At 50.2% G+C, this 66,819-nt stretch overlaps 2 protein-coding genes and 2 long non-coding RNA genes across 8 annotated transcripts; 3 read left to right on the top strand and 1 right to left on the bottom strand.

Annotated features, from left to right (window-relative positions):
- Positions 1–24,870: 24,870 nt before the first annotated feature.
- On the top strand, positions 24,871–31,598 carry TRNP1 (TMF1 regulated nuclear protein 1). 4 transcript variants are annotated; one of them, XM_055574012.1, is made up of 3 exons: positions 24,871–25,844; positions 30,638–30,788; positions 30,874–31,598. In XM_055574012.1, exon 1 carries the CDS (start codon positions 24,961–24,963, stop codon positions 25,669–25,671), a length of 711 nt encoding a protein of 236 aa, XP_055429987.1. In that variant the 5' UTR covers positions 24,871–24,960; the 3' UTR covers positions 25,672–25,844; positions 30,638–30,788; positions 30,874–31,598. The 4 variants fall into 4 exon arrangements, 2 of the variants coding, with proteins under 2 accessions (XP_055429987.1, XP_055429988.1); XR_008712231.1 differs by lacking the exon at positions 24,871–25,844 and adding an exon at positions 28,715–29,428; XR_008712232.1 differs by lacking the exon at positions 24,871–25,844 and adding an exon at positions 29,438–29,561.
- A 3,669-nt stretch (positions 31,599–35,267) lies between these two features.
- TENT5B (terminal nucleotidyltransferase 5B) lies at positions 35,268–42,746 on the bottom strand. The gene is made up of 2 exons (XM_055574011.1): positions 42,316–42,746; positions 35,268–37,159 (listed from the first exon to the last, which is right to left on the bottom strand). The coding sequence occupies exons 1-2, from the start codon at positions 42,577–42,579 to the stop codon at positions 36,131–36,133; spliced, it is 1,293 nt and encodes a 430-aa protein (XP_055429986.1). The 5' UTR covers positions 42,580–42,746; the 3' UTR covers positions 35,268–36,130.
- Positions 42,747–42,759: 13 nt separating this feature from the next.
- On the top strand, positions 42,760–43,927 carry LOC129646981 (uncharacterized). The gene is made up of 2 exons (XR_008712229.1): positions 42,760–42,878; positions 43,132–43,927. It is a non-coding gene; the product is annotated as an uncharacterized LOC129646981 (long non-coding RNA).
- A 14,681-nt stretch (positions 43,928–58,608) lies between these two features.
- LOC129647920 (uncharacterized) lies at positions 58,609–63,442 on the top strand. 2 transcript variants are annotated; one of them, XR_008712573.1, is made up of 3 exons: positions 58,609–58,804; positions 60,601–60,842; positions 63,318–63,442. It is a non-coding gene; the product is annotated as an uncharacterized LOC129647920 (long non-coding RNA). The 2 variants fall into 2 exon arrangements; XR_008712572.1 differs by lacking the exon at positions 63,318–63,442 and adding an exon at positions 61,348–61,435.
- The last annotated feature ends 3,377 nt before the right edge of the window (positions 63,443–66,819 follow it).

Below are 66,819 nucleotides of genomic sequence, written 5' to 3'. Positions count from 1 at the left end.
ATTGGAAGAGATCACTGAGGTAGGATGGGTAAGTGGAATTCAGTACCACTGAGCCCCTTCTTCTCCAGGTATACCAAAGATACACTACCTCCTAATCCCAGATGGAGATACCGCCAATTAGGAGAGAACCCTTTGTCTGCCCGCTTTGGTTTGCCAAGTCCACCCCTTCCCCAGCCAGGGTGGGACACTCCTTGGAAGCTAATTCCCACGGTGACTGGGGGGGTTTCCTTCCCAATCTCACCTCTCAGGGCACCATGGCCTATTCTATAGGTGCCCTGCCGTGTGCACAGAGTAGGTGCTCAATTTCCACCACAGACCCTCCATGACAGTCCTTCTCAGTACATCTTGTCCACATTCTCACCTGGGGTGGCAAGTGGCCACTGTAACTTCATTTGGACCTCAGAAAGTGAGTCATATCGTGTACACTTGAATATCTGTGTACTGTAAGACCCAGTAAGTGTTTTCTGGGATACAGCCACAAGAATTTCACATATATACCAAGAGACATGTACAAGAACGGTGGCAGAAACATTGTTCACAGTAACCTCAAACTGTGGTGAAAACATCCAAATGCCTTTGATAGGAGATAAAGAAATGTGAAATAATTATATAGCTGTAGAAAATGAATGAAAAATAGCAGTATGGCTAGATCACAGTGATATAATACTGAGTGAAAAAACTGCGAGTCAGAGAATAGTGCACGGGGAATGGTATCCTTTTCATAAAGTTCAAATACAACTGGAAGTACTATATTTAGGTATAATATTGGGTTGAACCATATTGCATAGCTATTTTTTGACTGGTTTTTAAAAATGAATTGATTAATTAATTTTTGGCTGTGCTGGAGCTTTATTACTGCCCGGGCTTTCTCTAGTTGCAGAGAGCAGGGGCTATTCTCTAGTTGTGGTGCTCAGGCTTCTCATTGTGGTGGCTTCTATTGTTGCAGAGCACAGGCTCTAGAACTCTGTTGTGGTGCATGGGTTTAGTTGCTCCCTGGCATATGGGATCTTCCTGGACCAAGGACTGAACTCATGTCCCCTGCATTGTAAGGCGAATTTTTAACCACTGGACCACCAGGGAAGCCCTTTTTGACCTAAAATATATATATATATATATATATATAAAATTCATAAGGTTAAGCCCATGGACAGAGGAGCCTGGTAGGCTACAGTCCTTGGGGTGACAAAGAGTTGAACACGACTGAGTAACTGTCACTTTCAGCCTAATTTATGTGTGGAAAAAAATATTTTTTTAAAAAAGCAAGATAATGAGGAACACAAAATTCAGAATAATGGTTATCTGGGGGTGGGGTAGTGGAGGGATCAGAAATGACAAGGACCCTGGAGAAGGAAATGGCAATCCACTCTAGTATTCTTGCCTGGGAAATCCCACGGACAGAGAAGCCTGGCGGGCCACAGCCCATGGGGTCGTGAAAGAGTTGGACATGATCTAGCGACTAAACAACAATACTGCATATTGCTCATATTTCTATGCATGATGAAATAAATATTTATTGGACTAAATAAAGTCTTGGGGAAAAAAAAAGAAATGATGGGGAAATCCGTAAGCAGACTTAACTTTTAGTGGTGTTCTGATTCTTGGGTTGGACTCTAGGACTTTCATTTTTTATCATAAATGAATGAGTACATGAAAAAATAGCAATTTATGCTGTAACTAAATGATTAAGGACACTGTTACCTGTCAAGTTTTCTTTCTTTTTTAAAAAACAATTTTTGGCCACACCCCAAGTAGCACATGGGACCTTACTTCCTCAATCAGGGATCAAACCCATGCCTCTTGAATTGGAAGGCAGTCTTAACCACTGGACTACCAGGGAAGTCCCTTGCCAAGATTTCAAGGTACCAAAAAATCTAAGAGTCTAGAATCTTGTTCAGTTTTCCCCCATTCGTTTATTCATTCAAAGATTGAGGTATAATTTACATACAGTGAAATGTATCCATTTTAGTGTACATCTCTGTGAATTTTGAAAAATACATACATTGGCATAACCACCGCCACAATCAAAATTTAGATCAGTTTCATCACCACCACCCCCCAAATTTCCCTAAACTTTTCTGCAAGCTGTTCCTCCCCCCATCTCAGCCCTTGGCAACCACTGATCTTTTTTCTGTCTCCATAGTTTTGCTTTTTCCAGAACATGTTTAGTAAATGTGCACTACAAAATTCTGATTCTGTAGTACCTAAAACATGGTAGATTAATAAGTAGCAACATGATGATTGAAGCAGCTCAGAACTATGTTCTTTGCCTAGAAAGGGAAAAAGCAGGGAGGGAAGGAAGGAAAATATAATCTCTGAACCTCTGGCCGCATTCTCTGATGTGTGAGGGGGCCTTTCTCTGGAGGCCCTGCCTCCCACCGGCTGTGTGGCCCTGGAGAAGCCACTTCCCTTCTCCTCGTCTGTGAAATGGAGATGATAACATTTCCTCCTCTAGTGTGTTTTGTGGAGTACTTTGCAAAAGGCACAAGTTAGCTGGCATTCTAATCATGTGTGTGTATGTGTTCAGTTGTGTCCAACTCTTTGCAACCCTGAGGACTAAAGCCTGCCAGGCCCCTCTGTCCATGGAATTTTCCATTCCAGGAAAATTCTTACCTGGAATTTTCCAGGCAAGCAAGAATACTAGAGTGGGTTACCATTTCCTCTTCCAGGGAATCTTCCTGACCCAGGGATCAAACCTGTGTCTCTTGCATCTCTCTGGCAGGCAGAGTCTTTACCACTGCGCCACCTGGGAAGCATGGCCACACTGAAACCTCTCTCGTCCTCTGCCCATCTCCCTCCCACACTCAAACACACTGGGCCCTGTTCCCAAGGGCCCATTCCCCTGCCGCAGTGCATATTGAAAAACTCTGTCAAAAACTGATGACATTATAGGTATTAATATATCCCCCCCAAATTGAACCCAGGGACTCAAATAGGTACTTATACAACAGTATTCATTGCAGCACTATTCACAAGAGCAGAAAAGTGGAAAACTCAAATGTCTATTAACAGATGAATGGATAAACAAAATATGGTATATATGCACAATGGAGTGTTATTTAGCCATGAAAAGAATGAAATTTTTGTGATACATGCTACAACATAGATGAACCTTGAAGATATCATGCTAAGTAAAACAAGCCAGACACAGAAGAACAAATATTGTGATTCCACTTATATTCAGAACAAACAAATTCATAGAGACAGGGATTAGAGGTTTCCAGGAGCTAGAAAGAGGGAGGAGTTGGGAGTTACTGCTTAATGGGTACAGAGTTTCTATTTGGAATGATGAAAAATTTTGGAACTAGATAATGGTGATGGTTGCATAACAGTGTGAATGTAAATAATGCTGCTGAACTGTAACTTAAAAATAGATAAAATGGCAAATTTTCTCTGTGTGTGTGTATATATATATATATATACACCACAATTTAAAAATCATATATATTATATATATATATAAACCACAATTTAAAAACCCTCAAGCTGATGACATTCTTTGAAAACAAAACAAGTCACCCTACAGGTCCAGCATTCAACATAACAAAGGAGATAGAAGTCTATTGGAATGAAATTTCCAGAAAATAACCCACTTCTGCTGTGCAGTTTACAAAGCAAACACTTAAATTTGATCCTTACAGAAGTCCTAGACATAACCGTGGTCATATTCATTTTGCAGATGGGGGAACCAAGGCACAGCAAGGTCCCAAGGCCATATTGTCACTAAGTAGTGGAGCTAGGTAGGAATCCAGTCCTTTTGGATCAAATGGCAACCCACTCCAGTATGCTTGCCTGAAAAATTCCGCGGACAGAGGAGCCCGGCGGGCTAGAGTCCATGGAGTCGCAGAGTCAGACACGACTGAGCGACTTCACTTTCTTTTCTTTTCTTGCACAGTTTCTTACTGTGCCATTCTTCTGGCCCTTAAAGCTGTGTTCGGGCTTCTTTCTGTGCCTTTCTAACCACCTAAGCTCATTTTTCCCTCTTGGCCACAATAGGAGACCGTTGTTCTGATCTTCCGCTTCCACATTTTGGCTCTGTTCTGATTGACGTTTATTTTTCGGGTCTGCGTCCTCGGCCGCCATTTTGTTCCTGGGATGGAGACAGACTGAAGAGGAGAGGGAGGTGTCAAGGACGGCTGGGGTTCTGGCTTGTGCTACTGGGATGGATGGAGATGACTGGGGAGGGCAGGTTTGGGGTATGAAAGTGTAAACTTGGTATTCTCTCTCTCTTTAGTCGCTAAGTCCTGTCCGACTCTTGCGACCCCTTGGACAGTAGCCTGCCAGGCTCCTCTGTCCATGGGATTCTCCAGGCAAGAATATTCGATCAGTTGAGTTTAAGGATTTGTGAGATAACCAAGAAATGTCACGATTGTATATATGGATGACGTTCAGAATGATATTTAGAAGCTCTAAGACCTGCAGCTCTGGGGGTGGGGAGAAGCACTGGTTCAGAGGAGTGTGGGCAATGGACTGTGGGTCCATGGTACCTGCGGCTTGCCTCTGCTGTGCTTCTCCCATGGAGGGCACTAGAGGGCAGCACTCAACAGCAGAAATTGCCAGAACTTCAGAGTCACTGCTGCCGCTGCTGCTGAGTCGCTTCAGTCGTGCCCGACTCTGTGCGACCCCATAGACGGCAGCCCGCCAGGCTCCGCCGTCCCTGGGATTCTCCAGGCAAGAACACTGGAGTGGGTTGCCATTTCCTTCTCCAATGCATAAAAGTGAGAAGTGAAAGTGAAGTCGCTCAGTCGTGTCCGACCCTCAGCGACCCCATGGACTGCAGCCTACCAGGCTCCTCCGTCCATGGGATTCTCCAGGCAAGAGTACTGGAGTGGGGTGCCATTGCCTTCTCCGCTCTGAGTCACAGGATCCATCTATTAATCAACTGGAGTCCTAATTGCACCCCTGTTGAGCAGCAGCGAGAACTTATTTCTGTGAACCTCAGCCTTTCTCATCCTAAAATGGGATTAACATGACGATCCCTTTCATGCATTGCAGAAGGAAATGGCAACCCACTCCAGTGTTCTTACCTGGACAGAGGAGCCTAGTGGGCTGCCATCTATGGCGTCGCCAGAGTTGGACACGACTGAAGCGACTTAGCAGTAGCAGCAGCAGGATAGAGCAATGGTTCAGAGTTTGGAGCCAGAGAGCCTGAATTTATGCCCCAACTCTGCCACTTACTAGCTGTGTGACTTTGGCCAAGTTACAGAACTTCTTTGTGCTTCAGACGCGCCTTGTTCGTAAAGTTAGATTAGTAATAGTTTCATATGGTGATCACTACAGGGGCTGGCACATGGTTGTTAGATTGCCGCTATTTTATTTTAACCTCTTCTTCTTGCCCCTTCTCTACCTCCCCTGCCATTATGAGGCCAGGACTTTTAGAGGCCAGACCACTGCCTCTGAGAATAAGCAGAACAAATGGCTATGACTACTATGATCACCTACTATGTCTTAGATATATTATGAGCCTTATTCCCATATAATCCTCACAGTAACTCAGTGAATAGATCACAAATCCTTATTTTGTAGCTAAGAAAACAGAGGTTCAGAGATTTAAGCCCCTTGCCCACAGTCACGCAACTAGTAAGGGGCAAAGCCTGGAACTGAGCCCAAGTTCTTCCTGTTCAGAGCCTGAGCTCTTTGCAGTGGCTCCTCTGGGTACCACTGAAACCCGGCCCCAGAGGATGCCCCAGGCTGCAGCAGAATAGGGGAATCCTCCTGCTGTAATCAGCTCTAATCCTACTCACCATACTTCTCTTTCCCAGATATAATTTCCTGGAATTCTGAATGTAATAAGTGGGATGGAACCACCTGAAAGGGAACCCTGTGGGCACAGAATGGTGGAGGATGAGCAGAACTGGAACATGGAAGTTGAGGCTATTTCAGATCCAACCAGTCCATCCTAAAGGAAATCAGTCCTAATATTCATTGAAAGGACTGACGCTGAAGCTGAAACTCGAATACTTTGGCCACCTGATGAGAAGAACTGACTCACTTGAAAAGACCCTGATGTTGAGAAAGATTGAAGGCAGGAGGAGAAGGGGACAACAGAACATGAGATGGTTGGATGGCATCACTGACACAATGGACATGAGTTTGAGTAAACTTGGGGTGTTGGCGATGGACAGGGAGGCCTGGCATGCTGCAGCCCATGGGGTCGCAAACAGTCTGACATGACTGAGCAACTGAACTGAACTGGTTCTTCTGATTGGCCAAGTCTATCTGTATTGGTCAGACAATGGGCCAATGATCATTTAGAGCTGCCTCTCCCCTTTCCTTCATTGGCTAAAGGATGGTGTTTCCTGGAAGCTGAAGAGAACCAGGGGAGTCCCAGAGTTATCCTGGAGAATGGTGGACAGATAAGCTGGGATCCAGGCTGGGCTAATAATGAAGTAGAGGTGTACTAGGAGCTCCAGAATTCTAAGGAGCTGGGCTGTAGGGATTCTGGAACTGTAGGTTGGGCTGTTGAAAGAGAGACCCCAGGTCCACCTGACACAGGGGGAATTACTGGGGCTCCCTGACTTTAGCTTGTATGACACGCAGTTTAGGCCTGGAGGGAACTGCAGGCTGAGAAACCATCCTGTACTGGTTGAGGCAGGTTCTGAATTTGGTTCCAAGCTCTAGTAGTGATATTTTCTGCAGAATCCTCGTGCTGAAGAAAACTTGATCCAACTTCTTCAGTTTACTGATGAGGAAATAAGGCCCCTGAAGAGAATGGCTTTAGCTGAGGTCACATAGTGAAGAAGCAGTGGGCCCTGGAGGAGGTGGTGTCAGGATAGGCTTGGTTCATATTCTGCTTTTACGGTGAGCTGGGCAAGTGACTCAGCCTTTGTGGGCTTTAGCCACATCAGTAAGTTCTATTCATTCAGCTTTCTCCTGCCTAAAGTCCACCTTACCCCTCGTACTCTCCCTTACTCTCTTATACACACACACACACACACACACACACACACACACTCACACTCACAGCAGCTTGGACACACATGGCTGATGCTAAGTCTCCTGGTCACTTTCAGGGGACAATAGGCAGCTCTGACCCCTGAACAAACACCCCCACTTTCTGCCCCCCATGCCCCTGCCCCCAGCCACCCTCATACTCCATGTTATGCCTTCCCGAAAGGCTGTCTGAGCCCCTCTGATGGCCTTGACCTCCTCTGCTGCTTTCCCTGTCCCTAGACTGGAGCTCCCAGAGAGAAAAGTCTGGTTCAATTCATCTCTCTGAGTCCCCAGCACTCAGCCCAGGGCAGGGTCCAAAGGCTACGGCTGGGAGTGTTTGTGGAAGGAGTCAGTGAAGGAAGCCCCTCCAACCCCTCTCCTTTTCAGGAGCCCATGACCTTCACCTTCCCAAACCACTGATGTGGCAGAAAGAGCCCTGGAGTGGGGACTCACACAAACCTAGGGTGAAAACTCAGCCCAGACTCTCCCTAATTGTGTGTACTTGGGAAATGACCGCACTTCTCCAAGCCTCAGTCCTCTCTTCTGTAAATAACCTTTTAGGGGAGGGGACATGTAAGCTGAGAACTGGAAGACCTAGATGGAAAGACCTAGAGGAAGAGTCTTCTGGGCAGAGTAAAGAACTGATGCGAAGGCCCCAAGATGGAGATAAGCCTGCATGTTCAAGAAACAGAAAGGAAACCAGCGTGGCTGGAGCGCACTGAGCAAGGGGGGACTGGAGGTGGGGGTGGAGCTGTGCAGGCCCTGGGCTGCACAGGGCTTCAAGGAGTCTGCGGTTTATTTTATTAATTATTTATGGCCACGCCGGGTCTTTGTTGCTGTGTGTGGACTTTCTCTAGTTGACGCAAGTGGTGGCTACTCTTCAGTTGTGGTGCATGGGCTTCTCATTGTGGTGGCTTCTCTTATTGAAGAGCATGGGCTTTAGGGTGTGTGAACTCAGCAGTTGTGGCACATGGGCTTAGTTGCCCTCCTGCCCTGCATGTGGAATCTTCCCAGACCAAGAATAGAACCTGGGTCCCCTGCAGGTGGACTTCTAACCACTAGACCACCAGAGAATTCCTGGGTCTTTCTTTTGATCTAAGTGATGTAGGAGGTAACTGAAAAGTCTTAAGCAGGTGGGTGACTTGATCTGACTAATACCCTCAAAGTTTCACTCTGGCCCCTGTATGATGACTGCAGGAGAATAAGAGTGGAGGCAGGGAGTCCAGTGAGGAGGCTTTAGGAATAATCCAGGTGAGGGGGACGGTGGCCTGGACTAGAGTGGTGCCTGGGAATGAGAGGAGAAGTGCTCCAATACATGATATATTCTGGAAGTGGACCCCACAAGACTGGATATGCAAGACGTGGGCAGAGAGGACTTGGGGTCAGCCCCTGATTTCAGTTATCGTTTGCTGAGAAATGATCATTGTTTAGTTGCTAAGTCGTGTCTGACTCTTGCGACCCCATGGACTGTAGCCCACCAGGCTCCTCTGTCCGTGGGATTTCCCAGACAAGAATACTGGAGTGGGTTGCCATTGCCTTCTCTAGGAGATCTTCTTGACCCAGGGATCGAACCTGAGTCTCCTGCATTGGCAGATTCTTTACCTCTGAGCCACCTGGGAAGCCCTTGCTGAGAAATAAACCACCCCAAAACTTAGTGGCTTAAAATGATATATTCTTTCTAGAAATTCTGTGGTTCAGCTGGGGTCAGTTGGCCAGTTCTGCTGGTTTTGCTGATGTCACTCATGGGGCTGCATTCAACTGGGAGCAGTGGGATCTAGACGGTGTCCCCTCTCCCTGGGCCTCTCTCCACCTGGCCTCTCATCTCACTCAGAAGTCTAGATGCAGAGCCTCGTGAGTACACGCCTCAGGATGGCCCATAGTATGGATCCACTGGCAAAGAACATCTTTAAAGAAGTTTTAGTAGGTGACCATGTGGCCATTTTCTGAAGCATATTTTTTGTTTAAAAAGATGAACACAAGTCAAGATTTCAAGCAAAAAGTGAGCAAGAAATCCCCTTCATCTTGGAAGTTTATTACAAATCCATTGAACATTGTGGAATATATGGAATAAAAAAGCAAGATCAAAGAAGTGGCTAAACAGAGAAAATTAGGAATTTGACTATCGTTCAAGGTTTGCCCTATTTCATAGTATTAGGCGAGATTAAAATTCCAAAGTTGACATGGATGGATTTTAGAATATTTAAGGTTAAATGTAAATTCTGATTAACTCAGAGGTTTTGTTCTTTGGACTAATTGAAGAAGTTGATGGAAATTTTGTTTACTATGTCATAAATAGAGTTTTGTTTACTACTCAGTATAAAGTGGTTCTCCTTAAGGAAAAAAAAAAATCTCCCCTATAATTTTGAATCTATAAACCTTTCAAAATACATAAAATAGTAAAACATCTATTCTTAATATTCTTTGCATTTTTTATTTTCCATTATAATTTACTCCAAAATATGGAATATAGTACCCTGTGCTATATATATGGTAGGACCTTGTTTGTCTGATTTTTTCCCGCTCTGGTAATCATTTGGTTTGTTTTTTATGTCCATGAGTCTGTTTCTGTTTCGTAAATAAGTTCATTAATGTTTATTATAACTGACACATTTAAAAGCCTATCATCTAAAAATATATTAACTAGAAATATTACTTTTATCCACTTTCACTTTACCTGAAACAATATTCAAACTCTACATCAATGTCTCCAGTACTATTAGAGCCACTTTGGAATAAAATTCTTTCATAAAATTAGAGAAAAAAAAAGACTAAAAAAAAGAAGTCTAGCTGACCTTCACAGCGAAGCAGCGGACTTCCAAGAGGACGAGGCCCGCTGTGCAAGTGCTTATTGAACCTTTGCTTGCTTCACACTTCTTGACATCCCACTGGAGAGAGCAAGTCATATAGCCAAGGCCAGAGTCAGCACGGAAGAGACGCACAGGGCATGGATGTCTGGAGGCCTGCTTCACTGGAGGCTGCCAGCGTAACAGTTTAGCACAAACTGCTGGGTCTGTGGTCTAAGGATATGGGTGAAATTCAAGGGTAGAAGGCAGAGAGCAGGGTTTGCCGGAAGTGCTGGGGTGGTGGTATAGTGGCCTGCCCCTGGATTTTCCAAGTGAGCCGCTGAGGAGGGTGATGGGCTCGGGAGAACCGGCAGCAGTGAACACTCAAAGTCCCTGGCAAGTATGGTGCAGGAGGGTAGGAGGCAGTAATCAAGGCAGAGGTCCTGGGAAGTCTCCAGGCCATTCCCTCATTTGGCAGCATCACTGAGCCCCTCCTCTGTGCCTGGTCCTGGCCTGACTGCTGCAGAACACAGAGAGGAAGAAGACTCGGTGTGTGACCCTGGGAGACCCAAAGGGCTTGAGGAAGACAGACCGTACCCACAGGTTCCAACCCAGTGTGCGAGATGGCAGCTTAGTGCTGCAGTGGAAAGTTGTCCAGGGCCTTCCGGGGGTCCCAGGGGAGGAGTACTTGGGAGTAAATAGACAAGAGGGTGGAGCTGGAGCAGATAGAGGTCAGACAGGGCCCAGCCCGGGCCTTGCAGCTGCCTTCCAGCCCTGACAGTGCGGAGATGAAAGCAGCTCCACCAGCAGGTGCTGCGAAGACCAGCTGCAGAAATCATTCTTCCCACTTTACGGATGAGCAAACTGAAAGTCAGGGTGGGTAGGTTGTTCAAGCCAGATCCAGCTCATCACATCCTGGGCTTCTTTCCACCCTCTTCAGTTCTTGCTGAAATCATAGAGATGGTGGGGCTGCCCTGACAGCTGCTGTGGATGGAGCACCCCTCCCTGGATCCTGGGTCTGTATCGCCTCCTCTAAGGAAGGCAGAGCCTTGTGAAGAGACATTAAGGGAGGTGGTGAGGCGGATGGGGGTCAGCCAGATCCAGACTTGGAGCTCCTAGTCTGAGCCGTCTGGCCCTCAGGCCCTTCCTGTGGAGTCCCACTCTCATGGGCCCCCTGTCTAAGGGATGAAAGATGGAGGGTAATTGTGGGGACGACAGAGGATGAGATGGTTGGATGGCATCACTGACTCAGTGGACATGAGTTTGAGCAAGCTCCAGGAGATGGTGATGGACAGGGAAGCCTGGAGTGCCGTAGTCCATGGGGTCGCAAAGAGTTGGACACAACTGAGCTGAACTGACTGAATTGTGTGAATGTCAGAGGTGAGGGCCAGGGGAGAGAGCATGGGGTACTTCTGACTAGGGCTGGGTTGTTGTTGTTTAATCGCTAAGTCATGTCTGACTCTTGGCGAGCCCATGGACTTGTAGCCCAGCCAGGCTCCATGATCCATGGGATTTCCCAGGTAAGTGGGTTTCTATTTCCTTCTCTAGGGCGTCTTCCCGACCCAGGGATCGAACTCAGGTCTGCTGCATTGCAGGCAGTATCTTTATGGTCTGAGCCACCAGGGCAATCCTAGGGCTGGGCTGAGTTCCCTATAAAGTGAGTAAGGGTGGGGAGAGTTGCCAGGTTTAGCCCTGGGGGCTCAGGTGAGGGGATAGGAAGGAGGCTGGGAGCTTAGAGCCTGGCCCAGCTCAGCCTGAATGACCTTGAGTTTGTCCTGCTCTTCTAGACTGGTGGCGAGAGTCCCAGCACTCTGCCAAGTGGAGCCGCCAGCACAGGAGCTCAATAATTCATGAGCCATCTGAGCTCTGGCCTCCCCTCCAAAGGGAAAGGCAGCCCCACATCCAAGCCGATCCAGTCCAGCTGGAGCCCTATTCTTCCTCCCGTCCGGCTTGTCTGGGGGTGGCGGTGGGGGTGGGGGTGGCTGCTGAGTTCAGGTCTCAGATACAGCCGGAAGGGGGCATGGAAATGATGGAGGGAGTGGGAAGGGGAGGTCCTGGCATCTGATGCACTCACAGCAAAAGCTTCTTTTCTTGGAACCAGAGCTCTCCGTAGTAGGTGGGAGGCTGGGGAAGGGGAAGGCAAAATCAGAGAAAGACCTGGAAAGGGAGATAGAGACAGACCCAGGGAGAGTCAGAAAGAGACAGAAGTGAGAAAAAAAGGCAGAAGCAGGCGTAGGTATGAATACGGGTGCACACAGACAGGTAGGGAAGATACAGGCTGTTTTAAAAACCCACTCAGAGCTCTCCTGCCATCTAGCTGGTGGGAAATCCAGTTTCCATTATTGCTGGACTCTCTCAACCCAGAACAGCACTTAGGGTTGGGCCAAAGCCCAGGGGTATTACAGAATCAGACGTGAACAAGGTCCTTCAGTCTGGTCACCAGGCCTCCCTGGTCACCTGATCAGCATGACTCTATCAGGTCATGGACTGTGCCATTCAGTGCCAGCCATGCTGGGCACATAGAATCTTTGATCCTCTAGGGCACATTCAGTGTGGGGTCCAGTCTTCTGAATACCACTTGTCCCCTTGAACCCAGGGCCTAGATCTATCCTTTCCCTGGGATCAGGAAGCCTGAACTGACACCCTCACCCCTTGTCTAAGAGGTTGGGAAAAAGCCTCTTACTGTGGTCCCTAGAAGATCTGGCTGGTTTTCTGTCCCAGAGCCAGACCCTTGTATTCCTCTGGATCTGGGAATCCATCCCTTAGCAGAGTCCTTGTTCCTTAGCATCCTACAGCTGAGCAGCTGGGGCCAACCCTGCATCCTTCTGGAGCCTGGAGGAGGATCCCCAGAACCTCCACCACCCATGCCTGTGATGGTGGGGGGCAGTGGCAAACAGGCAGGCAGAGCTGGAGCTTCAGTGTGAGTGAGCAGGAGGGACCTGATCCAGAACCACATGGTCGTTAAATGATTCAGAGCAAATTCCTGTGTGCTGTGGTGGGCCAGGCCCTACCCTGATCTTTAAGACGGACCCCCCTCCCTCCCCACATGACCTGGTCCTTACATTGTTTTAAAATTATTTATTTATTTATTTGGGTGTGCTGGGTTTCAGTTGTGACACTCGGGATCTTTAGCTGTGGCATGTGGGACCTAGTTCACCACTGACCAAGGATTGAACCCAGGCCCCTGCATTGGGAGCATGGAGTCTTAGCCACTGGACCACCAGGGAAGGCCTTGTCCTTACATTTTTTGTTGTAAAATTTTTACTGTGAAATATCTTATACGTATAGAAGAATATATTGTGTATATCCATGCACATATACATACATATAAAAATATATGTATTGTTTACAGAGTAAAAATGAAGATACTCACTACTAGTTTAATGGGACATTTTAGTACTTTTGAAGCCCTCTGTATCCCTCTGTATGATCCTCCTTCATGGCCTCCCTTTTCCTCATCCTTCCAGAGAAAAATATTCTGAAAATAGTGTTAATCATTCCTTTCAGTTCAGTCATTCAGTTATGTCTGACTCTTTGCGACCCCATGGACTGCAGCATGCCAGGCTTCCCTGTCCTTCACTGTCTCCTGGAGCTTGCTCAAACTCATGTCCATTGAGTCCGTGATGTCATCCAACCATCTCACCCTCTGTTGTCCCCTTCTCCTCCTGCCTTCAACCTTGCCCAGCATCAGAGTATTTTCCAATGAGTCAGTTCTTTGCATCAGATGGCCAAAGTATTGGAGTTTCAGCTTCAGCATCAGTCCTTCCAATGAATATTCAGGACTGATTTCCTTTAGGACTGACTGGTTTGATCTCCTTGCTGTCCAAGGGACTCTCAAGAGTCTTCTCCAACACCACAGTTCAAAAGCATCAATTCTTCTGTGCTCAGCTTTCTTTATAGTCCAGCTCTCACACGCATACATGACTACTGGAAAAACCATAGTTTTGACTAGTCAGCAAAGTAATGTCTCTGTTTTTTAATATGCTGTCTAGGTTGGTCATAGCTTTTTTTCCAAGGAGTAAGCATCTTTTAATTTCATGGCTGCAATCACCATCTGCAGTGATTTTGGAGCCCCAAAAAATAAAGTCTCTCACTGTTTCCATTTTGTTTCTCCATCTATTTGCCATGAAGTGATGGGACCGGATGACATGATTTTAGTATTCTGAATGTTGAGTTTTAAGCCAGCTTTTTCATACTCCTCTTTCACTTTCATCAAGAGGCTCTTCAGTTCCTCTTCACTTTCTGCCATAAGGGTGGTGTCATCTGCATATCTGAGGTTATTGATATTTCTCCCAGCAATCTTGATTCCAGCTTGTGCTTCTTCCAGCCCAGCGTTTCTCATGATGTACTCTGCATATAAATTAAATAAGCAGGGAGACAATATACAGCCTTGATGTACTTCTTTCCCAATTTGGAACCAGTCTGTTGTTCCATGTCTGCTTCTGTTGCTTCCTGACCTGCATACAGATTTCTCAGGAGGCAGGTCAGGTGGTCTGGTATTCCCATCTCTTGAAGAATTTTCCACAGTCATTCCTTTAATGGTAATCATTTGGGCTGATTTATCCACTGGCCACAAGAAGCACAGTACCTAGGGGTCTCAATACTTTTAGGGGTCCACAAAAATGTTTTAATTTATTTTATATAGAGAGTTGATTTATTCTTTACTCTTTAAATTTACACATGTATGTTAGTTATATCTCAATGAAGAAAAAAAAAATCAGATAGGGAGAGCAGACATTTTCCTTGCTATGCTATGCTAAGTCACTTCAGTCATGTCCAACTCTGTGCAACCCCATAGATGGCAGCCCACAAGGCTCCCCCGTCCCTGGGATTCTCCAGGCAAGAACACTGGAGTGGGTTGCCATTTCCTTCTCCAATGCATGCAAGTGAAAAGCCAAAGTGAAGTCGCTCAGTCGTGTCTGACTCTTAGCGACCCCATGGATTGCAGCCTAACAGGCTCCTCCGTCCATGGGATTTTCCAAGTAAGAGTACTGGAGTGGGTTGCCATTCAAAATTCCAAATATATGTAGATACTCTCTCCTCCAGGAGGGGGCACTTTATCAGGCTAATGGTGCTTTATACCTAGCTCCGGTGGCTCAGATGGTGAAGAATCTGCCTGCAATGTGGGAGACCCGGGTTCAATCCCTGGGTCCGGAAGACCCCCCTGGAGAAGGAACTGGCAACCCACTCCATCATTCTTGCCTGGAGAATCCCCATGGACAGAGAAACCTGGCAGGCTACAGTCCATGGTGCCTCGAAGAGTCAGACATGACTGAGCAACTAAGCACAGCACAGCACTTCTAAGCCTGGCTCCTTTGCTCCTTTGCTTTCTTCATCAATCAGGATTTGTTCAATTGTAAGTTCAAAATAGCCCAGAATAGCTTAAGAAACACAGGAGAATGTGTTTGCTCACTTAACAGAAAAGTCCAAGGGTACCTTTAGATGCGACTGGAATCAGCTGATTCAAGTGACTTCCATACTCACTAGGTCCCTGTTTCTGGGCTCTCCTGCCAGGCCATAGGCACGCACTTCCTTTGTAGTGGCAAGATGACTGCCTTCAGCTCCAGGTTTATAATCTGCTTAGTCAACAATTCCTGGGCAAAGAAAGTTTCTCTTTCTGCATAGTTCCGGGAAACTTCCTAGTATCGAGTTTCCTTAGCCAGCCCAGGATCATAAGCCCATTCCTGGAGATGGGCTGGGCTCAGCCCCACAAGAAACATGCACTGAGCTTGTAGCAGCAGTGGTTTCTCCCAAAATATAAAGGCATTGTTATTAAAAGTAGGACAAATGAACGGTGGGAAGGCAAAACCCGCAGCTACCCACCTGTCATCCTAGAGTTATCTATCCAAGGTACTCCCTATCACATCACGTTGTTTTCTTTCTTCAAAACATGTAACACAATCTGAAATGATCTCAATTGTTTTGATTCTTTATGGCCGTCCTCTCTGCCTTTGGACTGAAAGTGCTCAGAGGGCAGGGTTCTTGCTTGTCTTGATCACTGCTATATTTCTAGCACTTGGAAGTGTCTGCTACACAGTAAGTACTTAATAAAGGCTTGTGGTAGGAATGAACTTGCTGGAGAGCTCATTTTTTCTTGCTGTTTCAAGAATCTCCTACAAAAAGAAAAAAGAATTCCTACAAGGGAACCTCCCTGGTGGTCCAGTGGTTAAGACTCCACACTTTCACTGCAGAGGACTTGGGTTCGATCCTGGTCGGGGAACAAAGATTCCACAAGCTGCACAGGGTGGCCAAAAAAAAAAAAAAAAGGAATCTCCCACATGAAGTTGATAATGCCAGGCAGTCTTATTTCCCCTTCTACTAGATCAACCCCATCAGCATACAAAGGTGCTCCTAGCAGCTCCCATCTTGCAGAATCCTTATTCCACACCACCTGGAGGAGAAAATGGCAACCCACTTCAGTATTCTTGCCTGGAGAATCCCAAGGACAGGGGAGCCTGCCAGGCTGCAGTCCATGGGGTCACAAAGAATCAGACGTGACTTAGCAACTACACACACTCGACCCTACTTTCTTGCCAGCTACCACTCCACATTTCTCTGCTTTTCAAAACAAAGCTTACGCAGAAGAACGGTCTGCATTTGCCATAATTGCTTCCTTAATTTCAACTTACTGCTCAGCTCACTTTTCTGTTTCCCTCCTTTACTGACAACTGTCCCTGCTCAGGTTCCTTGGCTGGTCCCTCTCCATCATCACCACTTCTAAGCATGGTGTCTCTGACTTATGTCCACTTCTCTATTAACACCTTCTCCCAAGGCCATTCATCCTGTCCCACGGCTTTAAGTACCATCTATGGATGACTCCCCAGATTTAAGTCTCCAGCTGTGACTCTCCAGTGCTGACTTCCAGAAGCCTCTGTACACTTGCCTACTTATCATGGATATTCAACATGGGTGTTGTGAAATAATGGGTTATATAGATGCCCGCAGTTCCTGACACAGAGTTCCTAAAACCCTTGGAAATTTCTGGGTCATAGGAGCATCTTTTGTTCTAACGAGGTGACTCTTGGTGGGCACCTGAATAGCTTCAGAGTGAGAGCTGGACACCAGAAAGACCAAGCCATGATTAGAAGTTTGGAACTTTCAGCCCCCACCCCCACCCCATCCTTGGGGAAGGCGAGAAGGGTTGGAGATTGAGTTGATCATGTTCAAGTGATGAAGACTTCATAAAAATTCCCCAAAGTACAGAGCTTGGAGAGCTTCTAGGTTGGTGAACATACCCAACACTGGCAGGGTGGTGCACCCCAACTCAGTGGGACAGAAACTCCTGTGCTCAGGACCTTCCCAGATCACACTCCTTGCATCTCTTCAGGTGGCTGTTCAACTGTATCATTTATTATATAATAAACTGGTAAGTGTGTTGCTCTGAATTTTCTAGCTGTTCTAGCAAATTATTGAATCCTAGGTCTCAGAGGTTAAAGCATTTGCCTGCAATGTGGGAGAGCTGGGTTTGATTCCTGAGTTGGGAAGATCCCCTGGAGAAGGAAATGGCAGCCCACTCCAGTATTCTTGCCTGGGAAATCACATGGACAGAGGAGCCTGGTGGGCTATACTCCACAGGGTAGCAAAGAGTCGGACACGACTGAGCGACTTCACTTTCTTTCTTTCTTTCTTTCAGGGGGGATTGTGGGAACCTCTAATTTCTAGGTGAGTTGAGAAACCTGTATGCAGGTCAGGAAGCAACAGATAGAACTGGACATGGAACAACAGACTGGTTCCAAATAGGAAAAGGAGTACCTCAAGGCTGTATATTGTCACCCTGCTTTTTTAACTTCTATGCAGAGTACATCATCAGAAACACTGGGCCAGATGAAGCACAAGCTGGAATCAAGATTGCCAGGAGAAATATCAATAACCTCAGATATGCAGATGACACCACCCTTATGGCAGAAAGCAAAGAAGAACTAAAGAGCCTCTTGATGAAAGTGAAAGAGGAGAGTGAAAAAGTTGGCTTAAAGCTCAATATTCAGAAAACTAAGATCATGGCATCCGGTCCCATCACTTCATGGCAAATAGATGGGGAAACAGTGGAAACAGTGGCTGACTTTATTTTTCTGGGCTCCAAAATCACTGCAGATGGTGACTGCAGCCATGAAATTAAAAGACACTTACTCCTTGGAAGGAAAGTTATGTCCAATCTAGATAGCATATTAAAAAGCAGAGACATTGCTTTGTCAACAAAGGTCTATCTAGTCAAGGCTATGGTTTTTCCTGTGGTCATGTATGGATGTGAGAGTTGGACTATAAAGAAAGCTGAGAGCCAAAGAATTGATGCTTTTAAACTGTGGTGTTGGAGAAGACTCTTGAGAGTCCCTTGGACTGCAAGGAGATCCAACCAGTCCATCCTAAAGGAGATCAGTCCTGGGTGTTCATTGGAAGGACTGATGCTGAAGCTGAAACTCCAGTACTTTCACCATCTGATGCAAAGAGCTGACTCATTTGAAAAGACCCTGATGCTGGGAGGGATTGGGGGCAGGAGGAGAAGGGGACGACAGAGGGTGAGATGGTTGGATGGCATCACTGACTCGATGGACATGGGTTTGGGTGGACTCCGGGAGTTGGTGATGGACAGGGAGGCCTGGTGTGCTGTGGTTCATGGGGTCACAAAGAGTCAGACACGACTGAGCGACTGAACTGAACTGAACTGGACAGACAAAGTTGTTGTAACTTGGGGATCTACTACTTGTGACTGGTGTCTGAAGTGAAGGGCAGTCTTGTGGGAATAGGCCCTTTACCTGTGGGATCTGCATTAGTGTCAGAATCAAATTACACTGAATCACAGGACACCCAGCTAGTGTAGAAGAATTGGTTGGCATGGGAAAATGCATGCACACATTTGGTGACCAGAAGTGTCAAAAGTATTCTGTGAGTATTGAGAGGAAAGAAGAAAAACAGAAGACAGTTTCCAAAATAGGTGTCCACAGCAAGATTGTTTCCAAAGGTTTACTTATTCCTTATGTGTGTAGAGCTTTACTATCTAGTAAAATATGCTTTTTCCATTCTGTGTTACTAGATGGATGCAGAGAGCGTGATTTTACAAGTCAGACTTTCATTTTCTAGCACACAGTAACTCAAAGCATAACATCTGAATGCTGCTGTTCTAATGTCAGTTATTTTAAAAAATCGTTTCACCTTTGAACTGAATGTATACCCCTTGCGAGGTATACTGCTTCTTGTGCATGGGTCCCCAGTCACTTAGTTCTGTCAGACCCTGTGGACTCTAGCCTGTTGGGCTCCTCTGTCCATGGAATTTTCCAGGCAAGAATACTGGAGTGGGTTGCCATTTTCTTCTCTAGAAGATTTTCCCAACCCAGGGATCGAATCTTCGTCTCTGTGTTTCCTGCATTGGCAGGGGGATTCTTTACCACTGAGCCCCCCTGGGAAACCTTAGTTAGACTAAAAAAATGGGAAGATACATGGACCATTACTATAGACATTTCAATCCTTATTTTTGTAGTGAAGCAATTATCATGTGGGGGGTAAAAAAATCAATATACCAAAAAACCTCTTAACCTTGATTTCTTTATTAAACCTGTTCCGCCCCTGATCTTTCCCATCTCAGTCAAGGACACCACAATTCATTCTGCAGCTCTATCCACAAAACCAGAGAGCATTCCCTCATCCCCACACTAATCCATCAACAAGTCCTCTCAGTTCATCTTCAAATAAAATCCAAATCCGTCCCTCCCCCCACCTCTTGCCATTACTCGGGGCCTGGCCTCCATCCTCTCTCAGCTGGATTACTGCAGTAATCTCCCAATCTGTCTCCCCCATCCTCCTCTTGCTGCCTTTCAGTTTATCCCCTACACAGCTAACAGCAAAATCAGATCCCCACTTAAACCTTTCAAAAGCTTCCCCTACCCTTAAGGTAAAACCCCAAATCCTCACCCTGACCCCCAGACCCAGCTCCTCTGACCTTAGTTCTCCCCATTTTCCTGCTGGCTTAGTATGCACTGAACACCCTGATCTTTCTGTCTCAGGACCTTTGCACATACTATTTTTTCTACTGGGAAGTCTCTCTCCCCAATTCCACATAACTGACTCCTGCTCCTCTTTCAGGTCTCAGCTTAAATGTCACCTCTTAAGCCGTCCCTGCCTCCCCTTTCTATCATGTCACCAGATTAGTCCTTGTTCATGATTGCCAGGGAAGCACTGTGACCTCATGGTTGAAAACAGGCTCTGGAGGCAGATTGCCTGGGTGTTGAATCCTAGCTTTGCCACTCCTGTACCATGTGACCTTGACCATGTTTCTTGACCAATCTGTCCTTTGGATTCCTTATCTGTAAAATGGGAGTATGTTAATAGTAGTACCTCAAAAGATAGGCACTCTGTGCAATGTACAGAGTAAGCATTCAATAAATATTGACAGGTATTTTATTGTTCCTTCATGGCACATTTCTTGAGATTTAATTATTTTGGTTTCTGAAATGTAAGCTTTTGTGGGAACAGGAATTGTGCTTTTCTTATTCACTGCTGTACTCCCAGCACTTTGTACAGTGGCTGGTACACGGCATATGCTTAATTACATTGCTGAATGAATGCAGGAAGGCAGATTCCAACTCATCCCTTTTGGAACTTACACTGTAGAAAGCATAGACTCTAACCTTGTCCTTCTTACCCTTCAACACTTGGCCATCTTTTTTCTTTTTTAAGATTTTTTGAAGTGGACCATTTTTAAAGTCTTTACTGAATTTGCTACAGTATTGCTTCTATTTTATGTTGTGGGGTTTTGGCTGCCAAGCATGTGGAATCTTAGCTCCCCTACAGGGACTGAAGCCACACCCTGCACTGAAAGCCGAAGTCTAAACCACTGGACCGCTAGGGAAGTCCCACCTGGCCACTTTAGAGCTGTGAAAACAGAGACCCATAAAGGTGGGGTGATTTCAGCAAAGCTTCCAGGGGGAAGGGGCATTGCTCTTTCCAACATCCCACAGGGAAGTAAAATCGCTACTTGTCAGAAACGTGTTGGAGCCCTAAAAGCACACGAAACCTGCTACATCCATTGTGAACACAAGTCACAGCTGTTTATTCTAGGAATAAGATCCAGGGCAAAATTTTCACCACAAGAGGGAAAAAAAAAAAAGGAAAACCCATGAGGTCTCTGGACGGAGCGTGACTGAGATGGTTGACACTGCGCCTCTGCCTTCCTGGGGAAGGTATCTAGTCCCCATCCAAGTCACTGCCCTCCCTCTACCCAAACATGTTGTTCATGCCACCTTTAGGAATCCAGGGGTCTCATTTAATAAATGTGGGAACAGAGGCTTAGTGAGGAGAAGGGACTTGCTCAACACAGGTCCACATAATGAATTAAACCCAAATCTTCTGACTTATAGCACAAGATTCCTTTAAGCCCTAATTAATACAAAAGCTCTTACTATGAGGTGAGAGGGAGGAGGAAGTTAGTAAAAGGAAGAGATCGTTGAAAAAGGAGCCCACTGGCAGACAGGGGCACTGATAGGTATGCAGGGAGACCATAGACCTTGTGGGGAGGGCAGGGGAGTCTGTTGAGGAAAGAGGAGATGGAGGCTGAGGCCTAGCTGGGTTATTTTCAGAGCTGCTATCTTTATCTGCATCTGCTAAATTATTAAACTGATATCACATCCTAGAGGGTGCCAGGCCAGGTTGCCAGGAAGAGACTGAAATGGAGGTGTTGGAACTCTTAGCCGAGGCCTTGAAGCTTCTAGCCGGGATGGAAGTCGACTTTTCAAGCCTTGACTTCCTACCCCACCCCCCTCTCAGCTGACAGAGAGGATCCTGCTTTGGGCCACATCTGCACTCACCATTCCCTCCGGAAGGTTCTGTGTCCGCAACTGCTGTCCTGAAAGGGGTGTGTATGTAATGGATAAGACTCTGAAACCAGGTTCCACCCCCCTACCCCGCCGCCAGGCTGCCTCTTCTCTTTCAAGGTCTCTGACTCAGACCACAGACAGACATTATTAGCTGTGAAACCTTGGAGGAATCCTTGATCTTTGTATGTCTTTGTGCCATAGGTATTAATGGTTCCATTCCTCAGACCCTGAAGTTCACAGAAAAAGCACCTCTCTCAGGGTTATGCAGCTTGGAAAGAACTAAGCTTCAATTCAAATTCAGGTCTCACCAATTCCAGATGCCTTTCCTCTCTATCCTTTTTAAAAAATATATTTTAGTATTTTCTCTATTTCCTGCAAAGAGAATGTACAACTTTGATAAGATCAGGAAAAAAAGAATAATCATTATAGTTTAAAAATGTATTTTCTAATTCCAAATGTGTTAGCTGGGCTGGCTGTGCCCTAAGAGATGGTTGGCTGTGGCCCTTGCCCACTCCTGGGAGCATGGAGCTCAGGGCAGTTAAGGAAGCTGGCAGATGCCAAAGGTCTCTCACCTCTGGTCCTGTACATGTGGTGTCCCCATCCTGAATCCTTCTCCCTTCTTGTCCCCCATCCCCCTCTGTGCATCTTGCACTTTGATTCATCCTTCAGATCTCTGTGTAAATATCATCTTCTCTGGGGAACTCTCCCTGACTCCCTCTCCATCTAGCTGGACTCAGTGTTGGCTCTGTGTTCCCTCTGCCACTCTGTTTCTCCTATCCCAGGAGATAAATCACTGAACTGCAGTCACCTGTGTCCCCCCTGGGCTGTGTGCTCTCTGAGGGCAGGGCCCCATCTGATCACTGCTTTACAGCCAGCAGCCAGCTCAACAGAGAAAGTAATGATCAGATTTGTCAAGTGAGTGAAATAAAGGGTGAATGAACAAATGAATGAAGAAGAGGACCTCTCTGTTCTTGACTAACTCTGAATACCCTTGTATTACTTTTCAATTCAAACCAACACTATGTGAGTGACCTTATGGAGACAGGCACTCTACTTCAAGGAATCTCATGAAAAGCAAAACCAGTCTGGGAAGAGATTATTAAGTAACTAAACAATAGTGGGAAATGCCATAAAGGGTAGGAACAGGGGACATATCAGAGAACAGCAGGGAGCTGAGCTATGCCTTCGGGGTGGGTCAGATCTGTGTTTGAATCTTTGTCTTGTCACTGATCTGTGGTGTGACCTTGAGCAATTATCTTCAGTTCTCTGGGCTTCGGTTTCCCAGGAACAAAGGATGCTGATGCCCCTCCCTTACAGATGCTGTGGAAAGATGAGAATGTTCATCTATTTGATAAATGTAGGCTGAATTCAGAGAAACAACTTGCCCAGAGTCACCCAGATGGGCAGTGTGTGTGGAATTCGAACTCAGATCTGACTGGTTCTCTGGATCTGGCTGATGGTGGAAGGTGGAGGGAAGTCCTAATCTTTGCCCCCTTGATTCATCCCCCAGAAGTGGGGAGCAGTGATCTGCTTGATGATCACCTGTAGATCTCCCCACAGTGATGGGGGAGGGGTCTTCTGCACAGAGAAGGACACAGGTTTGATGACACAAAGGAGACCATTCAAAGGGATGACACCAAGCAGCAGGGCATTCCGTCATCCCACTGAGCTCCTCTGACTCCCCAAGCCCCATCCTCCCCACTGAACTTCCCTTCTCCTTCTTCCTCTGTGAGCCTCTAGCACCAATGCGCCCCCTAAACCCCTCTCCCCTCAAGGAGTCCATCACATTCAGTGAGTCCCTCCCATCGCCCTCCTCCGAGCCTCCACCACTCCTGGTCACTGAACACCCTTCCCCTCATGCCCTTCTGAGTCATCCTCCCTTCCCGTTTACTGAGCTTGGCAGCCCCCTCATGGACCTCTCCTTCCTCTCCCAGCCCCTGCGGAGCTGCTTCTTGGGAGCCAAGCTGTCTCGCCCACGCCCACGAGTTCCCATCACTCAGTCAAAGGCACTTAAAAGCACTTAGAGAACATGACGGTGCGGGGGTGGGGCGGGGTGCTGTGTGTGGAGGGGGTGCGCCCCCAACCCCCTCCTCCTTCTCCATATCAAGCCAGCGCAGCGTCCCCTTCAGCCTCCTCTTCAGGCTGAGGCGGTAGTCACACTGGCCACCCTTTTGGCAAGTTCCCCCCATCCACCCCCAACCCCCCAGCCCCCGCCCGACCTGTCCTGTGAGCCCAGTGTCTGCTGCAGTTCTTCCCAATCGGTCTCAGCTGGTTTCCAGCCCTCCAGCCCCTGCCACCACTTAACACAGAGCCTTTTCATTTCCGATGGCACTTTCCAGTGGATGGCAGTGCCATGGTGCCTGGTCAATGCTTGGAGGGGGTATGGCAGGATCCACTGCGGCTGTGGAAAAAAATAACTAGAGCTGAGTTCTATCATTTTGCCAGTATGACTAAGGTCCCAGTTAAGCAAAGTCCCCTCAGTGACAGTGAGCCCAGGTTATCTGAGCTTCCCAAGGGCATGAGCTGGTCCCATTCAGTGGTCCAGAATGAACCATGGACCACGGGCAAGGCTCCACTACACCTTCTGGGCCTGTTTCCTCCTCGCTGTGAAAAGTGTGGGGACACCTACCGGGAGGTGCAGACAGGAGCAGAGGGGCTTGAAAAGAATTTTGCCCACTGAAGGGTGGGCTCCTCTGGGGGGAAGGGGGCTGGCGGGCACTAAGGTTTGCGAAAGCTGCGCCAAGCGCAGCAGCAAGTGCTGAGGTTTGCTCTGCAAGTACAGGGCCTGCCTGGTGAGTAGTCAGTCCTGCCAGATCCCCACCAGGAGGGGCCAGTTGCCCCTCTGCGTTAATTTCTCCATGGCCCCCGGGAGATTGGAGAAGGGTGTCCTGGTGAAGTTTCCGGCCCGGGAGGCCAAGTAGAGCCGATTCAGCGGCGCGGCAGCGTTCGGTACTGTGCCAGGAAACAAGCCACCTGAGTTCTGTTTGAAGCTTTCAACTGTCACATAGTGTGGCTTCAGGCAAAACCCTCCCGCAGATGTGGCCCGGGGTCCGTGATTTCTAAGCCCCAGCTACCAAAGCTTATGACTCAGGGGTCAGGCCGGGAACGATGCGGCCCCCTTTTCACCCCAAATGTGGAGGAGGTGGATGGGCACTGGATGCCGGTGGGTCGAAGGACCAGGGGCCCAGAAGGGTTCGGGCAGTGTCCTGACGGGGCGGGGCATGGGAATCAGGTTCAGGGCATGCACGTCTCTGATTGGCTGTGCTTCTATTCGCTCCGCCCCCTGCTCTATAAGATGCGCGCGTGGCTCTCCCAGCGCCAGTGTGGGTGCTGCGGCTGCATCTCACCTTGATTTGCTGCGTCCATCCTCCCCCGCGTGGGGGGAACAGCCGGCCAGACCCGCGGGCCTACAGCTGAGGGCCGCCGGGGGTTGGGGGCGGGGGATGCCGGGCTGCCGCATCAGCGCCTGCGGCCCGGGGGCCCAGGAAGGGTCGGCGGAACCGGGATCCCCGCCGCCGCCGCCGCCGCCCCGGGGGCCCCTGTCGTGCCCTCAGCCCCCATCCCCAAGTCCGACCTTGACCCCTACCCGGGCTCAAGCCTCATCGCAGCCCGAAGCGGCCCAGGAGTCGGCGGGCTCCGCTGAGGGGCTGGAGCTGCAGCGCTGGCGCCAGGGCTCTAGCGGGGGCGCGGGGGGCCCCGGGCCGGCAGGGGGCGCGGGCGGCGGCCCGGGTGCGGCGGCGGCGGCGGCGGCGGCTGCAGGCGTCCGCGCGCTGGAGCTGGCCGAAGCGCGGCGGCGACTGCTGGAGGTGGAGGGCCGCCGGCGCCTGGTGTCAGAGCTGGAGAGCCGCGTGCTGCAGCTGCACCGCGTCTTCCTGGCGGCCGAGCTGCGCCTGGCGCACCGCGCCGAGAGCCTGGGCCGCCTGGGCGGCGGCGTGGCGCAGGCCGAGCTCTACTTGGCGGCGCACGGGCCGCGCCTCAAGAAGGGCTCGCGCCGCGCCCGCCGCGCCCGCCCGCCCGCGCTGCTCGCCTCGGCGCTGGGTCTGGGTGGCTGCGTGCCCTGGGGCGCCGGGCGCCTGCGGCGGGGCCGCGGCCCCGAGCCGGAGTCGCCCTTCCGCCGGAGCCCGCCCCGCGGCCCCGCCTCACCCCAGCGCTGACCTCCGGCGCCGGGACCCCTGGCCACCCCGAGAGACCACCGCCCGGGTGCCGACCGATGGACTGCGGACGCCGGCTGGGTGGAACGACGTCACCGACGCGGATGGACAGATTGGCCGACCACAGAAAGAGACAGTCGGGGGGCCGGGGGCCCAGTAAAGAAGGAGAAACCGAGGTGCGGTCTTAGCGGCTGGCGCATCCGAGGGGCGGGGCGGGGAGGCCTCCCTTCCCTAGAGCTTCTGGAGTTCGCTGGGTCGTTAAATAAAGCTGTCCATTTTCTGCTGCCGCCTCTCCCAGAACTCCTGGGGAATGAGGTAGTGGCACTAAGTCCCCATTATAGAGTTGGACAGATTGAGGCCGCTCAGATGCCAGGACGGGTTTGCCAGCAAACTTTTACTGGTTGGAACAAGCCCACTCTCACCTCCTCCAGCGTTGCCTTTCCTGGGTCCCTTGGGGCTGTAAGAAGAGTCTTGCCCTTGAGGCTGCTAGTGTGGCACGCCCTTCGCAGGGCAGAATAATGACGCCCCAGATGGCGTGGCAGCTGGCACAGCGATGTCGCTTTGAGTTGTCTCCCAAGGCCCTATTTCCCATTTGGGGAGATGGAATCGCAGAGAGGTTAAGGATTTGCTCCCATCATACTATGCTTAGGCCCTTCCACTTCTGGGGGACGGGTCTTTCCTCAGGCCCTCATGCAGCTTCGCTGAGAGCTGACAGACCACCAGGGGTGTTTGGTGACTGCCTGAAGGTTTGCAGGTTCTCCTAGGGGCTCCCAACCTGTCGCTAAGATGGCTCTGCCAGGGATGGAGCCAGGTGACATCCTGTAACGGGCCCCAGGGGAGCAGGTATGTCATCGGCTTCTAGATTCTAGAAAGTGGGGCCTTAAAGGGCCAGACCTGAAATGAGATCCACTTTACTTCCACATGCCCTTCAGGCCTGCTCCCCTGCTCCACTCAGCTGTGAATGGCCTGGCTGCTGCTTTGCTGCCCACCAGCTGAGCTGACTGCAGTCTCACTTGTTGGTCTGTGAACTAGGTATCTTCACCTCCTGGAAGGTTTGTTGGGAGGTTAACACAGGGCAGAGGTCTGCCTTCTCCCATAAATCATGGAAGAATGTCTTATTCTCTTACGTCACACCTAGAAACAGGCACTGCTTTTGCTGCTGGCGCCCAGGAGCTGATCTGAAGTCCTTATTTTACAGAGTGGCAAGGTCACCTGCCAGCTAGGGACAGATCTAGGTCCCAGGGTGTATGTGTGTCCTTCTTGCCGTATCTCTGCTGGCCAGGGGCAGAGGCTAGGTAGAACTGGTGTCAGCTTGTCTGCCATGTGACCTAGAACAGCAGTCTCCAACCCTTTTGGTTCCAGGGATCAGTTTCTGGGAAGACAATTTTTCTACTGACTGGGGCTGGGTGGGTGGGTGGGGGGATGGTTTGGGGATGATTCAAGTGCATCACATGTATTGTACACTTTATTTCTACTATTATTATGGCAGCTCCACAGCAGATCATCAGTCATTAGATCCCAGAGATTGGGGACCCTTGACCTAGAACAACTCCATCCCCGATATGGGCTGGTTTCCTCAGTCCCTCTCTGAACATAGCTGTCGCTCCTCATGTCAGAGCTTGCAGGGGAGAAGGGGATAGAACAAGGCAGCTAAGAGTCATGGGAATGTGGTTTAATCCTAGAGTCCTTGGGGTCAGGCGCACTGCTCTGAAAGCCAGAGCCCCAGGGGCCCTCACCTATCCCTTCTCCAGCTAGCTCTTCCTCTTCCCAGGTACCAAACTTTTTTTCCTGGTTTCTCAGCTCACAGCCAGGCCTTCCTGAACCCATTCTTAGCTGGGGAGGGGAAGTCCAGGAGGAGGTCTCAGAGACTCTGAGAGCTTGGGGACTGAGAGAAAAGTGAGGAGCCCTGGCATCCTCTGGTCTCCTGAGGGAAAGGACCTTCCAAAGCCACTTGGGTCACTTTGGGTCTAGAGGCCCAGAGAGGACAAGGACTCCCTGGAGGTGACAGTGAGGTGCTTCAGGCTGCAGTGCTGGGCTGCAGCCAGGACTGTTTGCATGGGAGGGACTCTTGGTCCAGAGAAGCTTTTAGCTAATGGTTTAAAGTGCTCTGTGACACCACAATTTTGCCTTTCTCTGGGATTTATTGGTAATCAGCTTTGCCTTGGTTTGGAAGAGGGGAGTGGGGCGAACAGGGAATTAGAGATGGCTCTTGCTGGAGTAAGTGGTATATGTAGGAATGGAGATTGGTCCCAGGCTCACAGGCAGCTCTGTCCCCTCCCTCCACTTCCAGATGTCCCAGGCTCTCATTAAGGGCCTCAGCCAGGGCTCACAGTGCTCACTGATTTAAACCCCAGCTCTTGGTTCACTGCTCTGTCCACTACCCCTCAGCCAACAAATACAAGTCATCTTCCCACCCTTGCCTGGCCCACCCAGGATCCCTCTAGAAGGTTCCATTTTCTCCGCAATCAGCAAACATTGATCTCTGCTCAGTCCAGGCGCTCAGGAAGCAGCACTGGATCAGAAGGTCTCTGCTTTCAAGGGCTTGTGTCTCCCAGCCCTCCTCTAGACAGCCTGCCCTGGTGTTGTTGGAGGAGGGCTGTCTTCAGGCCTTCACAACCAACTATGAAGTGAGTGAAAGTCGCTCAGTTGTGTCCGACTCTTTGTGATCCCGTGACTACACAGTCCATGGAATTCTCTAGGCCAGAATACTAGAGTGGATAGCCATTCCCTTTTCCAGGGGATCTTCCCAACCCAGGGATAGAACCCAGGTTTCCCACATTGCAGGCAGATTCTTTACCAGCTGAGCCACCAGGGAAGCCCCACAGCTAACTCTGGCCCCTGGTTATATATTGTAGCCCCCTCCCCCACCCCCCCATGACTTCCTAAACACTTTCTAGATGGCCCAGCCATCTAGCCCTGGGGACTGGACTGAGGACAGGCGATCCTGAGGGATCTGTGCACCGAGGACACTGATGGCCACTAGTGAAGCTGGGATGTCAGCAAGGCAAAGGGAGGGGCGGGAAGACCAGTTTAGGGATTTAGAGGAACCTGCCCCTCTCTGCTGCTGCAGTCCATGGGGTCGCTGAGGGTCGGACACGACTGAACGACTTCACTTTCACTTTTCACATTCATGCATTGGAGAAGGAAATGGCATCCCACTCCAGTGTTCTTGCCTGGAGAATCCCAGGGACCAGGGAGCCTGGTGGACTGCCGTCTATGGGGTCGCACAGAGTCGGACACGACTGAAGTGATTTAGCAGCAGCAGCAGCAGCAGCAGCAGCAGCCCCTCTGGATGAGTCCTGTCGCTCTCTTGGCTGGCCCTGGGCAAGTGTGGCGCCCCCGGGCGGTGCCACCAGAGGGCAGTGTGGGCTGCTTCCCGGAGCATTGGGATGTGGCCTGGAGCAGGTTCCCTCGGTCCACATCCCCGCCCCCAGCCAGCTCCTACTCCTATTGCCCCGACATCTCAGGCATTGAGCTTTAAGGGTCTGGCAAGAACGTGAGAGTACTGGCGGTCACTTAGAGAAAAGGCGGGCCTCTGACCTCAGAGGGCAGGTCCATCAGGAGGGACTTTCCTGGAGAGAGAGGTTGCACCTGTTGGCGGTACCGTCTGAGTAAAAGCCCAGAGTACTTTACTCCTCCCAGATGTGTTAGATAATTGATCAGAACACTCCATCTCTGCCTCCGCCACCTGGGGATCAAGGTGGCTTCCCAGAGATTAGGTTGAAGCTACAGTTCGCAGCTAAGGTGCTCCAAGCCTGCAGTGAGTAGTCTCTAGAAGGCTCCCTTACCCTGACAGCCAGGTCCCTCCAGAAAAACTTGGGGTCCCAGTCTTCTCCGAACTGAAGGAGGAGAACCTTTATCTCCTCCCGCCTTTACATCCAGAGTGGGAGGAGGTATTTGGGAAAGCTGGGACATCCCCAGCCTATTTATTCCTGCATTAGATCTTGACCGCACCCTGGCTAGGAGTGATAGGGGAAGGGAATCCTTTGCTGTGGAATAATATATTAACCACCACATCTATGCCAAGTACTGTGCTAAGCGCTTTACACCCATTAGCTGTTTCAATCCTCCCAGCTACTCTGCCAACAAAGTAGGAGTTATTCCCATTTCCACAGATGAGGAAACTGACAGGGAGAGCAAGTGACTGGCCCAAGGACATGGAACACCTAAGTGGGGGACACCTTCAACATTAGGCTATGTGGCTTTCCGTTTTTCAAGATATTGAGGGGTCCACATGGGTTTCTGAGCACTCGCTCTTTGAGTCTGGGTACAGGAAACCCTAGTCCTTGGTTCTGGGGAGGGATGTGATCAGACAATGGTGGCACAAGGTGCCACCCCTCCAAGGTCTGGCCACACCTTCCAAAGGCTGGCTGCCTAGCTTGCTTGTGCTCTGGGGTATGAGTCAGGCTGAGTCAGCAAGGGCAGGTTAGGAATGCTTAGGGCCTGGGTTTGCCTTGGAGGGCTTCCTCCTCCCCTGTGCACCTGGGCTGGCATGATTGGAGAGTGAAGAGCCTGGGATGGTAGAGGAGGAGGCTGACTGGCTCCCTGGTGGGGCAGAAGGTGTCCTGATACTTAGAACAAGAAAGACCTGGGATTTAGTCCTAGCCTGGAGCTCAGCTTCTCAGCTGGGAGAACTTGGGCAAATGACTTCTCTTCTCTGAGCCCGTTTCTTGTGTGTGTGTGTGTTTTATGGGGAGTTAGGGAGGAGATGATTTCCAAGTATTAAATGAGAGGTCACTAGCACACAGAGAAGGTCTGTAAATGCTCGGTGGAGCCAGCCTACCTGGCCTAGGAGAGGCTGCCAGGACAGAGCCCCCGGGCAGTGTGGGCCTTTGCTTGTCCAGAGCATCGCCATATCAGGCATCCCAGAACAGTCCCCCTTCTCCCCCCAGTGCTTTCCCCGAGGAACTCCATAAGGGGAGATGTGGAGGAGGGGCAGGCGTTTTATCCCAGGAACATTCCATTCCAGCTGCTCAGACCAGTGGGGATCCCAGCCAAGGACAGAGGCCCAAGGGAGCTCGCCCCAGGAGCCCCCACCCCTTCCAGGGCGGGAGCCGGTGGAGCCCTTTTCCAAAATATTGCCCGTGCGCCTTCTCTCCACAATGGCCTCTCTTAAGGAGGTAAATGCTGAAGGGTTTGGGTGGGGCTGGGTGGCTGTGTGAGAGAGAGAGAGGTAATGAAAGCTCTTGAAATTATTCTTTCCAGCTCCTCCCAGCTCCTCCCGAGCCTCAACTCAGGATCTCACTTCTGGATTCTGCTCCTTTCACCTCCTTCAGGAAGACTTCTCTAATCAGCCCTGCACAAGCGCAGCACCCTCCTCACCTCAAAGGAGCCCCTCACTTGACAGTGGCAAGGGGCTGGGTTCTAGGGAAGTTGCCTCTACTAGGAATTTATATATTCCCGCATTTGACTCTGGCTTACATGGTACAACTGGGGATGTTACAAGTCCTTTGAGATGCAATCAGATAACAGAGCAGCAAACCTTTCCACTGAGAAAAGGATTTCTCTTTAAAAAACAAGTCTCAGCGCAGCTGGGGTCCCCATTTTGGTAGGTGCCGTTGCTGCTCAGTCGAACAGTGGCAGGAGGGCTGTTTGAGGGAAAACGTTGCTCTGAACAGTCCCTCAGTTTTCTTTGCCCACCATCCTTGCCCTGTGTGGGTGCCTGCCTGTGGCCCCTCAGAAAGATAATGGGCTGCTGGCTCCCAGGGGAGACGCCTCTTTCTCGGGAAGAGGGGTTGACCACATAAAAATATTAAGTTTTAAATGAAAAAAGGGAGCACTTGATTCAAATATCTTGATGGTAGACGGAAGGGGGCCACATGGACTCACACGTAACCCAGAACTTGTAGAATTCCGCGAAAGGAACGCATATGGAGTTAGTTGCCTGTTGTGTGCATTCAGGAAGAATAAATCTCAGTGATGTGAGATCAGCCCGTGTGGTCTTGAGGTCTACTCTGTGAGTGCCCGCACCACCTTGCCTTTGCGCGTGTCTGGCAGGGCTCTTTAAGTTGGCAGTTCTTTGAGCAGTTTCCGTTTAGTTTCGTTTGGCAGTCTGGGCCTGTTGATGGATTTGCAGACTGACTGCTCCCTTGACTTGGCTCCAAGCTGAACCTCTCCAGGAAGCTTCCTGAATGAAGGATGTGATGCAGAAGCTCGGGGATGGGATGCCCTCATGGGACAAAGGGATGCGAGTGTGATGACATGGCAGCATGGTGATCCGTGGGGAACTGCATGTGACCGTGCTGGTGGATGGGTGGACCTGTCAGGCGGGGTCCCAGCAGAGACAGGGCACACTCAAACTGGGGAGAGATTTAAAAGGGGACTATTTCTTGGACTTCCCTGGTGGTCCTGTGGCTAAGACTCTGAGTACCCAATGCCGGGGACCCAGGTTCTATCCCTGGTGGGGGAACTAGATCCCACATGCTGCAACTAAGAGTTGGGAACTAAAGATCCTGCTGCAATGAAGATCGAAGGTCCTGGGAGCTGCAACTAAGACCCAGATCAGCCAAATAAATAAATTAAAAAAAAATTTTTTTTAAAGAGACTATTTCCAAAGCCGTGGGCTGGGCTTAAGAAACTAACAAGGTACCACAGCTATCTGTGGGGCTAGCAACAGAGAGAAGCCTTCACGACTCCTGGGCCTGAAGGGGTAAAGAGGGGAGAGGGGAGGCAAGGGCTTTGGGAATTGGAGAGTGCAGCTGTGTGGAGAGGGACCCTGACAGGAGCAGTGGCCTTTGGTTGAGCGATGTAGGCAACCACCGCGAAGGGAAGTTGGGAAGGGAGCAGGGAAATAAACACCCCATTCTCCTCCTCCCTCTTGTACCTCCTGCTGGGGACTCTCATTGGCTGAACCCAACAGAGAGGCAGGGAACAAGGGAGCCATTGATGCACAGTTCATAGAGGTCAGCCTCCCAGGATCACAGAGCATGAAGGAGGGCAGAGAGTGGGACTGGAAGGGCCAACACGTCCAGCAGCTTCCTGGGGGCCTATCTTTCAATCCCCAAATTTTGCAACAAGGCAGTTCCTGCTCTGGGGCTCTCCTACCCACTGCAGGTCTTGGGGGGAAATGGACTGTTGCTTGGAGAGGAGAAGGGGTATGGGTCTTTTCCTCCCTCAGTCTTCCCCCTTTCTGGCTCCTAGTTCTTGATTCTTTCCTGTCCTGGCATCTTAGATGGCTACAGGGATTGTCCATCAGAGAACAATGCCAGCCACTGAGTCAGTGTTTCTCTCACACCCGGAAACACTACACCTCCTCCAAACACACCCACAGGCACGCCCGCTGTCATACAGGCCTCTGACACTGCCACCACAAGCCGTATCTGGTGTCACAGTTCCATCAAGAAAACGTACAAGTGGGCATAACTGCTACACTCTGCCATCGTCGTAAAATGGCCAAGTCACAGTAATGCAAGCTTTTTTATCTGTCACATGCCAAACGTGCCATGTCACATGTATGTATAGGAGACATACTGTAATGCCCAACCAGGTGAAACCAGAGTGTAAGGGCAGCATGGTGCAAGGGTTAAAAGCAATGGCCCACAAACCTCTCTGGCGTCAGTTTTCTTGTCTGTAAAATGGAAATACTTGTCCTTCTCTCGTGGAGTTGTTGCCAGGGTGCACTGGGATGCTGTGACTGGGGAGACCTCAGCCTGGCGCCCAGTCTGGGGGAGAGCTCTCCAGAAGTGGTAGCTGTTAGCAGGAAACTCCCGTCTTCCACTTCTCTTGGGCAGCACACAGACCTGTGCAGGGTGAGCTGGGCAGCCTCAGGCACATGTGCCCTTCCCCAGACACACCTGCCAGGAGCATGTGACGAGTCCCCTCCACCCAGAAGGCTCTTTCCCCCGACATCCGCATGGTTTGCTCCCCATTGTCTTTGTTCAATCAGATTGTTGCCCTTTCAAGAAGGCACACCCTTTTTAAAATTGCACACCTCAGCACTTCTAATCCCTTACCCAGCTATGTATATTCTTAGGCGTTGCTGACCTTCTAAGACTATATAATTTAGTTTATTTTCTATCTTTCCCATTCGAGTGTGATTTTCACAAGGGTAGGGATGTTGGTCTTTGTTTACTGTTGTGTTTCCACCCCCTGGAGGGGTAGCCAGCGCACGTGGGCTGAATCCAGTGCACACACGCGTGTGCCATGGATTTCTGGCTCCTCCCCTCTGAAACAAGCACATGCAGGTGAATCCCGCTCCCCACTCCAAGAAGCTAGGCCTCTGTGCTTACACTGTGAGCTTCCCCCTCACACCCCAAAGCAGGAGCTGGGACAAACTTAGTGCCCCCCATCCTAGGACCCTAGTTGAGTGGGCACGGCCAGGGTAGGGTGGGAGGATGCTTCTAGTCACCAAGCAAAGACAGCCTTTCCATTCATCCTTCTAGCCATTCTGAGCCCAGCAGGGACTCACCAAGCAGGTGAGATGGCTGGACTCAACCAGGTGGCCTGGGGCCTCCTCCGCAGCCTTGTTTTCTCCACTCTGACTGGAACCATAAAAGCCAGCACTTCAGAGGCCACTAATGAGGCTGAATATGTTAAGGACATTGCACTCCCTGGATCAAAGAGGCTGGGTAAACAGTAGGCAGCGTCCAGGCCTGTGACTGGCTGATGCCCTGAGGGAACACCTCCCTAAGAGCTTGTGGCTGGCGGCTGGCACTCCCAGGCAGCCAGGCATGGTCTCAGCTGGGTTTGGAAAGGAGAGTCCTTGCCCCTCTAGGGGACTTGCTTAGAGCAAGGCATCCCCCCACCAGCACTGGGGGATGCGAGAGGGAGGAGACAGCAAGGAGATCAAACCAGTCAATCCTAAAGGAAATCAGCCTTGAATATTCATTGGAAGGACTGATGCTGAAGCTACAGTATTTTGGCTACTTGATGCCAAGAGCTGACTTATTGGGAAAGACCCTGATGATGGGAAAGATTGGGGGCAGGAGGAGAAGGGGACGACAGAGGATGAGATGGTGGGATGGCTTCATTGACTCAGTAGACATGAGTTTGAGCAAACTCTGGGAGATAGTGGAGGACTGGGAAGCCTGGCATGCTGCAATGAGGTTGCAAAGAGTTGGACATGACTTAGCGACTGAACGACAACTCCCAGTGGGGAGGCCAAACCTGGGCTCTGGCTTTGGAGGTGCCAGAAGGGCACCCCCCCCCCCTACCTAGTCCCAGCTGCCACATCTACAGGGAGGGTCTCCAGTCCAGACTCCCCCTGCTTGTTCACCTGCTTCCTGGGGCGGGGGGGCGGGGGGGAGCGGGTGTTGGGGAAGGTTGAGCAGAGATGGAGTCAAGCAGCCCTGAGCATTGGAGTATGAGTCCAGTTCCAGGGTCATCAGGACTCTAGGTAGGAAACACTGAAACATCTGCTTTTTAGCAAGAGATTTGCTGAAATGATGTGCAGGGGCAAATCACATGTGTAGACAGAGGCTTGTAGCACAACCGCCAAGCTGGGGGAAGGAGGGGCATTCCCTAACCACCGGCCAGGACTCAGACCCCGTCCCCCAAAGTCCCCTCCCACAATACAAGCCAGACTCAGGCTGGGCGAGAGGCAGCCACAGACCCCACAGCCATGCAAGGTCCTTCTCCCAGGAGAAAGCCTGGTGCTAAGCTCAGTGTGGACAATCTTTATTGGCAGGTGTTAAAAGTGCAAAATAGTTACAAATCCAGAGGGATGGGAAGGGAGGTGGGGCATACCTCTCCTTTCCCTCGTGAGGACCCTGTAACCAGGCCAGGAGGGTGGGATCACTTGACTGTGGCTACATTGGACCCAGCACCTTCTAGAGAACAAGCTCCCAGGCAGGAGGGCTCCTCACCACGTGGGGGAAGGGAGAAGCACCCCGACAGGGGCATGGCTTCTGTTCCACCCCAGGCTGCTTGGTTCCTGACCACGGCGCACCTAGACAGCTTGGGGTAGGGGTGTTAGGGGGCTGAGCTAAACCTATCCCTCTCCAAACCTAGGCATCTGCCTCAGTTTCCCTCCTTCTAGTTAGTGGTTCAGCCCAACTCAAAGTGAGTGATTCCCATAACAATATTTTAGCCATTGCACGGGCTGCAGGCCCTTGAAGGCTGCTGGTGTCACTGAGGGCTGGCCCGAGCCAGAAAGACCCTTTCTAGGTCACAGAAATCAGCCTGAGATGATGGGCCTTGAGGCTACCATCCCAAACATTCTTTGTCTCCTCCTAAAGGCAGTTGACCCTCAAGACGAATTACCCTGGCACCCCACAATTATGCTGCTCCAAAAGGGTGGCGCAAATAACCAAAAAGTCCATTTACCGAGAACCCCAGCTTGGCCTTCAGTCCTCTGGGGCCCTCCCTTGGGGGTTGAAATCTGGTTTGTTCAGTCGGAGGCCTGACTCTGCAGCAGTGCTGGGCCCCCTAACCCCGGCTGCCTGTCTCTGGCCGGGTCCTCCCCGCCCTCCTGGAAGACCCATTCCATCCGGGGCGGCCGAGTCCTTACCGGCCAGGGGCCGAGTCAGTTACAGGGCAGCCAAGTGGGATAGGAGGCGTGGGCCCGGGCCAGCAGAGGCTGCACGGGGGTCACATAGTAACTGACGGTGGTGGCGGGCACCAACCCGTCGGGGATCACGGGGCAGCGCCAGGCCAGGGCGGCGGCGGCCGCCGGGCCCTGCTCGGCCAGCGCCTGGAGCGCCAGCGCGGTGATGAGGTCCAGCGTCTGGCGGCGCTCGTGGTTCATGAGGCACACGGTGCTCTCATTGACCACCCGGTGCAGCGTCACCAGGCAGGCATAGCGGCGCGCCGCGTCGGCCCCGCTGAAGTGGGCCTCGAGATAGCGCTCCAGCGTGCGCCGCTGCTCCACCAGGTCGGGGAAGTCGATGAAGAAGCGGGAACACATGTAGCGCTGCAGGGCGCCCACGTCGGTGCTGGGCCGCGGCCGGAAGCCGCGCACCAGCAGGTGGCAGTACTTGAGGAGGCCGCCCCCGCGGATCTCTTCGGGGCTGCGCGTGGCGATGACGCGGTGCCGCAGGTGGTCCAGGGCCTCGGCGAAGTCCCCGTACAGGCTCTCGCCGGTCACCGACGGGTGGAAGGCCTCCGACATGGGTGTGGGCGAGCACTGGCTGAAGAGCAGCAGGGAGTCCAGGAGGATCTGGAACGAGTCGACACTGAACTCGAACTGGCGCCTGACTGAGTCCACGAACTTGAGCTCCACGTTCTTGCCGCTCTTGTTGGACAGCGAGATGAGGCTCCAGCGGTCCGTGTCGGTGCACACTTTCACCAGCTTCTGCACGTAAGCCTCCTTGAGGGTCAGCGGCGTGATCTTGGCCCGGCTCACGCCGGCCGGCAGGAAGTCCAGCAGGCAGGCCAGCACCACCTCCTTGGTCAGCTGGAAGGACGCCTCGCTACGCAGGTCCACGCGGAACACCAGATCCAGGTCCTTGTAGCCCAGGCCGCTCTCGGGGTGCAGCACGTGGCTGGCGGCCGAGCCGTGCAGCCGCACGCCGTGCACCCGCAGCCCCTGCTCCTCCAGGCTGCTGCGGACGACCTGCAGGGGGCCAGCCGGAGGAAGAATTGTCAGCGACCTGGCTTCCAGGGGGGGTCCGCTCTGGGTTTACAGGCAATAACCACAGTGACATCAACGACTGTTGACCACTTACCAGCTGGTTTGCCTTTGGAAAATCATTTCATTCTCTAAACCTGTATTTCCTCATCTGGAGAGTGGCCCTTTCGGAGGAATGACTCAGAACAGCAACAATGATAACACATAGGTGCATGGAATTTACTAAATGCCAGGTCTTGATCTAGGCACTTTATAATTAGGATATAAACTCACACAGTTCTTACAGTAACTCTATGAGGAAGGTACTCTTACTCCCACTCTACAGATGGGGAACTGAAAGCACAGAGGGGCCAAGTAACTTGCCCAAAGTCACACAGCCGGTGAATGCAGACCTGGGAATTAAACTCAAGAGTTCATGTCTCAACCACTATGCTATTCCACCTCTCTAAAACTGCAAGTAAAGCAGTTTTGTGCCAGGCCTGATGCAAACTGCTCAAATAGGAATGTAATTGGCAGTTCACATGCATTACTACCCTTACCCTCATAATAATCCCAATTTTTATGTATTATTATCCCAATTTACAAGTGGGGGACCTGAGGCACAGGAAAGTCATGTCCAAAGTCATAGAGTAGTCAGGCTGAGACCAGAACCCAGGTCAGTTGAATTCTCAAGTCCATGCATGCTCTTTTGATTATGACACACTCGTTTATCTTTACAAGGACCCAGGGAAGCAAATATTAGACTCATTTTTACAGATGAAGAAACTGAGGCTTCTAGTAGTAAAACACTTAAGGTTCAGAGGAGAGGCCATTCAGAAATGGCAGGGCTGGAAGTTAAAACCCAGACTCTTTCTGCTGTTGGGCAGGTGGTGGGTCAAAATCTCAGGAAGCCTTCTGAGCCAAGTAGGAAAGGAAAGTGAAGTCGCTCAGTCATGTCCGACTCTTTGCAACCTCACGGACCTACCAGGAACCTACCAGGCTCCTCTGTCCGTGGGATTTTCCCAGGCAAGGGTACTGGAGTGGGTTACCATTTCCTTCTCCAGGGGATCTTCCCAACCCAGGGATCGAACCCAGGTCTTCCACATTGCAGGCAGATGCTTTACCGTCTGAGCCACCAGGGAAGCGAGCCAAGTGGGAAGAATGTAGCAGACCCCATCCACGGACACAGGAACATGACAGGGAAACCTGTGTCATCTCAAATCTGTTCCTCTAGCAGAGGCATCTCCCTGGGCCTAGCACCAGGGAGGGGAGAAGAGAGGAGCTGGGCTCCGACACTGTTTTCTCAGCAGCCCAGCTTCACACACCGAAAGTGACCAGGCAACATTCCTACCCTGAGGATTCTGCAACCCCGCCTTGCTGCCAAGTCAGCTCTAGGCCGGCTGCTCTGCTGGCCTCCCAGGGAATTACTGCAAAGAATGCACCTAAGTGCTGAGGAGGCAAGCTGCAGTGGGGCAATCTGAGGCGGGCGGCTCCCTCCAAGAAGCTTCCTGGAGGAGGACCCTGACTAGGGGAAGGTATTATTGTGGCCATCAGGAACCTGGGGGGCCAGGCATTGGGCCTTCTCACCAGAACCTATGAGGGATTAGATCTTTAACATCTCCAAGCTATAGATGGGGAAACTGAGGAGTGAATTACCTACACAGGATCACCCAGGGGTTGTTTAGTCACTAAGTCCTGTCTGACTCTTGTGACTTCATAGACTGTAACCTGTCAGGCACCTCTGTCCTTGGGATTTTCAGGCAAGAATGCTGGAGTGGGTTGCCATCACCCAGAGGTGCCTTCAGATTCAGGTATGGCTGACTTCCAATCCTATCTGCTTTCTACTGCATTACCAATCCAGGGTTTGGAAGGAGCAGAGACCAGAAGCTAGGGCTCTAATCTGCTCTCCATTTCAGAGTTTCAAAGTGATAGCAACCCTCCAGTCACTGAAGCCCAGGGCCAGAGTAGCTAGGTAGCAGGAAGGTGGGGCTGGGGGAAGCCTTGGCCAGGCAGATAGGGGAGGCTAGAGGTAAGGGGCTAGCCTGTGGGACTACTTTCCCGCACTCTGGCAGCTGTGCCCAAGTAGGCCAAGGGGAGGACTGGACCAAAGACCTTTGTCCCAAGGACCCTGGCAGAGCTGCAGCATTGACCAGCCCCCTCCCCAAGTCCCATTAGAGCTGACTGAGCCTCACTCAGTGCCAGCTCCTGCTCCCAGGCTGATGCCCACCCCAGGGCATGGCATCTGGCCTGGTGAGTAGGTAGGAGTACCCTTGTTAAAACTCCTGCGTCAGGCCATGGGGTTGGCTGTGTCAGCCAGCCAGCGGCTGTTGTCTGGTTCCCAGGTGTGACTACGGCCAACTTGGCAGGCAGTCCCCAGATACTGCCACACCCAAGGACTGCAGGGCAGCTTGGAGCCTCCTGAATCAGACTTTCCAGCCATGGACGGGGCAATGGCTGCACCCTCCTTGCTCTTGTGCCAAGGCCCTCCCCCAAACCATTCTGCTCCCAGACTGCTGCTGAGACCTGCAGGGAGACCACAGGTGCTGTCAGCCAGCAGGCTTACAAAACTTGAGTCTGGAGCCACCTAATGCAGGCCTTTTGGCTGTAGCTGGAGAGATCAGAGACTAATTCAATCCTCTGAACCCAGAGAGGGCAGAGGACTTGTTTAGGGTCACACAGTCTATAAGTGGCTGAACTTAAGTAGAGTCAGTTCTCCCAGAACTGTGTTCGGGGGGTGGGGTGGGGGTGGGGACCTCCTACAGGAGAGTAGGTTCCTCTAGCCCAGGTACAAGCAGGAATTGTATCTCTAAATGCCCAGATTACTGCTGTAGGCAAAGCTTGTGGGGGGCAGAGAGGGAGAAAGTTTCCAATTCTTGAACCATGGGACAACTCAGCACATGTGAGAAGCCTAAAGTCAACAAACCAGCATCTCCCACCACATACACACAAACAGTACCCCCTGCCCCCTCCCCCCGCCCCCACATACACACACACATCCCAATAGCTTGTGAAGCTGCCAGCTACAAATTCCTGCCAGAAGATGGACTTTCTTCCCTGTGGAGGCAGTTGTACAGGCCCCATAAAGGACCCTTTGGATTCTGGAAGCAGAAGAGGCAATGGAGAGCAGTTCAACCCATCCCCATTGAACAAATAGGGACACTGGGCTTCCCAGGGGACACTATTGGTGAAGAACCCACCTGCCAATGCAGGAGATATAAGAGATGCAGGTTTGACCCCTGGGTTGGGAAGATTCCCCAGGAAAAGGGCATGGCAACCCCCTCCAGTATTCTTGCTTGGAGAATCCCATGGACAGAGGAGCCTGGTGGGCTACAATCTATAGGGTTCCACCGAGTTGGACTTTACTGAAGCAACTTCGCATGCACAGGCCCAGCAAAGGGAATTGAAAATGGTCCAGGCCCTGAAACTAGATGTCCAACCTTCCAGTCCAACTCTCTAAGTCGCCACTGTCCTCTTCCCCCCCCACAGCCGGCAGTTCCCTGTTCTGTGTATTTCTGACCCTAGTCTAGGAGACACTGTACTATTATCACATTGTAGAGTCAGCTCCTATTGACCTGCAGTCTTCCCCACCTGGATGGGAGTAGCTGGAAAGCCAGGGGGCTGGGTCTCAGTCACATCTGTGCCCCTGGTGTCCTGAACGGGGCTTGGCACAGAGAACATACCAGTAAAGGCAGTTTGGACCATACTGACAGGGGCAGGGACCTCCCCTTAGGGCACTCCATGTCCCTGCAGAGGAGAACTCCCACACTGGGCTCATGCCTGGGATAATAGTCCTGGGGATACAGCATTTGGGGCCCCAAGTTTGACCTGACTGTCAAGGAGGAGAAAAACCTCAACTGGTTCCTAATTGCCCCATAACAGCGGGGCAGCCCAGGAATGCCTGGCCACTGATGACTCAACCCTAGGGAATCTGCCCCCACCCCTCCCATTCCTTGAGAGGGAGGGAGAGGTAATCCCACAACAAGCAACCCTCCCCCTCTGTGGAAGCTAAGACAGAAGAGCCAGGGATGGGGGGTGGTCTGCTTTACCTGACTTGTATGTCTACTTCTCCATCTGCTGCCAGGAATATGCAGGAATTGCAGCTAGATTTTCTGGTTTCTTCTAACTGCTAAGACCTACAGATTGAGTCTTGGGAACTTGGGAAGTCTTGGGGGAAAATGGGAAAGCCTTGAACTTGTAGTAACCAGCTTCTGGGAAGACCAAAGATTCTCTGGGTTTGCTTTTCACCTCTAGGAAATTTTAGGGAGCTCACGGCCCCTTTTGGGGCCTCAGCTTCCCCAGCTATAAAATGGGTACAGTAATTACCATATTATGGTATTTCAGAGCATGACAGTGCCTGGGCTATATAGGTGGAAGAGCAATTTTAGGGTTGTTGAGGGCCAGGAAGAGGAAGTCTGTGGAAGAGGAAAAGAGTTGCCAGAATTCTCTTCTCTTCAGGAGAGAGATGGGGCTTGGGGCCAGAGACTCAACCCTCATTTCAATCTTGGGAAAGGAAAGAAACAGCTAAACTGGACACCTGATGTTGCCCACCCCCCCACCCCCCGCCCCGACCTCAGCACACAGGCATCAGGTGCCTCATGCTTAATCTCTTCCTGCCACACAACCCTAGTTGAGAGGGAGTCCTAGCTGGAATTTCTCAGCTTTCCGGAGGGGGCTCTTGAGCCATGGGCTGTGGGAGCAGAGGACAGACATAATCTGCTCCTAGAATCTCGAGAGAGGGAAAGGGTTGAGCATGAGACCTGGGGATGACGATTTGGAGATGAAAAGAAGGGTCTCTGGCTCAAGCGTGCAAAGCTACCCACCCAGGGCTTCCGGGCATCTCCTGTCCTAGCAGGCGGGGTGTTCTTCCTCCCAGACCAGGTCCTTCCCCACTTCCCTGCTCCCTCCAGCCAGGACCTAGGTGAACGGTCCGAGGGCCATCGGAAGGGGCGGGGACGGGAAAGTCAAGCGGGGAAAGAAGATTATGATATGCGGGGGTAGTAGGATGTGGACTCCTATCAAGGTTGCGCGATTTTGTTACAGCCCTTGTTCTTCCCCGAGCCTTGTTTTCCTAGCTGTCCAGCAAATGGAACAGACTCCGGGAGCCTCCCAGCCACGAGAGCCTCAGGATGAAGACCCCCTATCCACCGCCCAGTGCCTCTCACCTGCACGATCTGCCGGGGCTGCACGCTCAGCGTGGGGAAGTTGCCGCGCCCGTGAATGGGAATCGGTTCGCTCAGGAGCGCATCCAGCCGCTTCACCTGCGGCCAGCTCAACCCGCTCAGGTGCTGTCCGAGGGAGGCCGATGAGGCCTCTGGGTCGGGGCCGCCGCCTGCCGGGGCGGCCTTAGCCACCGCCGCGGCCGCAGCCGTCCCCACCTGTGCAGCCGCCCGGTCCCGGCTCTCCGTTTCGCTCTCCGACGGCATCATTAGCCCGGCCCCGGGGCCCCGACGGCAGAAACCGGGGGGCGATTAAGGGGAGGAGGGCAGGGAGAGCGGCTGGGCCCCGGCCAACGCGGAGGACGCAGGGACCGGACAGCAGCGACGGCGAGGAAAACCCAGGGCACACCTCCGACGGCGACGACCAACCGACCCTAAAGCTTGTCGCCTGGGGCCCAGCGGACTCTTATAGGCCGCGGGCGACACGCCCATTGGTCCGAGCAGCTGTCACCCAGCGGGAACCGCCCCGCCTCTCGACGCGCCTGCCATTGGTCAGCAAAGCTTTGCACGTGAGTTACTGGTCGCCAGGAGGATTCCGATTGGCTGGATGGCACACCCCTGCCCGCCTTCCTGCTCCTGCTTAATTCCCTCCTTTGGTCCTTAAAGAACTTCTATTCTCGGCGATTGGCTCGGGAGGAAAGCAAGTCCTGGATTTAAAGGGACTGCGCCCTCCAGGGGCAGACGAGAAGGAAGTGACCTGTGAAGTTTGTAGCGGAATTGGACCACTAAGGTTTTTTTGTTTTTTTTTTTTTGCACTGAAAGGAATTTAGAAATCACTGGGCCTGGTCCTAGTCATCCACTATTTTCAGAAGCCCAGAGAGATTGCGCCAGTTGTTCAACTTCACGCAGTGCTCCTCCTGCTCTCAGGCAATCTTCCAGAATTGAGAAAAGGTGACAAACTTGTATACCGAGGTAGATACTTTGTAATGTACTCTCTTGTGTACACCTCTACCTGGCTAGCGTTAATGTTTTGGTTTGTGCGCCTGCTCAGTCGCTTCAGTCGTGCCCGACTCTTTGCAACTCTATGGACTGTAGTCCAGGCTCCTCTGTACATGTGACTCTCCAAGCAAGATATTCAATGGAGTGGGTTTCCATGCCCTCCGCCAGGGGATCTTCCCGACCCAGGGATCAAACCTATGTCTCCCGGGTCTCCTGATTTGTAGGCGGATTCTTAACCCACTGAGCCACCTGGGAAGCCCCATGTTTTGGTTTCGGGATGAGGAAACCTGCTCAGAGAAGGGGCTTGACTGTCTCAAGGTCACACAGCAAGTGAGACAGGCCCTGGTGTTGAACCTGCACTAGAGAGTCTGCGAGCACTTGCTCTTTCTACTACACTTGAGCAGACTCAGGGCCTTCACAGGGCTGGAGGTTGGAGGGAAGCCTGAACTGGAGTGTTGGTCTTCTGGCAGCAGCTTCCTGGGCAGCAGGTGGAAGTCCTTCCTGCCAGCCTCTTAGCTTCTCAGGTCCTGTGTGCCCTTGGGCAAGTCCCTAAATCTCTCTAAGTCAGTTTCCTCATCTACTCCAGAGAAGAGACTCAATAAATTTTTTAAAAATTTGGTTTGGTTTTTTATAGTTGGCAAAATATATTCATATGTTCTATTGAAATAATACATTTACATGTTTTTCTCTCCCACTTTACAGAGCCTAGTGGGATGAGGCTTATTGTTATTATGTTTAATCTTTTCTTATTTTAAATATAGGTGCTGGTGGCAAAATTCTAAAAATCGAGTCTGATTCATCTCTGCAATAGTCTCTCTTTTTAAAAAATATTTCTTTATCTGGCTGTGGCGTGTGGAATCTTTAGCTGCAGCATATAGGATCTAGTTGCCCAACCAGAGATTGAACCCAGGCCTTCTGCACTGGGAGTGCAGAATCTTAGCCACTGGATCACCAGGGAAGTCCCTGCAGTGTTCTCTTTTAAATTAAACATCATTTTTCTAACAATTAATTAAATATAATTCTCCTAACACCCCCATTCTGTAAGGTAGGCTGGGCAAGAGCAATATGTCCAATGTACAGAGAAACCAAGACCTAGAAATAGTAAACTACATTCCAAGGTCACCAGATTACCTCAGACAGACCTAGGACTAGATCCCAGGAACCTGACTCAGACTAGAGCAGCTGTTTCCTCTATCTGGAGGCCTGCACAAGCAAGATCCTGCCCTTGACCCTTCTCTCCATCTTGTCTGGGGTCAGGTCTGCTATTTGCTCCACTCATTGGCTTTGTGACTTGGGGCAAGTCTCATGCATGCACTGTCCTCAGCTCAGTTGCTTGCTATTTTGTTTTACCTTCTCTTGAAAGATAAGAAATATATAAGAAACATCCTTCAGCTGAACCCAGAGTCTCCAAACCCTTGACCTATCCCTTCCATGTCCCAGCAGAGGGAGGAAAAGAAGGGAAAGTAACATTTACTGGGTAACCTATTATGCACAGATATTTTATACACATGACCTCTAATTCCTAAAAATACATCTCAAGATGTGGCATCATTATCCTCAACTTAGAGGTGAAGAACCTAAGATTTAGAAAGGTCAGGTGACATGCCTAAGGTCATACAGCTACTAATGGGCATTGTAAGACTTGAATCCAGGTCTCCTGATTCCAAAGCCCTCTTGCCCAACTGCTCTTCTTAGAAGAGTTGGCACAGATCACAGTCATGCTTGGCACAGCCCTGGTACCACCCTCAGGATCCATTCATCCACTTATTTATTCATTCATCAACCAACACTGACATATTAAGCACCTACTGTGTACCAGGTGTTGAGCTAGGCCCTGGGGTATGATAGGCAAGATCCCTGCCCTTCTCAAACTGTCATTCTAGTGTAGCAAGACCATAGTCAAGTAAGTAAATAAATAAGACATTTCTAGTAGTGTTAGGGAGAAAATAGAACAGGGCAATGGGAGGGAGAGCAACCGTATGTGTGAGTGTGAAAAAGATACAGTTTTCAAGAGAGGAAAGAGAACCAGAGAGATTCATATACATTGTTAGATGGTGCAGCCGTGGAAAGCCTCCCTAAGGAAGTGATATTTCCATTGTGTCTACTGGATCCACTTCGGGACAGTCTCCCCATGCTTGTCCCTGGACAGCTAGGGCAGCAAGATGGTGCCAAGCCACATATTCCTAGAACTCTGAAGACTTGAGCTGACAGGCTGTTTGACAATCATCTTGTTTACTCTCTTCCCACTTTGTAGATGTGGAAACTGGGGTCCAGAACGCAGTAAGGATATGCCCCAAGGAGACTGGCGAGGGCTGGAACTACTCACGATTTGGTCTTGTGAGAGTGGGCTGTTGCTGCGCCCACTCTGTACCCTGGAATTAAGTTTTCTAAAGAAGGAAAGTCAAGAGGTCTCTTTTCCTCTCCCCTTCTTTCTAGGAGGGCTAGGAGGAGCAATTGGCAAATTCAGGGGCTGTGAGTCACCCTTTTGTTGACACTTCTATTTCCAAAGCTAATTGGTCCAATGTTTGACCAATCACAGGACCTCAACATCAGTGCTGGGGTGGGGGTGTGACTTGGGGATGAAGGAAGAGGAGAGAGGAGAGGAGAGAGAGCAGGGGTAATCTCATAGGGTTTCATTTTCACCAAGATCAACTTTTAATTGTTCCAGTGAATGGAGGGGAATGATGGCTAAAGTATATCCTGAAGAGTCCAACTGTCTTTCAAGTTTTATATATAAGCCTTTCCGCCCTCATACAAATTTCCTGTCTTAATCTAGACTTCAAATGATTTTGAAAGGGAACTTACTCCGTATGATAACTGAGTCACAGTGACACACATTAAGTCACTTTTCCTATCTGGGCCTCAGTTTCCTATTCTGTAAAATGGAAGAGAAATGGGAATCAGGCTCTTCCACTCACACCTTCTATGATCTGAGATGGTGGGAAAGGAGAAGGGGTCCCGGGAGAGTCTTGATCCCTACATTGGCCCCTCCTCAGCTCTGAGACCCAAGACAGGAACATCTTGGGATCTGCCCACATTACAGAGCACCCTGTGCCTAAAACCACACCAGGAACTTTCTGCACAGCTCATTCAATTTTCAGAACATAATCTTTTGACTTAGGAGTGATCTCTTGCTTTGCATGAGAGAAAACTGAGGCTCAGAGAAGCTGATTAACTTGAGTACGACCCCCACAAGAGGGGGTGGGCAAGAGGGGCTTCATACTCAGGTTTGGCTGAATCCCAAGCCCATGCGCTACCCAGGGCCCTGCCTCTGAGGATGACTTGGTTTGTTCAGTGACACACAGATGACCCTCCCCTATGGAGGACACCCATTCCCTCCTCCCATGGTTCTTGTCCTCCACCCTGCCTCAGCCCCTCATGGCCAAGATAATTTCCCAGACCTTGTTATTACTCATAATTGTGCCCCTACCCTGTGTAATTTCATTATCAAGTATCCCATCCTCCTGACACCGCCTCCTGTCTTTTCTGCTCCCTCCCTCTGGAACCCCGACTCCATCGCTTCCAGACCCACCAGGACCTTCAGTCCATTGATCTTCCCACCTTTTCCCCTACTGCTCCTCGCCTCCCTCATGTCCTGACTTTCCTCCTTCACCAGCTTAGATTCCATGGGCCATCATTATAATGACTTCCTTGCATACGCCCTCAACCCCCTTGCTCCTTTCGTATTAAATTGCACTCACCTGGCAAAACCACACCCTGGTTAATCCAAAACCACAACCCTGTGCTTGCACCCACACAGTTGACAGAAGTTGGAGAAAGACACACAGCGTGATGACTGGTTTCACTTTAATGTCACCCCCGCCCTCCTCCAGGGGCCCCTTAGCACTGTCTTGATATCCTACCATATGATCCAGTCTGGTCACTCTGTCACAGTCCTATAGACAATTTCTTTCTTATTTTTTTAAAGCAGAAATTTATTTGGTTGCACTGGGTCTTAGCTGTGGTGGGTGGGCTTCAGTAGTTGCAGCACATGGGCTTAGTTCCCCCTGATCTTAGTTCCCTGACCAAGGCTTGAACCGGTATCCCCTGCACTGCAAAGTGGATTCTTAACCACTGGACCATCAGGCAAGTCCCCCATAAACAATGTCTTACTTCTCCTCAGTCCCTGATAGCTCTTCCCCCCAACCCTCCCTCAGCTCTTGACCTTGCTTCCTACGTCACTGAGAAAACAGAAGTGATCAAAGGACAGTTTCCGCAAACTCTCAACACCCCTTCTACCCAGTCCCCGAGTCTGCACTGCATTTTGTCCCTCCCTCCTGCTATTTTGGATGAACCCCGGTTGCCCCTCTCTGTGCTTCCCCTCCACTCACACACTGGATTCCCCGCCCTCACCCACTCAAGGACTTCACTTGGGCCATTTCCCCCTCTCCTGGGTCATTCCAATCAGCACTGAAACATAACTTCTTGCATCTCAGAAAAGAACCATAACAAAACCATGAAGTCTCATGTCTCACGTCTGCCTCCTCTCTACCCCATTTCTCTATACAGATCTTCCTTGACTTGCGAGGGAGTTACATTCCATAAACCTACGGTGTCTGAAAATATCCTAAGTTAAAAATGCATTAAAAAAATGCATTTAATACATGTAACCTACTAAACATCATAGCTTAGCCTAGCCTGCCTTGAATGTGCTCAGAACACTAGCATTAACTTGCAGTTAGGCAAAAGCAACTAATACAAAGCCTATTGAATAATTGAATATCTCATATAATTGTTAAAAAAATTTTTTTGGCTGCTCTGAGCACAGTATGTAGAATTTTAGTTTCCCAACCAAGGATCGAACCCATACCCCCTGCATTGGAGGTGCAGAGTCTTAACCACTGCACTGCCAGGGAAGTCCCCTATCTCGTGTAATTTATTGAATCCTGTGCTTAAAGTGAAAGAATGGTTTAAGTGTATTGGTTGTTTCCCCTCAATGTGATGTGATAGTGTGATTCACTGGGGGCTGCAGCTTGTTGCCACTTGAGATGCATCACGAGAGAGTACTGTACTGAATATCACTAGCCTGGGAGATCAAAATTCATAGTACATTTCCTACTGAGTGAGTATTGCTTTTTTACCATCAGAAAGTTGAAAAGGTGGCTCACAGGGTAAAGTGTCTGCCTGCAATGCAGGAGACCTGGGTTCAATCCCTGGGTCGGGAAGATCCCCTGGAGAAGGAAAAGGCAAGGCACTTCAGTACTCTGGCCTGGACAATCCCATGGACGAAGAAGCCTGGTAGTCTACAGTCCATGGGGTCGCAAAGAGTCAGACACAACTGATTGACTTCACTTTCACTTTCAAAGTTGAAAACTTGTAAGTTGAACTATTGTATGTCGAACCATTATAAATCGAACCACTGTTAAGTACTGCTGCTGCTGCTGCTAAGTCGCTTCAGTAGTGTCCGACACTGTGCAACCCCAGAGACGGCAGCCCACGAGGCTCCCCTGTCCCTGGGATCCTCCAGGCAAGAACACTGGAGTGGGTTGCCATTTCCTTCTTCTGTGCCTGAAAGGGAAAAGTAGAAGTGAAGTCGCTCAGTCGTGTCCGACTCTTAGCGACCCCATGGACTGCAGCCTACCAGGCTCCTCTGTCCGTGGGATTTTCCAGGCAAGAGGACTGGAGTGGGGTGCCAGTGCCTTCTGCGACTGTAAGTACGGCACTATCTATATAGTAAAACTCCTTGAAAATGTTCCTACTTGCTGCCGTCACTTGTTCTGTTCTCTTTTGAACACACTTCAGTCAGGCTTTTGTTCCCACCACTAGACCAAAACTGCTTTTGTCGAGGTCACCTGTCACCTTCACATTGGTAAATCCAACCATCAATTTTTTTTCGAAAATAGCTTTATTGAGATATAATTCACCCCACATATTCTTCTCACGTATGAAGACGCTAGGCACTCGGGCTCAGTAGTTGTGCTGCCTGGGTTTTAGTTGCTCTGCGGCATGTGGAATCTTCCCGGACCAGGTGTTGAACCTGTGTCCCTTGCTTTGATAGGCAGATCTTAACCACTGGACAGCCCGGGAAGTCCTGTCAATTCTTAATCCTCATATTTTCCTAGAGCTATAAATTGCATGTGACACACCTGGCCATTCCCTCCTCTTTGAAATACTTTCTTCACTTGGCTTTTAAGAGATCTTACTGTCCTGACTTTTCTGTTTCACTGACTACTGTTTTGTGGTTTCCTCCTCATCCCCTCAACCACTAGACAGCGAAGTGCCCAGGACTCGTTCCCTGGTCCTCTTAGCTTTTCTGTCTACACTCACTCCCTTGATGATCTCATTCAGTTTCACGCTTTAAATACCATCTCTGTGCTGGTAGGTCCCGGGTTTATACATTCCAGCCCAGAGCTCTCTTCTGACCTCTATGCTCATTTGTTTAATTTTACACAACACCTCTCCATGTCTCTTTATGTTCCTCAAATTTTGCACGTCAAAAACTGAATTCTTGAACTGAATTGCTCCTCCCACAGCAAATGGCAACTTCCAGTTCTTGGGCTGAACATCTGAAATCATTTCGTATTCTTTTTTTTCGTCTCCCATCCCACATCAAATGTGTCAGCAAGTCCTGTGGGCTCTACCTTCAAAATACGGGTCAGACTCTGACCCCATCTCGCCCCTCACCCCGCTTGCTGCCAGCTCCGTGGCCATCGCCCCGCTCCTGGATTAGTGGAGCCTCCCTGCTGGCCCCTCCTTCTATTGCACTTGTTGCTGAGAGTGTGGTTTCAACGCAGCAGCCAGAGTGATCTTTTTCAGACATAAGTCAGATGATGTGTTTTAATGCCTCCATCTCAGTTGGAGTAAAAAGCCAGAGTCCTTCCACTCTGAACAAGGCTCCATGGGACACGCAACCCCCGTCTCCTCCCCCTCTGCCCTCCATCATCTGTTGCGGGTTCACTGATCTTCTCGAAGCCAGAGCTCTCCCGCCTCAGAGCCTTTGTAATTGCGTTCATCTGCCCGACACATGTGTTTCCTCTTAGCCACATGGCTTCTCCCCAGTTCTTCCAGGTCTTCTTCTCGGTGAGGCCTCTCTAACCACCCAATTAGAATGGCAACCTTGAGACTTCCCTGGTGGTCCAGTGGTTAATAATCTGCCTGCCAATGCAGGGGACATGGAGTTCAATCCTTGGTTGAGAAGATCCCACTGCGATGAGAAGTTTCTGCACTGCAGTAGAGAGTAGCCCCCACAGGCCACACTAGAGAAAGCCCAGGTGCAGCAATGAAGGCCCCGTGCAGCCAAAAATAAATAACTTTTTTTAACTTAAAAAATAATAAATGGCAACCTCCCCTCCCCACCCTCTCCTCTGCTTTATTGTTTCCATAGCACCCGGCACCATCTACACATCATGCTGTGTGTTTACTGGTCTATTTTGTTGCCTCTCTGTCTGTTGGCACAGAATCGACAGGAGGGCAGAGAGTTTGTTTTCTGGGTATCCCAACTCCTGGAGTCTATAAAGATTCATGAGACACATGAGGGATGCCGGAGGGAAGAGCACTCTTCTAGAACCAGGGCGTGGTGCAGTGTGGCTTCAGGCAGATCTCTGAGGTGGGCCTGTGAATGGAGTCCTCCTCAAGGTCATGGAAAATCGGTTTCTGTTTTCCAGCCAAGGAAGCCCGGTGTCACAGAAGCCAAAAGCTTGAGTTCCTGTTCCAGCATGGCGTCTTATTGGCTGTGTACCCTGGGCACAAACCACTCCCTTTTGCTGAGCCTCAGTTTTCTCATCTGCTCAGTTCAGTTGCTCAGTCATGTCTGACTCTTTGCAACCCCGTGGACTGCAGCATGCCAGGCCTCCCTGTCTATCACCAGCTTGCTCAAACTCATGTTCATCGAGTCAGTGATGCCATCCAAGCATCTAATCCTCTGTAGTCCCCTTCTCCTCCAGCCTTCAATCTTTCCCAGCATCAGGGTCTTTTCAAATGAGTCATTTCTTCGCATAAGGTGACCAAAGGATTGGAGTTTCAGCTTCAGCATCAGTCCTTCCAATGAATATTCAGAACTGATTTCCTTCAGGATTGACTGGTTTGATCTCCTTGCAGTCCAAGGGAGTCTCAAGAGTGTTCTCCAACACCAGAGTTCAAAAGCATCAATTCTTCTGTGCTCAGCTTTCTTTATAGTCCAACTCTCACATCCATACATGACTACTGGAAAAACCATAGCTTTGACTAGACAGACATTTTTTCGTCAAAGTAATGCCTCTGCTTTTTAATATGCTGTCTAGGTTGGCCATAGCTTTTCTTCCAAGGAGTAAGCGTCTTTTAATTTCATGGCTGCAGTCACCATCTGCAGTGATTTTGGAGCCCAAGAAAAGAAAGTCGCTCACTGTTTCCATTGTTTTCCCATCTGTTTGCCATGAAGTGATGGGACCAGAAGTCCCATCAGAATACATGAAATGAGTAATACCTTATCTGCTCAATGGGGTATTATTACCAGGTCTTTGGACTGGCATAAAAGATCCAGTGCAGGAGGGATCCTGGCTTGTAGTCAGGGTGCTCTCAGGCCTCACACCCCTCAGGTACCAGGCAGCTCATAAAGCCCCTCCTTGTCCCCAAGCTCATTTGAGCCTGTCCAGCCCCTTGGGGTGGATGGAGGAGCTTGGTGGGCTGCAGTCCAAGGGGTCGCGAAGAGTCGGACACGACTGAGCGACTTCACTTTCACTTTTCACTTTCATGCATTGGAGAAGGAAATGGCAACCCACTCCAGTGTTTTTGCCTGGTGAATCCCAGGGACGGGGGAGCCTGGTGGGCTGCAGTCCATGGGGTCGCACAGAGTCGGACATGACTGAAGCGACTTAGTAGTAGTAGTAGTAGCCCCTTGGGGAGGCAGGCAGACATGACTGATGATTGTGGTTAGTCGCTGCAGTTGCGTCTGACTCTTGAGACCCATGGACTGTAGCCTGCCAGGCTCCTCTGTCCATGGGATTCTCCAGGCAAGAATACTGGAGTGAGTTACCATTTCCTACTCCAGGGGATCTTCCCAACTGAGGGACCAAACCCATGTCTCTTATGTCTCCTGCATTGGCAGGTGAATTCTTTACCCTAGTGCTACCTGGGAATCCCGGACTAATGACTGTTTATGCCCATTTCATGGGTGAAGAAACTGAGGTTCGGGAGGCAGCAATGTACATCTGTCTCATCTCCCCCACTAGAAGTTAAGGTCCTCAGGTTCAAGGGCTGCATATCCCATTTCTGTCTCCTCAGGGCTGACACTGCAGACTAAAAATAGGAGTGGGCATTCATCTATGGGTTTCCAGCCCCAGCAGACCCCACACCCTCTTTTATAATAAGTTTCTGGCAATATTGGGCTTCCCTGGTGGCTCAGACGGTAAAGAATCCTCCTGCAATGCAGGAGACCTGGATTCGATTCATAGGTTGAGAAGATCCCCTGGACAAGGGACTGGCTATCCACTCCAGTACTCTGGCCTGGAGAAGTCCATGGACAGAGGAGCCTGGCAGGCTACAGTATATGGGGTCGCAGAGTCAGACACAACTGAATGACTTTCACTTCTGGCAATATTGCTTTCCTGTAATGGAATGAAATTCACAGATAAAATATCCTATTCACATACTTCTATTTTTGTTAAAAAAAAAAAAAATCAAGGTAATGCCCTAACTGAAACATAAAGAAGAAATGAAGTTCATGGTTTTTTTTCCCCTCATGATTTAATTATTAGTAGCTATATAATTGACATAAAACATTTAAGTTTCAGATGTATAACTTAATTTGATATTTGTATACACTGAAATGATTCCCACAATGTCTAGTTACATTTTTTTTTCTTGTGTTGAGAACTTGTAAGATCCACTCTCAGCGACTTTTGAATTACCATACAGCATTATTATTTTTAGTCACCATGCAGTACACCCATGAGTTATTCATTGTATTAACTGGAAATGTGTAGACATTTATTTATTTGCCTTGTAAATACACAGGCCGGCCGACACTTGCAAAACAGGGCTTCTCAAAAGGAAATGTGCATAGGAGTTACCTGAAGATCTTGTTAAAGTGCAGATTCTGAACAGCAGGTCTGGGGAAGGACCTGAGAACCTGCAGTTCTATACTGCTCCCGGGTGCTGCCCAGCCGCTGCTCCGCGGGCGCGCTGGCGGGAGAAGAAATGCCTTCTGTTCCCTGGGCCCGCGCATTCCGCCCCCCCTCCCAGCGAGGCCTCCGCCCAGAGCCGCCCCCTCCCCAGTCCCGAGCAAGGTGCAGCCCCGTCGAGACCGCCCGGAACAAACGCTACCTAGGTAAGCGCCCGCCCTGCCGCCAAGCCTCATTCCTGGCACCCACGTGGCTGGGTGCCGGCTGCCGAGACAGCAGTTCCCACGGGAGGAGCCCGCCGGGGGGTTCTGGCCGCTGGGGAGGGCGGGGCGGCCCGGGAATTGACGTCTGAAGGGGCGGGGTCTTTGACTCCCACGTCCAGTCGGCACCACCCTGTATCCTGACGGAGCTCGCAGCTTGGGCCAGTAAATTCCAGTGCACTGTCTTCTTGCCCCGAGCGCCCTCCCATCCCTCTGTCTCCCACTCCTCCCTCCTTCCTTTGCCCTCGGTTTGGCTTAGGCCTCCGTCGTGGGGAGCCCAGATGAATCCAGAGATTCCCTCTCCTGAGAAACTCTCAGTCTGGAGGCCAGCAGACAGGCAAACCGACACCTTTCACCTTTAAGCGGGTGTTCTGTCAAAGGAGGTATGTGGGAGGGAACTCATTGCCAACCTTGTGGGTGCTAATCAGGGAAGGTTTCCTGGAGGAGGCAGGAGCCCAGCAGGGCGTGATGACTACGGAGGGATCCCTTAGACAGCCCTCTCTCCCGGAGTCCCCGCCTGGCCAGGGTGCTGACTTGGGGAACCAGCTGGGGCGTTGCTGCTGTAAGGATTCCAGAGGACCCCATTTTAGGGGCCAGGGTAGAGCAGAGAGGCCTGGGTTTGAGGCCCAGCTTTGCTGCTGATATACTGTCTGCCTCCTGGGGCAAGCCCTTTTCCTGTCTGGGCCACTATAAAGGGACGGGACCTGAGGATCCCCCAAGGCCAGTCCGGCTCTGACCCCTGCAATCCCTTCGTGGCCAGTGAGGAAAATTTGTCCTCTCTAAGGTGGGGAGGTGGGGAGGCCAGGCAGCTGGCTTATGCAAGGCTGGAGCCGGCTTTGGGCGGTGGAGTGGGTTCTGCAGAGACTGAGGACGTCTCCCACCCGAGAGCTTGGCCAGACCGATCCACTTTCTGGGCTCTGCTGGAAGGCCAGCAGAGCATTAACCCATGACAACAGGAATGCCAAATAGCCCTCCATCTCAGGACAACTGCATCACACCTTAAAAGCACTTTTTTAAAAAAGTATTTTTTTACGTGACACACTGCTTTATTTGTTTATTTTTGGCTGTGCTAGGTCTTGGTTGCTGCACGGGTGCTTTTTCTAGTTGCAGAGAGTGGGGGATCCTCTCATGTCGCTGTGTGCGGACTTCTACTGTGGAGCATAGGCTCTAGGCACGTGGGCTTCCGTAGTTGCAGCATTTGGGCTCAGTAGTTGAGGCGCACGGGCTCAGTGGCTCCTCAGCGTGTGGAATCTTCCTGGACCAGGGATCAAACCCATGTTCCTTGCATTGGCAGGCGGATTCTTATCCACTGAGTCACCAGGGAAGTCCCAAAGCAATTTTCTTCCTTCCATCTTGTTTGATCCTCAGAAACTTGGTGTTACTGCCATTTGACAGATGAGAAAACTGAGGTCCAGAGAAGCCAAGTCACTAGTGCAAGGAATCAGAACAACTAAGAAGATATCCCAGGACTTGAACCCAGTATCCCATGCGTGTTTTAGAAAAAGTTTCCTGGATCTCTTGGGTCTGAATTGTCCAGGAAGTACAACCCTTTCTACCCTTGAACATGGGGCCCTAAATTTCCATCAAGATCCTTGACTTTGTTTTTTCTTTTTTTTTTAAATTTATGTTTATTTATTTGGCTGCAATGGGTCTTAGTTGCGGCACATGAAACCTTTTAGTTGTGGCATGTGTGATTTAGTTCTCTGACCGGGGATCAAACCCGGGGTCCCTGCATTGGGAGCACAGAGTCTTAGCCACTGGACTTCCAGGGCAGTCCCAAGATCCTTGGCTATTAGAGCTGGAAAGCTGAAGCTGTCACTCTGCAGATGGGGAAACTGAGGCTGTAGAGAGGAATGATCTTGCCCATACACCAGATAAGGCCCTGGCCTCCACCTCTAGGGTCTCAGATGAAGTTCCTGTGGCTTTTACAGCTCCCTGTCCTGCTGGTGATTTGAAGACCTCTGTTTGTGGACAGTGGGGATGGAGAGTTTAGGGCAAGAAATCTCCAAGTCACAGGGACAGCCTGACAGGAATGGGGAAGGGTTAGGTCTATGGCAGCCCACTCCAGTACTCTTGCCTGGAAAATCCCATGGACAGAGGAGCCTGGTAGGCTACAGTCCATGGGGTCGCAAAGAGTCAGACATGACTGAGTGACTTCACTTTCTTTCTTTAGGTCTTAGAAAATACGCTTTGCCTTTAGGCTTTGTTTCCGAAGATGAAGATGTGTCACTAAAACAAGGAGGAGATGGTGATGGGTTTTAATTTGCTTTTGTTTCACACTGTTTGCTTCCCAGGCAGGATCTTAAGCCTTGACCGCAGAGGTGGACGGTGCTGAGCCAACCCCTGGCCAGGCCTGCTCCCCTCTGGGCTCAAGGGCTGGGCTTTGACATTATTTAAGGGCTGAGCCTATGTCAGGCACAGATAGAGGTGGGAGTGTGTTTTCTGTGGCCCCATCATAGCCCAACCCAGAACCAGGGTGGGGTGCTGTCTGGGCCTGGGTGGAGATCTTTGTCACCGGGCCCAGGTCCAGTTTATGACCAAGGTCAGGGCTCATCTTGGGATTAGGGAGCAGGGAGAAGCAGCCCCTTGGTCCCTCCCAGTACAGACCCAGCCCAAGAGGTTGAGTCAGACAGTCCGGTTGGGAATCCACAGGCTTCCTTTAGACTCCTGGGCTGGAGCAGAGGCTCTGGTGATGCCCAGGCTCTCGGTCCACCATCAGGTGTGTCTTGAGGGGAGGGGACCTCCCACCTCCACCCAATATCCTCCCACCAGATGACCTGAGCACCAGAACTCTGGACCCTCCTTGCGCTGGTTGTGCTCCAGCCTGTGGAGTTTACAGAGGCAAGTGGTGTAGGTCAAGGCCTCTGTCCTCAGGGTTTGCTGGGCAACTGACTACCCCAGAAAAATAACCAAAAGCCCTCCACTGTCTTGATTTCTATGACCATATTTCTATGTGTTGTCACTGCATGTGGCATCGGGAAGAGATTCGCAGCATCATATCTTGCAAGCAGGAGGAGCCGGCTCTAACACACCACTAGCTCTGTCCTGGGACAGGCCCACCGCTGTGTCCACAGGCAGGTAGGGGCTGGGGTCCTGCTAGCTCCCAGGGCCAGGGTGCCCTCCAGGGTTTCCTGTCCTGTCCTTGTGCCTGTTGGTGTGAAGGTGATGGTGATGATGACCCTGACTGATGTCGTACTTGTGATGGTTGAGGCTTTGGTTGCTACCACCGACCTCAGTCAAGGAGATACCTCCATCCCCCAAGGGGAACTGCCAGGAGGTGCTCAGGAGGATGAGGGCCTCCCCAGGGCTGTATCGTGGCTCTGTCGAGGATACTGGAAGCCTGACGTGGTCAGCATGGTGGGAAGCCCTGCCCTCACCTCCACTGACCCTGTACCCCTTCCTGCACCTGGTCCATCTTCTTCCCCACTCATTCCTCTAATCAAAGGATTGCCCTTAGTTGCCTTCCATTGATAGGAAAAAAAAAAAATACTATTTCTTTCCGCGGCTCCCTATTTACTTATTTATTGGCTGTACCCCATGGCAGGTGGGATCTGACCAGGGATCAAACCTGTGCCCCTGTAGTGGAAGCTCTGTCTCAACCACTGGATCACCAGGGAGGTCCCTCCCTGACTGACTTTAACCTCACTTCCTCCAACCCCAGCTCCCTCTGCTCCGGCTACATGAGCCACCTGTCTGTCCCACGAGCACAGCAAGCGTGTTCCAGCCTCAGGGTCTTGGAGTTCACAGTCGCCCCCGGTCTCTGCACATCAGCTTCAGCTTGAGTTCAGGGTCCTTCCTATACCCCACCTCCCAAGAGGCTCCCACAGCTCTTCTCCATCTCATTCTCCTTGAGTTTCCTGCCTGCAGTGTCCTCGTCTACTTGCGTGTCACTGGTTCGACTGTCTTCCCACCGGATTGTAAGTTCCGTGGGGTAGGGACCGTATTCTCTGCTGTACCTGGTACCTGGTTGGTGCCTGATAAAAGGACGTGGAATAAGTGAATAGATGTCTGTGTTTCTTTCCTCTGTATTCTCCCGGGTCATTGCTACCATCTTGTCTGAGTGACCTGGCCTGCTTTCTGCTTGCGCTGGGCTGTAAAGGTAAGGGGCAGTGACTTGGCCCGAGTGTGAAGGATGGACTAGGGCGCCGCTGGGCATCTGTGGTGGTGGCAGCAGAAGTAGGTAGGTGATGGCAAGGGGCTTTGGGTCTGGCCAGTGTTAAAGATCCAGAGGCCTCTGACTTGGGTTTCAATAAAGAAGGCAGCATCTCCTCCCAGCTTCATGTCATCGTTACCACCTGGCTTCCTTTCTTTTTTTTCTTTCTTACAATTCAAGAAATGTTTATTATATTTTTTACCACCAGACTGTTGTTGGTTTTTGGCTGCCCTACAGCCAAACCCCCTCTCTCTTTAGGGGGAAGCCCCACTACATGAGTCTTGATGGACAACCTACAGCTGAAGCTAAGGGGCCCACAGGCCCCTCCTCCCACTGCCTGGCATGGACACATGACTTGGGCTCAGCCAAGTGGGTGCCTCAGCCCAGAGCTCTGAATCTTGAGTGAGTGATGCACATATAGGAGGGTTTAGAATTCACTCAGCAAGGTGGCCTTTGGTTGCAGCGGTTGGTGTGGTTTGTGATGGTGACGGTTCTGTCTGGGTGTCTTGCAGAGGGGCTGGCTTGTCCAATGCTGTAACTTCCTGGCTTCCTGCCCTTTATCTCAGCCTGGATCACCGGGCTTTGTGTCCATTCTGGGAGCTCCCCCATAGCTTTTGTTTCTTCAGAGGTCAGCCAGAGTCAGGTTCTATTGCTTGTACCCAACTCTTGTTGCCACTTCCCTCCACCACTTGGCATTGTCATTATCACCATTTCCATCAACCTCAAGATCAAACACCCATCAATTGAGCCCCGTAATCTTCACCAGACACCATCACCATCCATGTCTTGTGACCTCAAGCATCAACAGCTTTAACCATCCTCAGACTCTCAAACTGTATTTATCAGTGTTCATTGCAGAAAACAGAAGCCCCGCCTAGGTGTTTTTAGCAGGAAGATATTTAATACAGGACAACCGTTGGAGAGGTTGATGAGCCATACTTCTAAGAATGCTTCCCAGAACCACATAGAACTGACCCACCAAGAGAGTCACTGTGAATTCAAGAACACTCCGCTAAAGCCTCAGTCCAGGAATCAGGAAGCTGCAGGTAAGAGGTTGCTACCAGCACATTCACAGTTGGCACTGTCTCTGGGAAAGCAGGAAGCTGGACCCGATACCAGAGCACTGCTGCAGAAAAACCTCCTCTTACTGTGACCTTATGGGTTGGCACAAACAGCCAAAAGGGAGCAAAAAAAAAAATCAAACCAAAACAAAACCAGATTTCCCTGGTGGTCCAGTGGATAAAACTCCACGCTCCCAATTCAGGGGGCCTGGGTTCAATCCCTGGTCTGGAAACTTAAGATCCCACATGCCACAACTAACCTTGAGCAGTGTAACTAGAGAAGAGCCCATGTGCCACAACTCAGACCCAGTGCAGCCAAAATTAAAAGGATAAATAAATGAAATAACAAAACAAAGAACCACCACCACAACCAAATTATAAATAGTACTTATGATGTGGCTGGCACTGTTCTATTATTAATCCCTATTATATAGATGAGAAAACTGAAGCCCTGAAAGGACTGTGCCTCGTGTTAGCCTTCCAGATTGTGCTGGGATGAATCTAATAGGGGGAGCCTGTTCCGCAAGTCAATGCTGCAAGGGAGGGAAATGCAGTTGTTAACTTTCCACCCTCCCCATCTAGGAGGGTGGGATAGAAGTTGAGAGACTCCCACCACAGGATCTTCCCCATTAACCATCACTACCACTGTTACCTCTCCATCGATGCTATGATCTATTTTTTCATTCCCCCCAAAATAAACTGCTTTATTCAGACAGCACAAGGTTGAGAATCAAACATTATATTTTAAACCTCATTTGCACATCTTTGAAACCAGAGGGGACATCCCTAGCCCAAGCGCCTGTCAGCCCTTGGTTGACAGACACCTGAGTGAGGGAACCATCTCCGTAACCAGCATCAAGTCAATTACCTGCCCTGTCATCTCCTCCACTAGCATCGAGATCTGACAGCTGTCACCTTTTCCGTCACCTGACAACGTCATCATCAATGTCACTACTACCATTGCCATGATTATCCCCATTACCTCCATCCCCAGCGGCAGGGCGGTGTTGAGTGGCCAGTGAGGTCACTTCCTCGCCTTGGCGCTCCCAGAATAATTGCTTAATGAGATGGTTGTGCTCTGAGTTATTAGTTATCCTCAAAGTAGAAAATCTTCCCAGGCTTTCATGAGGCCAGGAATGCTTAGTATACTGGAGGGGTCTGTGCTGTGAACGTGGGTGTGAGGTTCCATGACAGGCCTCTGGGAGGCCATCTCGTCCATCCCTCTGCCGTTGTAGTGGAGAAAAACAGCATGGTAGTTAGGAGTGCTGGTCAAGTCAGTCTAGTTCAGCTTAAGCAAGTGACTTCACCTTTCTGGGTCTCAGTTTATTTATCTGTAAAAGAGGAATGATAAGACCTAGCTTGTAGAGGAACGTGGGGATTAGAGGTGATGTAAATGAAATACCTGGCACAACTTTGCTTAGCACCGAAGAGGCTCTCAAATGGAAGTCACTAGTATCTTTTCTTTCTTTCTTTAAACACGTATATAGAGCTCACTTGGCGTCAGGCATTGTTTTGAGACCTGACAAATTTCAGTTCGTTAGTTGAAACTTCCAAGAGCCCTAGGAGAGAGGTACTACTGTTGTTCCCTTTTTACAGGTGAGGAAACTGAGGCACAGAGAGGTCAAGTAGCTTATCCAAGGTTACCCAGCTAGTAAGGGATGGAGCTGAGATTTCAGCCGAGAGAGTCCAGCTCAGATCCGAGCTCTTGACCCTGACCTAACGTTTTCTGGCAGCAAGTGCTTCCCCCTTGTTCTAAAAAGCTCCCCTCCTGCCCCATCCAGGTTGGAGAAGGTGCCGCTCTTTTCATCCAGCAACTGGAAAGGGGCCCCTGAAGTCACCATGTGCAGTCTTTCATCAGGACAGACATGTGGCCACTCACCTTGTCCAGTCGCCTCCCAAACCTCCCAGCCAGGAAGTCTGTTGTCTGATTCGAATTTGGGCCAAGGCAGCAGTTTCCAGGGAGGAGCCTCCTGGACTGGGACACCTCGTAGCAGGGACCTCAGCAGATGTCGGGGAGGAAGAGGTCCTTAACCCTGGGTTCTTACCGGTGGGCTGGGTCGGGGTGGGGCCTCTGGGCACATGGATTGGGGGAGCTCTGGAGCAGGCCCCCCCATGGGCTGCTCTCCAGGGAGCCTTGCTCCTCCATGCCCCCCATGATTGCACCAGGGACCTCGCAGACCCTCATGAGCTCCTGGCCCCTCCCCAAGCTCCCTCCCAGGCTCCCGTGTGCCTCCGCCAGGCCCTGCCGCATCCTCTGCAGCCCCTCTTCTTGGTCCCCATCCCTTTTGCCCTCTGGATGTCTGACATTGTTGCCTGCTTCCTGGATTCCAAGATCCCATTCCGCCCAGACTCCCCCACCTCTGTCCAGGCTCCTCCCCCCCGCCCCCACCCCACAACACCCTTGGTCTCTTTTCCCTCTTACCCCTTCGTGGTGGGGCTCCCTGGGGAGCTGGCACTGCACCCCAGGGCCATCTCAGTCACACCAGGACCTCAGAGTGTCTCAAACCCACTACATCTTCCCTCCCCAGATTTGGCCTCCATCTTAGCCAGGCGCCCAGATCAGAAAGGAAGCTCAGTCTCCCTAGTCTCTGCCCTCTTGTCCTCCCTACAGTCTATCCCGGTCATCTAACAGTGAGTGAGTGCTTACTGCATGCATACAACATGAGGAGCTCCCAGAGTTGGACACGCACAAACTCTCCTGAAGTTCCCACAATTACGGGGATGGGAAGAGGTTTGTAGGAAGTCTGGATTTTCCACAGTTAAGCTGAGATGAGGAGGGTGACTCTGGATGGTCGTGTGCAGGGGCTGCTCATGGGCGCTGGGGTACATCACCCAGACACCTCCCTCCTCAGGACTCAGGTACTTGTTCTCCCAGAAGCCACCTAGTACACAATTCTGTCCCCTCCGTGGGGCAGCCTGGGTTCAGTGCCTGGTCACCAGGGAGTCTCAGGGATCTGACCCCCTTGCGTCAGTCTGAGTTAACTCTGCCCCAGCTCCCTGGGGAAACTATTTCTGACTCCCAGCAACCAGTTAGATTAGGCCTTTTGTTCCCTTATCAGTAGACTTCCTGTATTTTTCATTCATAGCTGTCATCCCACTTTGTATCTGTCTTCATTCATTTGTTCAATACTTCCTGTATACCAGGCTGAGTGCCAAAGAATTGATGCTTTTGAAGTGTGGTGTTGAAGAAGACTCTTGAGAGTCCCTTGGACAGCAAGGAGATCAAACAGTCAATCCTAAAGGAAATCATCCCTGATTATTCACTAGAAGGACTGATGCTGAAGCTGGAGCTCCAGTACTTTGGCCACCTGATGCAAAAAGCTGACTCCTTGTAAAAGACCCTGATGCTGGGGGAGATTCAATCTTCCTGCCTTCAATCACGCAGGAAGAGAAGGGGGTGACAGAGGATGAGATGGTTGGATGACATCACTGACTCAATGGACATGAGCTTGAGAAAACTCTGGGAGATAGTTGAGGACAGGGAAGCCTGGCGTGCTGTAGTCCATGGGGTTGCAAAGAGTCAGACACAACTGAGCGATTGATGTACCAGGCACTGGTTCATCAGTGAACAGGAGGCAAAGTCCCTACTCTAGACTGAAGACAGATAATAGCACTTGAGATGGTAACCAGTGTTCTTTTTTTTAAGATTTTTTTTTTTTTTTAGTGTGGACCATTTAAAAAAAAGTCTTTATTGAGTTTGTTGTAATATTGCTTCTGTTTTATGTTTTGGTTTTTTGGCCATGAGGCATGTGGGACCTTGGCTGCTTGACTAGGCATTGAACCCACACCCCCTGCATTGGAAGGCAAAGTCTCAGCCACTGGACTGCCAGGGAAGTCCCTGTGACTTGTGTTCTGAAAGAAAGTGATAAGGGATAGAAGGAAGGAAGATGCTCTTTAAAAAATAGATATATTTTTATTTACTTTATCTGACTGTGCCAGGTCTTAGCTGTGGCAAGTGGGATCTGGTTCTCTGACCAGGGATTGAAACCCAGCCCCCCTGCTTTGGGAGCGTGGAGTTTTGACCACTGGACCACCAGGGAAGTCCCAGAAGATGTTGTTGTGAGATGAAAGCATTTGAATGGAGGCTTGTGTGGAGTGCGAGAGGGAGCCACAGAAACCTGGGGGCATGGAACATTCCGGGAGAGGCAACTGCAAATGCAAGGGGCCCTGAGGGAGGAATGTGCCCATAAACTTGAGAAACAAGGAGGCCGGTATGTCCAGAATGGAAGAACGAGGGCCAGCTGGATACGCTGGCTTCCTGGTTCCTTCACCCCACCTTACAAGTGCCCTTGGGCAAGAGCCTGCCTTATGCTGAGATTTAGGGTCTCCATCGGGGGGCAGCAGGAGTGAAACATCTTTGGCCACTGCTGGGCAGGTCTGTTGAGATCAAATTAGGGCCCCTTATCATTTTCTCCCCTGGTCCCTTGTAGCATTCTCTCCTAGCTGTTAGCCCAATTTCTAACTATATTTTTATGTGTGATTTCTCGCTCTCTATCAGGGCTTTAGGTTCAGGGATAGTGCCTTCCTCATTCATCAGGAGATGTCCAGAGTCCCACACTGTGCTGGTTTATACAGGAGGCACTCGGTAAACGTTGAATGAATGAATGAATGAACCCACTTCGTAAATTATAAAGCAAGAATGATGAGAAAGGCTGGACTGATGGTCGTGAAATAACTGCTGTCTACACAGGCGGAGGAAGCAGGAGTCTAGCCAGTGTGTGACTGGGTGGGCGGAATCTGAGCAGCCTCCCCCAAATCCCAGCTCTAACCCCAGGACTTGGTAAGACTGAAAACAACAGTAATATCAATAGTCATTTCATCCATGCTCAGTCAGTTCAGTTCAGTCGCTCAGTCTTGTCCGACTCTTTGTGACCCCATGAACTGCAGTACACCTGGCCTCCCTGTCCATCACCAACTCCCGGAGATTACCCAAACTCATGTCTATTGAGTCGGTGATGCCATCCAACCATTTCATCCTCTGTCGTACCCTTCTCCTCCTGCCCTCAATCTTGCCCAGCATCAAGGTCTTTTCAAATGAGTCAGCTCTTCGCATCAGGTGGCAGAAGTATTGGAGTTTCAGCTTCAACATCAGTCCTTCCAGTGAACACCCAGGACTGATCTCCTTTAGGATGGACTGATTGGATCTCCTTGCAGTCCAGGGAGCTCTCAAGAGTCTTCTCCAACACCACAGTTCAAAAGCATCAATTCTTCAGCGCTCAGCTTTCTTTATAGTCCAACTCTCACATCCATATGTGACCATTGGAAAAACCATAGCCTTGACTAGACGGACCTTTCTTGACAAAGTAATGTCTCTGCTTTTTAATATGCTGTCTAGGTTGGTCATAACTTTCCTTCCAAGGAGTAAATGTCTTTTAATTTCATGGCTGCAATCACCATCTGCAGTGATTTTGGAGCCCCCCAAAATAAAGTCAGCCACTGTTTCTACTGTTTCCCCATCTATTTGCCATGAAATGATGGGACCGGATGCCATGATCTTAGTTTTCTGAATTTTGAGCTTTAAGCCAACTTTTTCACTCTGCAATTTCATTTTAATCAAGAGGCTCTTTAGTTCTTTGTTTTCTGCCATAAGGATGGTGTCATCTGCTTATCTGAGGTTATTGATATTTCTCCCGTCAATCTTGATTCCAGCTTGTGCTTCCTCCAGCCCAGCGTTTCTCATGATGTACTCTGCATATAAGTTAAATAAGCAGGGTGACAATATATAGCCTTGATGTACTCCTTTCCCTATTTGGAACCAGTCTGTTGTTCCATGTCCAGTTCTAACTGTTGCTTCCTGACCTGCATACAGATTTCTTAAGAGACAGGCCAGGTGGTCTGGTATTCCCATCTCTTTCAGAATTTTCCACAGTTTATCATGATCCACACAGTCAAAGGCTTTGGCATAGTCAATAAAGCAGAAATAGATGTTTTTCTGGAACTCTCTTGCTTTTTCGATGATCCAGCGGATGTTGGCAATTTGATCTCTGGTTCCTCTGCCTTTTCTAAATCCACTTTGAACATCTGGAAGTTTACGGTTGACGTATTGCTAAAGTCTGGCTTGGAGAATTTTGAGCATTACTTTGCTAGCGTGTGAGATGAGTGTAGTTGTGTGGTAGTTTGAGCATTCTTTGACATTGCCTTTCTTTGGGATTGGGATTTTTAATCTGCATAACAAAGTCATGAGGTGACTACTACCATTATACCCATTATAAAGTTTTGGAAGCTGAGGCTCAGGGATTTTAAGGAATTTACCCAAGATAAATAAATGGTAGAACTGGGATTCAAACCCAAGTCTGTCTGAGATCATTGTCCACCAGAGGATTAGTAATGACACTCTCCCGCTCCTCTCCTCACCTTTACTTTCCCCTGACTTTTTAAAAACACTTAAAAAAAATTATTTTTGATTGGAGGATAACCGCTTTACAATGTTGTGTTGGTTTCTGCTGTACAACACAAATCAGCCATAAATATACATATATCCCCTGCCTCTGAAGCCTCCCTCCTGTCCCACCCCCATTCTGACCCTCTGATCACAGAGTACCAAGCGGAGCTCCCTGTGCTCTATGGCTGCTTCCTGCTAGCTGTCTAACACATGGCAGTGTATATATGTCAGTGCGTCTCTGGATTCATCCCACCCTTTCCTTCCCTTGGTGGGTCCACGAGTTTGTTATTTACATCTATGTTTCTATTCTTGTCCTACAAATCGTTTCATCAGGACCATTTTTCTAGATTCCATATATATGAGTAAATGCACAGTGTTTGTTTTCCTCTTTCTGGCTTACTTCACTCTGTATAACAGGCTCTAGATTCATCTACCTCACTTCCACTGACTCAAGTTCATTCATTTTTTATGGCTGAATAATATTCCATTGCATATATGTAGCACAACTTCTTTATCCATTGATCTGTCAATGGGGTTGCTTCCATGTCTTGGCTATTTTAAATAGTGCTGCTATGAATATTGGGGTACATAACCTTCAGTTCAGTTCGGTTGCTCAATCATGTCCAGCTCTTTGTGACCCCATGAACCGCAGCACACCAGGCCTCCCTGTCCATCACCAACTCCCGTAGTCCACACAAACCCATGTCCTTTGAGTCAGTGATGCCTTCTAACCATCTCATCCTCTGTTGTCCCCTTCTCCTCCTGCCCTTAATCTTTCCCAGCATCAAGGTCTTTTCAAATGAGTCAGCTCTTTGCATCAGGTGGCCAAAGTATTGGAGTTTCAGCTTCAGCATCAGTCCTTCCAATGAACACCCAGGACTGATCTCCTTTAGGATGGACTGGTTAGATCTCCTTGCCTTACACATTTAGTCTTCGCCAGTCCCAACTTGCCTTATCCTTCTCCAGACTCTGTGCTCCACGCACCTTTCAGAGCTTCAGCGTATCTGTCTGTAAAGTGGACATATTAATCCCTGCCCATGTCATAGCTGAAGGCCCATGAACGAGGACATGCTCTGTACATAGTCAAGGGCTGGGTGAGGTGGTGCTGAGGTAGTGGAAGACACAACAGTGACCTGCCCAAGGCCACCTCAACGTGACAGGTGAGCATCCCTGGGCACTGGCCGGGCACTGTGGGTGAGTGAGTGTGAGTATGTGAGAGTGTGCGTGTGAGTGTAGATCTGCTTCTGTGGGACTCTTGGAGGGCAAAAAAAGCCCCCTCTGCTTCTAACTGTAAGACTTCCAGTTTATTAAATAAAAAAGTAAAAAGGGCTCCATAATACATGGTCTATTTTAAATGTTTACATTTAACAAATGAATGCTTTCAACATAGAGGATACAATGCAATATAATTATGCTATTCACAAGATAATTATAGGATTTATAGAAAATATTAATTCATAGTGCACTGCAGGAGGTGTGGTTGGCTAATGAGACACAAGTTTAGATTTGCCTGATGAGCGGGCTGTGCTTCTTTCCCATCGTGTACCTTTGTCACTGCATATTATATCCTCATTTGGGCATCTCAGCGGCCTCTAAGGCCCAGCTCCATCTGGGCCCC

This window comes from Bubalus kerabau, chromosome 3 (assembly GCF_029407905.1).
Source record: "Bubalus kerabau isolate K-KA32 ecotype Philippines breed swamp buffalo chromosome 3, PCC_UOA_SB_1v2, whole genome shotgun sequence".
NCBI classification, from domain to species: domain Eukaryota; kingdom Metazoa; phylum Chordata; class Mammalia; order Artiodactyla; family Bovidae; genus Bubalus; species Bubalus kerabau.
This window is presented reverse-complemented; position numbering and strand designations above follow the sequence as displayed.

What these genes read in the sequence shown, in the direction of transcription:
- TRNP1 (XM_055574013.1), top strand. Translation starts at nt 24,961, where the DNA reads ATGCCGGGCTGCCGCATCAGCGCCTGCGGCCCGGGGGCCCAGGAAGGG.
- TENT5B (XM_055574011.1), bottom strand. Translation starts at nt 42,579, where the DNA reads ATGATGCCGTCGGAGAGCGAAACGGAGAGCCGGGACCGGGCGGCTGCA. An exon ending in AGCCCCGGCAGATCGTGCAG is followed by an intron (nt 37,160 to 42,315) that starts GTGAGAGGCACT and finishes GGCCCCCTGCAG; the next exon opens with GTCGTCCGCAGCAGCCTGGA.